Source organism: Hippopotamus amphibius, chromosome 8, assembly GCF_030028045.1.
Source record: "Hippopotamus amphibius kiboko isolate mHipAmp2 chromosome 8, mHipAmp2.hap2, whole genome shotgun sequence".
Classification (NCBI taxonomy): Eukaryota; Metazoa; Chordata; class Mammalia; order Artiodactyla; family Hippopotamidae; genus Hippopotamus; species Hippopotamus amphibius.
Window position 1 is genome coordinate 145,517,153 of NC_080193.1, and position 71,557 is coordinate 145,588,709.

The following is a 71,557-nucleotide window of genomic DNA, read 5'->3' on the forward strand; positions in this document are numbered from 1 at the left end:
GACTTAGCCCACCCACAGGGCCACTGCTGAAACGATGGTGGGTTTTGGGGGAGCAGGCAGGCGGGGCTCTGTGGAGGGAAACGCCCACCAGCAACGCTCCCGTACCCGGGAAAGGATGCTGCTTTACTCGGAACTGTCCCCTGGACGCGCTTATCCCAAGGTTTCCACTGTTGCTTAAAGCGTTTCTGTTCTTGCCACAGTTTTGTGTGTATATGTTTAAGAAAAATCCCCTCCCCCCCTTTTTTGGGTAAAAATTACTCTAGTTCAATATAAAGGAGTCTAGCCATACAGAAACACTCAAGAAACGGTAGGAGATATTTGTAACGTGCACAATTTCTAGACTAGAAAAGGATTTTCTCCATGTTACCAAGAAAAGGACAGCTCTCCTGGCCAGAAAGGGGCCAAGAACACAGTAGGCGGCTTGGGAGAAATCCGAGGTCCGGAGGAAGCAAGGCCCCTAGAGGACGAGCCCAGGGGGAACTGCATGGGAAGCCAGGGCTCTTCAGGGAAGGACAGTCAGGGAGGGGGACAGCCCCGTGCGAGGGGCATGGGCCGAGGCTGGGGAGCAGCCTGCACTGTCACGTGCAGATGGAGTCGCGGGGGGCAGGGAACCGGTCTGAGCAGAGGGCTGGCTCCTAGACGTGCTGGAGGTGGGCGCTTCTCCACGTGATGGGGGCTGGGCCACCCAGAACAGGGTCAGCGAGCCTTTTCTGTCTGCTGTAAAGATTCACCTCTGCCCTACAGAAGTGCAAGGAATGAGAGGCAACTGTGTTCCAATAAAGCTTTATTTATAAAAACAGAAGGCGAGTTGGCCCACAGGCCACCGTTCGCTGAGCCCTGATCTAGAACATCGCCCGTCCCCAGGGCCGGGAAGGGAGCATGGAGCTCACAACTCTCATCGGGGTCTCCTCTGCTTTGGAGACGCCGTGTCACCTCGACTCCCGGCCCGGTGGCCTGAATGAGGTGCTGCCTGGCCGGGAGGCACCGGGAGGAGGAGAGAGCAGACCGCTGAGGACCAGCAATGCCAGCCCTTCAGCGAGCTCATCCTTCGACACATTTCTCAAAGAAACACTTCTGCAGCTCCCTGAAGCGTCAGGGGTCCCCACAGGGGATGGGATGATTTTCTCAGAGAAGTACAGAAGGGATCACACTAGAGATGTTATTCTACTCAGGGTAGGAATCGGACTGAGCGTATAACTGGTTCAAAGCGAATCCAAAGAACAGACACCGACGGGCCTGGGTTTAAAGGGAGAAGGGCGGTGTGAGCGCAAGCACCATCTGGCGCCCACTGGCGGGGCGGGGCTTGCCCGTCTGCAAGGAGCACTCTGTGCCCATCAGCCACCTACAGCTCCCAGAGCTGGAACACGGCCTGAAGCCCACGGCAGAGTAGCATCAAGTAGCCCGGACCGTGTTGTCTAGACAACGTACAGTTTAACGTTGAGGGGGAAGGCTGTCCTCACAGCACTGCCCGCGTGTCCGTCCCCGTGGAAGGTACGACACCACCGAACCCCACGGGGCCCATCGACGCGTGATGCCGGCTGTGTGCTCCTTCTGGAAACGAGGGTCCCAGGTCCCAGGCGTCACCACCATCATCGCTGCCACCCCTCCCGGCCACGGACGGCCACGCTGCCTCAGACAAGTGGCTCATCCACTGGCTTTTTGCCACCAGTGGCGGTTTCTAGCCAGCTGGAATTCTTTCTGCAACTAAAGTACATTCCCTCAGCAAGACTCCCCCCTTCACAGGAGGGATTCATTTTCGTTTCGGCTTCGGCAGGTGTGCTGCTTGTCTTCTTGCTTTTTATTTCAACAGGAATGAGCTTATTGCATTTATTTCCTAAGAAAGCACACTTCGCGTTAAGTACACATATACTGTAGACATATACACATGGAAAACTGCCCTGAGAGCAGAGCCTGTCAACCACCTCAGCATCTGGGGGGCTGGGTGGGGGTGGGGAAGGCCCTTCTGCAGAAAGTGAAGGGGCCAGAGAAGGGTGGAGGGGCCAGCGGGGTGTCTGGCTGCGCGAGGACGGGGAGCCGGGGGTTTTCCAGGCCTCAGGATGGCAGAGCGCTTATGACAACAGGGCCAGGACGCGGCTGTCCTGCGGCCAACCCAGTGTTCAGTGCCCAGGTCTCCGCATCCAGGTCCGGCCCACAGGGAGGACTCTGAGCGGCTGCACTAAGACCACTTGGCCAGCTCCCGGCCCACGGGCCTCTTCCAGAGCCAGCTGTGGGAGCAGCGCCCAGGCCCCGGAGGGAAGGACCTGCAAGGTGAGGGCTACGTGTCCACCGAAGGCCCCGCCGGCAGAGACGCCCACAGGCAGCCTGCACAGAGGGAGGGGAAGCTGGGCGCAGGGCCAGGGGCCTGGCCCATGATAAGCTGGGTTCTTGGGAGGGGGCAGCCAGTGACCCACGAGTTCTGCGTGGACACCACTGCCGGCCACCGCTGTGGACACGCCAGACTCCACGGCAGGCTCCGGGCCGCGACCTGCGGGGCAGGGGCTTCACCAGCGCGGCAGGGGTGTGGGCTGGCTGCCCAGGACGGGGGCGGGAGAGGCAGCAGAAGCAGGGAAAGGGGCCAGATTCAGGTCGGGGGCCTGGAGTCACCTCTGGACACGCACGCCGTGCTGACGCAGGCACACTCATCCCTGGCCCAACAGAAAACGAGCTCTGGACACCCCAGCTGATGCACTGCCCACCTGAGCCCAGGTGAGCCCCCAGGGCACGGGTCACAGGCGAGATGCACAAAACTCAAGCAGAAACACTGGTGCCTTCACCATGCGCGGGGTGACTTCTCTAGAGAGGACACTGAGAAGCAGCACCACAAGCAGGAGGGCTGAGTACTGGCTCTTGTCCTGGCCGCGGACGGCAGAGCCCAGGGGCTGAGCACCTGCAGCGAGGTCCCCAGGACCACGGTGGGCGCCTGGACCGCACGGTGGGGCTGGGGTCCCTGGCCTCACTCAGCACACATCTGGGAGATTAAGATCAAAGTCCTCTTTCAGGCTCCCAGACGCCTACGAGAGGGTTCCTGCTGTACACTCTACTGCAACACAAGAGAAGACGCGGCCTCCTGGCCTGAGTGTCCCTGCCTCCGAGGAGGGACACTCAGCACCGGGGGACAGGGGGCTGCCTCTGGTGACTGCAGCTTCTCTCCACGGTGCTTCCCAAGCAGAGTAAGGCTCAACAACGAGGACCAAGGAGGAACGGGCACTGCTCACCCTCGCGTGCTTCTGGCGGGGGGACTGATTTTACAAGGAGGCTCAGTAGAAAATTCACAGTTTAACAAGACTGGCCTCTGCTCCCAGCTGCACCCCCCACCCCTGTGCATCCCTGCCCCCGCCTGGTCCCCACCCATCAGGCGCTCCGTCCACCTCCGGATGCTGCTCTCGCTGAGTCTTCCTGGGCCGGATCCTCCCGGACCTTGGCCCAGCTGCCTCCCAAGGCCACACCCTCCCGCGTCCTCAGCTCCTGAGTGTGCCCTGGGGTGCCCTGGGGGCCAGCCTGGACCTCCTGGGCCGACACGCTCACCCTGCCAGTGGGGTCCCGGGCCTCACGGTGTCCAGCACATCTCCCCACGAGGGACCCCACACCTGGAGCTGCAGTTGGTGCCTGTTTCTTCACTGCCCTCCGTCCAGGGCTGCAAACGGCGCCTGGGACCCACGTGGCTGCACACACCCGCGTGTTAAAGGATTCACCACCACGAAAAACATGCCAAGGAAATGGCCTTTTTAAAAATTAAGAGCTGGGATTTTGTCACTAGCATAGTCTTACGATTTACAAGTGAATTCCATGAAACTGCATGGTACGAACCCAGGTACTTTTCGAAACACAAGCAGTGGCTGGGCCTAAGCAGGGGCTTGAGAACCTTAACCAGGAAGCAGCGCTTGTGAAACACACGTCACTGTGCTTCCTGCAGCTTCTCGTTAGGAATTTCAAAACTAGTCAGTGGACAGTATAGACGCGGAATTTACTTAGGCGTTTGAAGATAAAGTGCGACCACGTTTCACTGCTTCCTGTGGGGAGAATCCTAACAGCGACTTGGCCAGGCTGTGCGCCAGGTGACCCCGCTGTGCGGGGAGGCGTCACCTCTTTCTGCAGCCCCCAGGGTCCTGACATCCTGGGTCCATGCCGGCCCAGCCCCTGGCGCCTCCCGAGGAAAACTCGGGTTCAATTCCTGGATGTGGACTTAAAAGTGCACTTCCCTCTGCAAAATTCAGAAAAGACCACCCCGGGCGGTCCCCGCAGCAGGTGTGCGGCACTGGGGCTCCCTCGGGTCCCCAGCTCTCACTTCCATCCGATGAAAGCCCAGAGTCCCTCAGGCGCGTGCTCCCGTTCATCCTGTCCCAACCGGCCAGGGGCTGCTGCCCATGCAGGCTTCTCTCCAGGAGCCCCAGGTGACAGTAACTGAGCCCCTCTCCACCCCCACTCTGCGTCGCGCAGATCTGCACGCAGTGTGAGCACGGACTGCGCTGTCTCACAAAAAAGCAGCTCCTGCTGGCTTCTTTTTTGACACGTGCCCCCCTAAGAACGACCAACCAGAAATGGGAACTGGTAAGGAGACCGGACACAGAAAGATCCCAAGCCAGGCTGTGGCCGGCAGGCTTTTGGGGAAGAAAAAAAAAAGGCTTTTGACAAACGAAATGGGCTTTGGCAGGCAAGGCACGAGCGCCTTTCACTCCTGTTGTACCACAGACCCCAGGCCCTGAGACGAGGAGAGAACACGACCAGCGTGTCGGCACACCTGCCGCTGACGGGCCTCGGCACCTGCCCTTTTGGGCCACACACCTTGGCAGCAGGAGGCTGTGGTCCACCGCGGGGACGGGAGGCCGGGACACCCGCCGGCTGGTGGACACGAGGAACTGTCTGTCGTTCCCTGTAAGCACCTGACGTTCTCATCCTCCTGGTTAACAAGATGTGATAGAACAAAAAGGTACTTTAGGGAAAAAAATGAGTACTTTCTCAATACAGTCTCCTGCCGGGAGACACACCTGTGAGACACACAACCGTGTTGCTGTGACCACACACGGACTTCCTGGTCCTCGAGCAGGAAGGATTCAGAACAGCTTGACTCCAACCCCGGGCTTCTCGGGGCTGCAGCGTTCTCACGGAGCTGAATCACGGCAGCTCCGAAGGGAGATGTGGGCGTCGGCCAGGCTCCTCGGGGCTTCCATGTGCAGAGACCTGGACACTATTTATTTGCTTCTCTGCCCAACCTCACGGGAAAGGAAACACCAGAATGTGACACCACTCACCTTCTCAGTCCCACAAATTACAAAGCCACTCCCCGTCGGGGTGCAGGGTGCACCCATAGCGGAACTGACCTCACCTGTCCTAGAGGCCTGTCACCAAAGTCCCCGACCACAGGCACGCAGACCCCGGTGGGAGGGACGCTGCAGGGCATCGGCCAGTGGGCTGGTAGCCAAGATGCAGGGACAGCCAAGACAAGTAAACATGGTCTCCTGCTCCTCCCCCTCCTCTCTCACGGGTCTGTGAGGCGCTCAGGCCACGAGACTCCACGACTGGCCCACGCCTAGCGCACGAACGTTTCACTTAATGGTGAAAGCAGTTTCTTTTTCAATGAAATGCAAAATGTCGGCCACTTAAATCTGGACTCCAACTCAGAAATTGTTGGGAAACGTCACGTTCGATTTTTTAAATCCAAAGAGAGGGGATGGCGTGGGCAGGAGGGAGGGAGGAAGAGGGAAGGAGGAAGGAAGGAGTCGGGCGGGCAGGGGCCCCACTGTGGCGACCTCAGGGCACTTTCCACGGTGAGGATGCTCTCGCCTGCACCATCCAGTACTGAAGCCAAGGCCACATGGCTACTCGGCACCTGAACTGTGGTCAGGGCCACCGAGGAACTGAATTCTACACGGTGCTGAGCTTCGATTCATTGACATTTAAACAGTCACACGTGGCTCAGAGTGCCGTGTGAACACAGTGACACCAGAGGAGTAAGACCGACGTAACAGGGCCCACGGCCTGTGGCTGAACCTGGAACTAGAGTGCTGGCCTCCACAGCCAGCCTGCTGTTCTCTGCGTTTCAACAGAGGGGAGTAAAGTGTGATGACTTTCTCTTACGTGACTCGTTTTTGATCGACAACCTGATTTTTAGGTAACAGAGTGTATTATTTTGCTTTTGCGTCTTCCCCACTGACATTCTGTGCTGGAATCTCCCCTCAGGAAGGAACCACAGACCAGCTGATGGTGGTCCTCAAAGGAGACGTCCAAAATCTCCTTCACAACAATCGCACTGCTCTCTTCTTCCTCCTCTTGGTATTTCCTCTCTGATTTTTTCCTTTTTCTCTAATGTAGTAGTTACGTTCTAAAACAAACAGAATAAATGTTTTAGAAACACTCTTCAACCCTGATATGTGTCTTAATCAAACCAAACCACGTCAAAGCAAACTGTGAGGTGCATGTGCATATACACGTATGTGACGTGTGTGTGTGTGTGCAGATACGTGACAGAGAAAAGTGCCATAGAACAGTTTTATTTCTTGAAGTCTGAAGACACAGCGTACAGAACCTGCCCGACAGAGGCTGGCTGCGATGAAGTGTCTCTTAGTGACACCTGCTCTTTCACGGCAGACCCTTTCTCCTGGTGATAATGGTTCTGGAATAAAGCTGGGCGGTCTCCCCCTAAATGGGGGTGCCTTTGCACTCCTTCCACCACACTGCTGGGCAGGCCGTCTGCTGGGCCGTGTCCTCCACTGTGCAATTTTAGGATCATTCACCCCAACCCCAGTTTTAAGCTACATGGAGTGCAGGGGAGTCGGGCTGGGTGTGTCTTCCTCCTCACAAGGAAGCTTCCGCAGGGGCGTCCATCACTTCAGCCAGATCCACGTGTCCCCCACGTCCTTGTTGTAGCCGGGGCTGTACTTGCGGCCGGGCAGCTGCGAGAGGGAAAGCCATGGTTACCAGAGGTTCACAGCAGACGTCCATGCCCCCAAGATCACCCAACGGCTCCCTCTACTCCATCCCTCATCCCCTAGTGACGTGGGGTCTGCTTCCGGGGGTGCTGCTGTAAGGGTGAGGGGTCCCACAAGAAGACAGCACAGGACAGCCCTGCTCTCGGACCTCCCATCTTGGCCAGGGTGCTGTGAACGCAAACGGCCAACCCAAGTGTCCGTGCCACTGTCAGGAGGGGGCGGTGGAGTGGCAGGCAGAAGTGGCACTGACCCAGGGGAGCCGCAGGTGCGGGGGTGGGAGGGGTGATGTCTCAGCCCCCCTCTCTCCCTGCCCGCCCGTCTCCTGCCAGCACCTCGCCCGTGGACCCCACAGCGGGTCAGGGATGCAGGGCACACTCAGGGTGGACCTGGAGTGGCACAGAGACCCCTTCACACGGCCTAGGGGGCCCCAGGGAAGGGAACCTGCGGCGAGGGGCCCACGGGCTGTGCCTGAGCACCGGGGGTAGGGGGTGCGCAGCCTCCACTGTGGAGGGTGGAGGCTGGCTTTGGAGCCCAGGAGGACAGTCAAGTGCAGGAACAGTCAAGCACGATGAGGTTTACAGAGTCACACGGTGGGAACAAAGCACTGAGCTTTCTCTTTCCTATTTTCCAGTCAATATGGTCAAACAGTAGATGTGTACACACAACACACAAAACTCTTCCAAACTTCGTCCTCAACAACCAGTACGGAAGCATTTTCAGAAAGAAGTCAGCCTTTCCTTCACTGTCATCAGCTGAAGACACTCACTACCAGCCACACAGAGACGGAGGCTGCAGTGCAGGGAGGAGCAGCCGTCACGGTCAGGGTCACGCCCGGAGCTGCCCCGTGGCCACACGACCCACCCGGCACTGGGTTGCTCTAGACCCACCAAAACGGTTAAACGTCAAGCCTGCAAAGCTTAAACTGATTTGCAACTATCTCAAGTGCCTGCCAGAAAGAATTCTAACATTCTTCAAAAGAATAAAACAAAACCTAGTACTCATAAACATAAAAATTCACAACTTATGGCAACCAATGAAAAATTTCTAGACATGTGAAAGAGAAAAATGTAAACTTGTAACCAAGGGGAAAAATCCAGCAGACTAAGGAAATGATGAAGATGATGGACTAGGAAACACGGGCGTTAAAGCAGCTGTAAAGCTATGCAGTGCGTTCAAAGAATTAAATGAAAAATGAAAATAATGAAAGAACTGGAAACTATAAAAAGAACCAAAAGAACTTTTAGAGTTAGAAAGAACCACAGGACTCCTGAAATACAAACTCCACGGGGTAGGTGTGGCGGCCACGCACACGTGCTGCTCAGATGTCCTGCTGTGAGGAAGTACAAGTGGCTGAGGGCTCAGGTGCTGACCCTCTGGGTCCACCACCCCGCTCACACCAAGGCCACGCCTCCCACGTCAGGGGCTCAGCCCACGACTGAGAGCGATAGAGGTTCCACCTCAGCCTGTGGGCTGTGGGCGTGGGCCTCCCTGGCAGGAGCCTCTGGCTCCGGGACACCTCGTCCGCCTGGCCAACCCTGCCTTGGATGTCCCCTCCCCATCCTCCTCCCTCCCCTCTCCCATCACAGGGTCAGACTGACATCGAGGACAAAGGCTCCCCTCCATCTCAGGTCCCTTCATCCTTCACAGGGGCTTCCCTCCAAAACCTCATCAGCGTTTAAGCCCATCCCAGAGGACCTAAACTAACCAATTAAGAGCATATTACACATAACCACAGGAGAAAACATCAGTGAACCTGAAGACAGAGCAACAGAAACTATTCAAACAAAACAGAGAAGAAGGCCACAGACAAACGGACAGACCCTTAGTGACCTGTGGGACAGGATCAAGTCACCCAGTGTTTGTGTAACTCAGAGTCCCCGATGAGTGAGGACACGATCTGAAGAAATAATGACCAACCATTTCACAAATGATAGGAAAACCAGAAAGCCTCACATCCAAGCAACTCAATAAACCCCAAGCCAGAGAAACAGAGAGAACACCACAGAAGCACATAATTAAATGACTGAAAACCAGGGATAAAGAGATTAAAAGAAAGTCTTAAAAGCAGGCAGGGAAAAAAGGCCCACTGGGTGCAAGGCCACGGATAAGAAGAGCTGCAGAAACTGCAAGCCAGGAGCCTCTGGAGGGTCTTCAGTGCTGGCAGAAAGCAGTTCTCAACCCAGAATCCTATAACACACGAAAAAGCTGTCACAGTGAAGTGGAAACAAATATATTTCTAAACACCAGCAGAGAGACTCCATCACCAGCAGGCCTGCACTATGAGGAGAGTGATTAAAGGGAGCTACTGAGCCAGAGGAAACCTGGACCTCCGGGACGGAAGGGAGTGGAACCAACACTGGAAATGCACAGCCCGGGAGGAAGAACCAAGTAGTAACAGTGTCTGGTGAGGTTTATACCAAGTGGAAGTGAAATACACCAGAAGTGCACCAGAGTAGCAGCACAGACGAGGGAAGAGGGGTCAGAAGAGGACTGCGAGGGGCTCCCACCACGTGTGACGTGGCCCGGTGGCCTGACGCTGGCTTTCTGGGGGGGCCGTGACAAGGTCAAGGTGCGTGCTGTACACCCTGGAGCAGTCACTAACAATGAGATAAAGAGGTGCAGCTGACAGGCCCACAGAGGAAATAAGACAGGACCATAGAAACCAATCAACTAATGCAGAGAAGCCAGGAACAGGGGGAAGACGAGGCTGCAGGACTGGACTGTGAGGGAGGCAGGACTGGGCTGTGAGGGAGGCAGGGCAGCAGGTCCCTCACCCTGACCTCGGGGCCCTGCCTGGAGGAGTGGCTGCCGCACAAAGGTCACGGCGCGTCCTCTCCGATGCACGGCCTCCTCTGAACCAGCAACTCTCCCAGCCCCAGCTGCTACTCCGCACAGTTATTTACTGGTTAGAGAGTCGCTCTGAGGAAGGGAGTCCCGTGAGAAAACTGCCGCTTTATGAAAACTAACAGGTCAGTAGGAAAGAACACTCAGTGCACCTGACGACGCGATGCCCTTGCAACCATCTGGGAGAGAGCCGACCAAACCCCCGGCTCGGTCCCCGTCAGACAAATCCAGGGTCCTCACGGGCCTGCAAGCGACCCTGCTGCCCACGCAGCTGACCTGCTATCGCCAGCACTGCTGGTCGAGCAGCCTGCCCCTCCCCCGAGCGTCCCGTCCTCCTGAACTTCCACCCTGGACGATGCCCCTCCTGCACGACACCCTTCCTTGGGCTGAGGGAGCCAGCACTCCTTCCGGGAACTCCGGAGTCCTCTGTCCTGTCCTCTGGGTACCCACCTCGGTGATAACCGCTGCAGTCGCGATGGGCTTAGATCCTAGTGGGCAGCCTACCTACCAGGCCCACGCCCAGCACCGCCTTGGGATCAGACACGTGAGGTCGGCAGGCGAGGTAAAAGGAGGTGTTAGGTGACTCGCCCGAGGTCGCTTGGCGAGAAGGGGCAGATGCTCTGACCCTCAAATCCAGGAACCTCCTCCCCACCCACCCCACAGACATGTCTTCATGTGCTATTAACGTGTGAAGTCTCTGTACCGTGCCCTGCCTGTTAGGGCCATGGCACTGGTCCCTCCTGCCAGTTCTCCCTCCTCTGCCAGCCAATACCCCCTGAGCTCTGCTGCTCCGAGACTCCAGGATGCGTGTCGGGTCCAGTCCAGAACCACCCTGACCGGGGAAGGCTGGCTTCCCCGTTTTTCATGCACTTTGAGGTGTGCCTCAAAGAACTGCGGGGCGGGGGGTGTTATTTCCTAGTCGTCACCTCAGGGATATTCAGTGATGCTCAGAGTTTCCCGGTTGAGAGAGTTTTCCTGGAGGAAATTCCAGCCTCAAACCCTTGCCGCATCCCTGGGAAAGGCCCTGCCTGCACTGGGTCTGCTCCACTCTGTTGGCATCAGGTCTGCCGACTCTGCTCTCTCCAGATGCTCCGAGGAGCTGAGAACTACTAAGTCACTCGGGGTGGCTCGGGGAGTCCAGTTTCCGATCCGTTTCCCATTATTACATATACATGCTGAGGAGCTCGCTAAGAATTCTTCATTAACTTTAAAGGAGAGCACTGGAGAAATTATTTATTAAAGTCACTCCTTGATATACAACTTCCCCTGTTTTCCACTGCTGTTAAGCATAAATCAGGTATAAAAACTGAAATCAACGTCCCTCAAATCTTGCTTTATCAAAGTCCATTTTCAAAAACAATCTTTTTATTTTAAAAATAAGTGCCTGCCCTTTTTAACACACGAACACCACAGCCTATTACAGACACATCCATGTTTAGGTCTCACCTTCATGCCACGAGGGTCACGATATCATGTACTTTGTCTCCATTCCATCTGACTCACGTTAACTGCGAAAGCAAAAGCTCCTAACTCAAGCCTTCATTCAAACACCTGAAAACAGGATGCTTCCCAAAAATTGTCAACAGAAGTGATGACTGAACACGCGCGAGGTCCAAGCCCCCTGGTTGGTCAGGGTGTGTGTGCAGTGTTACCCTATCATTTCATACCAGCAGGTCCTGTGAAAACCTGCAGCTGCACACAAATCAGAGCACCTGGGGGAAAGTCTACCTTCCATGCTAGCTTTCTTCTCCAAGGGACATGCGTTATCTTCTGTACGTAGAAATGTAAATAATGGGACGTGTAGACTAACGCTGACCTTCAGTTAGGAGCTTCCCACGGAGCAGTGAGGGCAGGGGTGGGGCAGGTCTCAGTGCCTCTTCCAGCCGCAACTAATGAAGGACAGCCTGAAGACATTAGGCATCTACTTCCACATTAAACAACTTCTAAACTGAGAATTTGTATTTTAACATAAAAAACAGTTCTAACTAAGGTTTGAAGGTCAAGAGGAAATAGGAAATGACCCAGTCTGTTTCTTCTTCAGAAGATTTAGATAAACGGATTCTAAGGCTTTTCTGCTTCTTGCAAGTTTGTCTTTATTAAGTGAACTTCATAAAGGCAAGAACATATAGGGTTAATATATGAAAGTTATTAAACATCTCTATTTTAAAAAATGGTGAAGAACTTGATACTGAAAATGAAAATAGTAACCTGAGATAGTAAAGAAATAAAAATAGCAGGAGAGAAAACTGAAGATTCTGGTGTCCTAGCAACTGTCTTGGACAAGATCGAATTCATGGAAGGAACACAGTATCTTAATAGCATCTGGCTCCTTAAACTGGAAAGAGATGGAATCGGTAAAGTGGAAACCGACGCACGGTTTGTCTACCCCAAGGAAGGGCTGTACAGAAATAAAAAGTGAATTGATACAGTGTTTGAAAAATGACTTAAAAAAATGAGCAGGTGCTCCTGCACACACTTAGTATTTATATGAACTTGTTTATAGGGTCACTTCCTGTTACAGAATTGGGGGGGCTGTGTGAATGGAAAATGCCTCTCAGGCTCTGAGTTGTCCCTCTGAGATTCCTGGGCCGTCCCTGGAGACCCGATGGGAGGCTGAAGGCCAGCAGGACCCCATCCAGTCCAGCCACGGGACTGAGCAAAACACCCAGGTCACAGGATGAACAAAACCAAACCAAACAAGTCCTTCTGTTCATATGAAAATCCGAGCGCCTTTCTCTCCTAAAAAGGTCACTTTTCACCAGTTCAGGCCCCCAACACAGTTGAAGGGGCAGTGCTCACATGTGCCCTATCACGCGAGCCCCCAGCCCAGTCTGCACGGAGGTGGCCCTGCAGTCCCACTTGGGAGCCGGGCTGCCATGGAAGGCAGACGCAGGGCCCCACCAGCCCCTCTGGAGCCGCACGACCTCGGACAACCTCCCTGGGCCTTGCTGTTCACTTACAAATGGGGACCTAACCATAGTGCCTCCTTGTGGCCACAGCACAGGGCGGTACACAGGAGGTGCTCAAAGTCAGCTGGCCGGCAGGGCGGCTTCCTCATCAGCCTCCTCTCCACACCCCTGCCCGGCCTCAGGCCCTGCTCCCCCAGGACACTCCAGCCCCATCTACAGGCCAGCCACCCCGTCCCGCCCTCTCCTGCCGCCCCAGGTGTGGAGCAGCCGGGAGACGCCTTCCTGACCTGATCGCCACCGAACTTCTGTCCTGCACACCTTCTCCTACCAGTGTCACCCTGAGCTGACCTCCAAGCCTCACCCTCTTTCCCGCCTCTCAAATTCTCCTCACAGGGCTTCCTGCCACCACCATCAGTGATTCTAAACAAAGCCCAGGGCTCATTCCAGGGGGCCGACGAAAGCCCTTTCCCTGCAGGAGACTCAGGATTCCCCGCGGGGCTGGGGCCCCAGGACCTGACTCGTCTCTCTGCCCCCTCACTGCTCCCCTCTTTCCTTCATGAACACGCGCCCTGGGGCCACCAAACAGCCCCCCCACCCGCGGCAGCTCCAGCCCGGCCACCTCTGGCCCTTGCGATGCGGCCCCTCCTCCCGGAGAAGACCCAGGTCCCAGGGCCCGGACTCGGTGCGCCACCTCGTCCTGTAACCCCAACGCCCGTGCCACCACCGTGAAGCCCACTCCCCGTCCGCCCCTCAGGGCTCTGTGTTCTCAGAGCAGTGTCTGGCACCGAGAGTGCAAAGAATGGGCACCAGCTGAATACCCAGGACGGGGAGCTCCCAGGGCCTCTTCCTGGCTCTGCAGCCCAACGAGCGTGGCCACCAGGGAAACGCGTCACACTCCATGCCGCAGAGCCGGAGACCAGGCGCCTGACTCCAGAGCTGCAAGAGCTGAGGCCCCAGTAAGAAGTTCCGGAAAAGCAGGCTCCTTCCCTCCGTAAATCAGCTCCAGGACACGGGCCACGTGTCGGGGCGTACGTGATGCAGAATGGCTGCTGAGATGTCAGCACGGACCTCAGACCACACAAGGGCACAGTGAGAAGTACAAAGCCCCAAGAAACAAAAGGAGCTGTCTGCACCGTGACACTCCCCAGACCCAGGCGCCCGAGCCTGTGCAGCCACGGGAGGAAAGAGAACATAAACCAGCGTACCTGACGGCCTACAGCGGAAGGCCACTGCTGCAACATACAATTCCCTGTCTCAGGAAGCCCCTGCGTCCCCACATCGCCCCGCTAACTACCAGCACGCACTTCAGGGCAAACCCTGGTGTGGTCTACACCACCCCCTCTCTTCCTAGTACCATACATGTGAGCCTAAAAGAAAGTCATAAAACACCCCATGTCCAGGTACCTTAGGTGCCCACCTCCTGCCCTGCAGTCACAGCCCTTCCTGTCGACCCTCTGACGTTTGACCCCTCCAACGACAGTTTAGTTTTGAAAACCTAAGAAGTGAGAACAAATCTGGCTGCACAAGGGAGGGCGAGGTTGCCCCTGGGAGACACCGTGTGTCAGGAAGGAAGGTGCGCTCGTCCGCTCACAGCCATGCTACCGTCACCTCTCGCCCAGCCCCTGACGCTTGTCTCTCCTCTCCACCTCTGCCCGTCGATGCCTGACATGGCATGCAGAGCCACCCCTAACACGTGATTCCGATTCTATCACTCAGGACACGCCGACGGCCCACGGCCTCCCTGCAACTCCAGCCCAAGTCTTCACACAGCCTCCAGGCCCTCGCTACTCGTGCCCTGCTACCTTCTCACCTCACCTGCACTGCCTGCACCGCCTGCACCCTCCACTTCACCACGTGGACTCTTCCCTTCCTGGAAGGTGCCAAGCCTGCCTCTACCACCCTCCCCCACACCGCCTGCAGGTGTGGCTGGGACACCCACGTCTACAGGTATCCAAGATCACCTCTAGAGAAGAGCTCCCACCCGAGACGGCGTTACTTCTGCCTGCGGCACTCGGAGGCCCTACTACACATTTGCCCACCACTTGTCCAACCCTCCCCTGACTCCGTCTTATTCCCCAACATCCCCAATGCTTAGAGCAGCGTCTGTAACAAGATATAAGTGACCTAACTCAGGACACTGAGACGACCCCGCGGGGGCGCGTCTGTAACGTCAGGCTCGGCAGCAAGTGCCCAGGGTGAGCCGCCACCCCATGCACTCTGGGCCCTTAAGACACCCAGGAGCAGCTCTCCTGGACAGAATCCTCCCGTCACTGCACAAGACCAGAGCCTTTTACCCTCTAGGTTTCCCTCCTGCGCCTTCAATGCTGGGGACTGAATGAATTCTCCATCCCAGGGGTTCCCCGAGCAAAGGGAAACACAGAGCTCCCCCCTTGAACCCCCTATGTAAGGGGACACGGCAGGAAGCAGCACCAAATCAGCTTTCAGATCATAAAGAAAAACAGAGAAGCCTTCCGTTTCCAGCAAAACAACAGCCCCGATACCCCGAGAAACCTCTTGATATAAAACCTCTAGAAATGCTTTTAAATGCCCTGCTGAGCTCTGCGAGAAATCACAAGAGGCTGAAATGAAGACTGAGCTGGAAACCAGAGTGAGAGCTGCAGCCTCCGCTGCCCAGGGCACCTGCAGAGCCGTGGGGAGGCAGGGCAAAGTGGCGACCGTGCAGGCGGATGCCGGCGACGCACCTCCACACAGACGCACGGCTCCAAGGGCTGCACCCTCAGGGAAGTGGGAGGGAAGAAAGCGCCCCAACGGCAGGAGCTCTCAGCAGGGACCTTGAGCATTCACAGCCTCAGCCTGTCTTCACTCAGTGTGCGGTTCCAACCCTCACCATCCAGGGCCTGGAATCCCACAGGCAACAAAGGAAGCTTAACTCCCGGTTCGTCCTGAACCTCAGGGCCTGGGGGCAGCAACAGCCCTTCCAGGAGCAGGGCCATCAGCATCAGCAAACAACACAGGCTGCCCGGTGACTGCAATCCTCGGGGCGTGCTTACACCGCGACAGCCTGGGTTCCCCTGCGCGTCCCGTACTGAGGAGGGGCCCAGGGATAAACGCACACCAAGCATGAACTCAGTGCCCAAAGTCTCCAAAACACAGAAGGAAATAAGCCACCGCGGGTAAGAATTAGTGGACACAGTAAATGACAGTCAGGCCTCCAAACCTGACATCACGCAAAGAAGACAGGGACCACGTTAAGATGTTTCAAGCAAGAGAAGAAACTGAAAACGCAAGTAAGGTGTAAGATCCTATCAACAAATGAGAACGTACCGGCATAACAAAAAAGAAACTTAAATCTAGACCCATCTTGGTTAAACTCTAATAAAACACCGAAGACAGAAAGAGCAGAAAGTTCCTGAAAGAGAAAGGAGACCATAATATTTAATTAACAAAAACAAAAGGTCAATGCATGACTTCTTTTTCCAAGAATTAGAAGCACTGCCCGATAATTTCCAACCACAAAGTACCAACGAGTCCCAGAGCACGTGAAACACACACATGATGTGACGGGGGTGCTGTGAGGACAGCACCCCTCACGCTGCCCCGGGGTCTCCACAAGCACAAGAGCACGTGTGCTTCAAGCTTCCTACGGAACCGTGACGCGTGTTTTCAGTAAGTGTTATATTAACCAGGACGATATAGCTGACCCCTGAACAACGTAGGTTGAACAGTGCGAGTCCACTTACCTGTGGATATTTCTTGACAGTAATCACTGACGTACCACCCGGCCCCCGGCTGGTAGAACCCATGGTGGGGGGAACCACAGACTGTGGACATGGAGGGCCGCCTGTAAGGTATATGCCCCCACGCTGTTCAAGGGTCAACTGTATAAACTTGTCTTTTGTCAGTGGAGTTTGGCTAAAACACACAACATTGAAATTGTTTTTTCCTAGAAAATGAGAAGCCAGGGTAACTGATTTCTGCAGACCACTGCCATAAAAAAGCACCCCATCAACCCCTATTTATTCCAGGAAGTACATGGCCACAAAACACCCTCCACTCTAATACTGAACGAATCCTCCTCTGAAAGAACCAATTCCTTAAAATGTTCCCAAACTGCTCACTCCCTCCCTGCAGGGAACTGACCTGTCTCCCAGTGTCTCAGACACACCAGCCTCAGCGGACTCACCGGCTACTCGCCTGGGCGTTTCTAGAAAATATGCTCTACAGCCTGGCCAGGGAACCTTCTTTGAGGAGGGACAAATCTTTCCAGCTGTAAACAGCTACAGCAGAAATCCCCAGAAGGGCTTTATTCATTCATCTTTACCCCCACAACATACTCTCTAGAGAGAAATTTGGTGGTAACTGTTGCTCATGTCTTCAACGTCCAAAAGAAATTCTGTGAATGAAGAGACAGTCACTATTACTTACATTCTACCCAATTTCAATTTATCATTCTTTTAAAATATCAAGCAACTGAATTTCCTTTAAAAACACAGTATTCCTCTAAACATCCACACAAGTTTGACCCCATAAGACAAACGTAAAGGCTGCAGTACGCATGGTGACTTCTGGAAGGGGGGAAGAGCACCCATACAGTGCAGAGACCCGACAGACACACCCAGCCAGGCGCCGACGTCAGCACCAGCGATGAGCTGTCACGTTGACGGTGCTTTAACTCTGCGGACTTTCTCCCCGCCACACACATTCAGGCTGATCATGAGAAAAACACCAAACTCCAACTGACGGACATTCTACAAAACACCTGACCAGTACTCCTCAAAACTGTCAGAATCACTAAAAACAAGGGAAGTCTGACATGCAGTCACAGCAAGGAGGGGCTTATGGAAACACGACAACTGAAGGTTACATGCTGTTCTGCATGGGATACTGGGGCAGATAAAGGACATGGGAAAAACTAACGAAATCTGGATAAGGTATGGATTTTGGTTAGTAATAACATACCAATATTGTTCAGTATTGGTAACAAATATAGCACACTAACGCAAGATGTTAATATGGGAAACTGAAGTGTATGAGAATTCTCTAGTATCTTCATAATTTTTCCATAAATCTAAAACTGTTCTAAAAAACAAAGTTATTTTTAAAAACACTTAAGAATTTTAAAAATTGACTTCCCCAATCATTTAAATATTGATTAAAAATTTCAACATTTCTAAACATTAAAATTGTAAGTCAAATCTAGCAGATTCCCTTTAATGCTCACAGATTAAAAAATAAGACAAAATGTAGTAACAATGAAAAACTGCCAAGTAGCCTCACTGTGTCACTGGGTAAAATGACTAACACGTCCAGCTTCTGGCGGACTAGTACAGACCCTGGTGGACTAGTACAGACCAAGTCCTCTCCCAAGTCACCAAGAAAAACGGAGACACGTGAAAAAAAACCTGTGCCAAGACTTCAAAGGCAGGGGGGGGGGGGGGGTTCCAAGGCCCCAGGAAAGGGAAGCAAAAGGGTGGCTGCAAGGTGACTGCCTCCCCCCAGGGGCCCCACCTGCTCTCACTGGCAGGAGCTTGAGGGGCTGTGGGGACAAAACTGCAGGTCAGGACTCACCAAAGAGAAGAGGCTCTAGTAAAAGTGTTCCCTCAGGAAAGGCAAACAGGAAACACACTAGACCTCACAAACCTACGTGCAGCGTCCATTAGCTTGACTTCACACGGACTCGGGCGTCTGCCCCACTAAAATGCTGCCAGAAGACAGTAAGTACACCAACCACAGCCTCACACTGTCTTCACCGTTCTTCCAAATTAATGACTGCTGTTTAAAAAAAAATCAGCATACCATAAAAGATTAAATGTCCCCAAACGAAAAGGAGAGAGAGAGAACCAGTTAAACAGATCTAACAGTTTAAACAGATCTAACAGAGGTCCAGATATTAGTTATCAGATAACTTTGTGATTAATATGTTCAAGAAAACAGATAACAAAATAACTTCAACAGACAACTTGAAATTATCAAAAAATGGAAATTCCAAAATCAAAAAGGACTACAATTAAAGTTAAAATCTCAAATATAGAAAATACAGGTCTAGGAGCAGATTGGGAAGAGCTGAAGAGTAGTAACTGAGAAGACAGAGTGAAGAACATATCTGGGCTGAAGGTCATAGAGAAAACAGGCTGAAAGATACAGAGAAGAGGGACACAGATCATGGGGAAGAGGTCCAGCGTGTGTCACGCGGAGCCCAAGAAGGGAGCAGAGCAAACGGGGTGTGAGCAACACTGAAGAGGTTCCAGCCACTCTCCTGAGGCCGAGAAGGAGTATCAGCCAAAGAACACCCTGAACTGCAAGCAGAGCACACACAGAAATACGGGCGCACACACCCCCTGGCCGCGGCAACGCCCCAGGCCACGGCAGGAGCACCGCCTAAAAACAACACAAAACAAAACCTTGCCAGAGACAGGAGGAAAATGATCTTCAAAAGAGGTGTGCACCTACACGGGTGGGGAGGGGGACACGGCAGGGGCTGCGGAAACACCAGCGGAAACAGTGGCAAGGAGCAGTGGGAGCGGTGGTGGGAACGCGGCTGACACGCTGGGGAGCCGGGTTTCTCACGCTCTGAGAAGGACGGGGACTGTGGGGCAAGGAGACTGAGCCTTGCTGTGTCACTCTGGAAGTGAAGGTACTGATGTGAATTTGCAGATGTCCGTATACTGAGAGACAGAAATGGATACAGATGTATATGGACATGACAGGAATCTGGGAGTCCACAGTGAAGTAAATAAGTAAACAGAGAGAAGCGAGCACTGCCTTACAGTAGAAGAGTAACTAATAACATAGAAGGAATGACAGAGTTAGGAAAAGTACAGCCTGACAACCATCACAGTAATCATTAATCTAGCGAAGAAAATCAACAGGTGCTAACTATTGGGTCGAAGTTCGATGAGGAAATGGACGTTTACATAGTTTTTCAAAGTACTTCCCCTGAGAAATATTTATTAATTGCAAGGAGTAAAAGAGTAACTTTACAGTGAGGAAACTATCTCAGTCAAGTGATCAAAGTTAACAGAACCACTGATGGGACAAAAAGGAATCATGTGCCACCTGGTAAGACGTAGTGAGTTCTGTGACATCCTTACAAAAACCACATAAAACCTAAATCTAGTCACAAAAAACATCAAACAAAACCAAATTGAGGGATATTAAAAAATAACCACCCTGTCATCTTCAGAAGTGTCAAGGTCTCGAATATCAAGGAAAGTCTGAGGAATTGATCAGACTCAAAGATTCTAAAGAGACAAGATAATTAAATGCAATCCACTATCCTGGATTAGCCCTGAACAAGGTCTACAGATTAGAGGTGGCCAGGTATGAATGTTCATCTCCTGATCCTGACGGCTGTATTGCGGTCGTGTAGGAGAATGTCCTTGTTTATAAGAATTACTCACTGAAGCGGCGGTTCTCAAGCCTTAGAGCAACCAGAATTGGCTGGAGGACTCTGAAATAGATTCATGGGCCCCACCCCCAGAGAATCTGGTCCAGCAGGCATGGGCTGGGGCCTGAGAACTTGCATTCCTAACCAGTGCCCAGGTGATGCTGACACGGGGACCACACTCTGAGAATCTGTGCATTAAGATGTTTGAAGACAACGAGGCGTAATGCTGATCACTTACAAAGCTTCAGAAGTTATTTTTCTCTATTCTTGTTATTTTTGTAAGTTTGGAAAATTCCAAAATAAAAACTAGAACAAATTAAAGGCCACTTTAAACAACAAGGGTGAGAATTTGTTCCTCAGACAGAAGGACCACGATCCTACATGAAGGTGTGGAGACCAGGGAGGGTAAGAGCAGCAGCAGCGCAGCCACGGGTCAGTCTGCACAAAATGACCACGTAAACAATAACCACAAAGTCCCGAGGGCTTAAAATACATGAAGAATTATGATATATGACAAAAAGAGCACAAAACACAAGAGCTGGATAAATGGAATTAAAAGTATTCTGAGGTCCTTACACTGTTCTGAACTAGAGAACTACTAATTTATATTACAAGTTAATAAATCAAGGATGCATACTGTAATTAGCAGGCTAGCCACTAAAAACTATTACAAGAATGATAACTAGCAAGCAAATAGAGGGGGAAATGGAATAAAATGTTAAAAAAAAAACCCAAAAACCCATAATCCAAAAGAAGACATGAAAAAAAAGAAAATAAATACAAAAAACAGGTAACAAAAATACAAAATATGTAGTAAAATAAGCTATTTAAACACAAATGTATCAGTAATTGCACTAAATGTGAACGGACAAATATTCCTTATATTTAGACTGGACAAAAAACTAAAGACATAACTTTTCAGGTTAAAAGGTGTCCACTGGAAATATAAAGATACAGAAAGAATGAAGTTAAAAGATGAAGAAAAAGCAATCCCATGCAAATACTAACGGAAGGAAAGCTGTAGACACCACATAAGTTTCAAATAAAGTGACATTTAAGTTAAGTTAACAAGTTAACAAGGAGATTTTGTAACATATTACAAGGGTGGCCGATCAGGAATGCACAGCAAGTCTAAATCTGTGTACATCTAATAATACCTCACAAAACACACGAAGCAAAATCTGACAGAACTCAAGGAGGAACAAACCCACAAAAAGTGACAGATTTCCACACGCCTCTCACAGGGAACTGACAGAGGAAGGAAATGAAAACCAGGGAGGATATACAGATGATCTGAATAACGTGATTAACAGACTTCCTTTCAATGGTGCTATGAGAACTCTGCACACCATGGGGCGAGCCGGACCGCGAAGCACCACCAAAATGACCAACGCTCAGCTGAAGAGCCAGTCCCGGCGGCGTCCCAAGGACCGAAATCATAAGACTGTTGCTGATTAGAGTGAAATTAAGCCAGAAATCAGTAACAAAAAGACAATTAGAAAGGTTCCAACTGCTTTTAAATGATCCAATATAATCTGAATTAGCACACTGGTTAAAAACAAAATCAGATTAAAATTAGAAAATATTTTGAATTGAATGATAAGGAAAACATAACATCAAGAACTATGAGATCAAGTTGATGAAGGCAGATTCGGAGGGCGATGTGACCAGCTCTACATGCACACATTCAACAGCAAGACAGGCTAAAAATCAGGGATCCACCCACACACACTGAGAAGTCAGAGAGACAGCAGGCGGGAGGGCGCAAGGGAGGAGCAAGGCCCCGTGAATGTGAACGCACAGCAGGCAGCACCGAGCGTGCAGCGCGCCCTGAATGACGGGCTTCTTTCGAGAGCAGAGAAGGAAGGGAACACCAGGACCAGTACCGGGGATGCGGAAGGGGGCAGAGGTCCCCATCACCTGACCTAATTAAAAACATGAACAAAGGACACTTTAAACAACCTCATGCCAAGAAATTAGAAAATAAGAAATGGGGCAAATTCCTTAACAAACACAACTTTCAAAACCCTGGAAGTAACAGAATATTGAATATTCTTCATCTATTAAAGAAACATAATTTAAAACATTCCAACACAGCCCCACCAGTCAACCTACTGAACACTGCAGAAGAAGTAACGGCGATCTTACGCACTCTCTTCCAGAGAATAAATGTGAGGGCCCCTCTTAACTCCGTGTCTGGTGCAGCGTGCTCCTGATAATAAACCTGACAAGGATGTTACAAGAAAGAACCACCACTCCATCTCTCAAGACTACAAACACAAAACCCTAAACTAAACTTGTGCATTAGGTTTGGCTACACATGAAAAGGACAGAGCACACAAGGGGATGGATCCAGGAAATCAAGGTCGGCCTCACGTTAGAAAATCAATCCTATCACTTTCATGACCATATTAACAGAATGAAGAGAAAATCACCCATGACAGACGAATGTGATAAAACTCAACATCCATGCGTGACAGAAGCTCCTTGGAAACTACTAATAAAACGGAACTTCCCGAATCCGAGAAAGAGCATCTACAACTAATTCACAGCAAACATGATATTTAGCGAATTACTGAAAACTTTCTCCAGGAGATCAGAAACAAGAGAAGCACAACTGTTACAACTTCCATCCAACCATGAACCAGAGATGCACCCAGCGTATTAAGACAAGTAAAAAAAAGGTATAAAGATTAGAAAGAAAAGAAACTGTCATGGTTTGCTGGCATGCATTTCCTCTTCATATGTGACTCCTAAATGCCCATTTTCCACACAGATTTAAGCTTTGAAACTTGTGGTGCTGCCCGTGATTGCCACGATGACGGCCGGGGCTGCTGGTGAGCGGGGACTTATTTGCTCTGAGCAGCGTCTCTTCCCAGCAGTGAGCAGGGCCACCTGGGCCTCCCCAACTCCACGAGGGACAACGTCGGCGCACCTGGGTCTCTTCCACGACACACCAGGCCTCTCCATACTCAGCAGCGCTGCTGGGCCTCCTGCGCCTCTGATGTGCCCACCCATGCCAGACCACGGTGCACGCCCCCGCCCAGCTACCACGAGGCCTTCCTGCTCTGGGGTCACTGGGCTCATCTTTATTGATTACACAGACAGACGCAAACACAACCTGTTTATCAGTAGACATACGTTAACAGAAAAGATGAAATTCCCATCAACAGTCCCCACTTGCAAAGGTAACTGACGAAGTAAACACTGAACGTGTAAGCTCCCTGCTGTCTCCCACACCTCTGGACCGCACGTGCTCCCCTTCCCTACTACTCACTGCCAAGCCATCTCAACCAGGACCACGACTTCCGGACTCCAGACCCATTACGGGCAGACAGGAAGCAGGTTTGGGTCTAAACATCGCAATTAAGTCACATGAATTTCTGGCTTCCCAGTGTGTATAAAAGTTATGTTCACACTAGACCGCAGTCTATTAGGTGTGCAACAGCACTGTGTCTAAAAGAAAACACGGTACACACCTTAACTGGAAGATACTTTATTGCTAAAAAGTGCTCACCATCGCAGGGTTGCCACAAACCTTCAACTGGTGAGAAACACAGCATCCGCACCACACAACGAAGCCAGGTGCGCCTGCGGACAGGCCCACACACTCAGCATCTCCTCTGGGGGATAATGAGCTTCTCAAACTTACCATGGCCACCGGAAAATCCTTGATCTTTCCTGGAAACCTGTACCTCTGTGCCTTCCCAAAATCTGCCAGTTTCAACTCCAGAGTTCTAGTTCCTGAGGCCAGAAACCTAGAAATCAGCTTCTTGTTGTCACTTTCCAATACAAAAGATCAAAAGACTCTGGCGCTTCTATCCACAATATGACCACTGTTCAAAATGTCTATGATGATCACCCTGGTCCAAGCAGACATGCCTCTCAACATGTGTTCCATCACCAGCCTGTTGGCTAATCTCCCTGCCTCTGCCCGTGCCCCTCTTCAACCCATCCTTCAGTTAGAAACCAGGATGATCCCACTGCCGAGCGCATCACGCGAATCCTTCTTCTTCTCTGTATCCTGCAGAGGACAAGCCAGAGCCCTCCGGATGTCCCGCAAGGCCTCCGCTACCTCTTACTGCTTGCCCCTCTCTCCCTCCCGCTGCAGTGGCCTCCTTCCTTGAGTTTAATGTCCCTGAATGCCGAGTACCACCTCTGCATCCGTCACCGCCCCGTGTGGCCTCTGCCCACCCACTCCCCTAACCTCCTGCAGCCTCTGCTCACCATCGCCTTCTCAGTGAGTCCTCCCTGGACCACGACCAAGACTTTAAATCCAACTCCCCCACTCACAGCAGCTCTGCCCTCCCCTCTTCTAGGAACTTAATTTTCTCCGCAGCACTTGCCACCGTCATTTAACAAATTTTGCTTTACCTTTTGTTTATTTTCTGTTTCCTCCCATTCTGATATAAGTTCCTGAGGTCAGGGATTCTTAAGCATGTCGTGCACTGCTTTGTTCCCAGGGCCTAGGACAGGTCTGGTGCCTAGGACGCTCTCAATAAATACTTAGTGGAATAAATAAGTGAACTAACAGGCAAACGGAGTAAACGCATGAAAGAACAAGATAAGAGCGCCTGGTGTCTGCAGACCCCGAAATGCGCAGAGGCAGCTACTTAGGTCGTCCAAGGGCACCTTGCCCCTCAGGTCCCGGCTACATGCCAAGCGCACTGCTGCTGACGTTGAAAAATGCAATACCTTTTTTCACATAAACTTACTTTAAAAGGAAACTTTACATTACTTAAACTTAATACAAGTGAACTTATTAAACTTTAATACAAGTGAAAAGCCAGTACCACTCATCATAAACGAAACCAAGCGTAAGAAAAACCACCAAAACAAAGCCTCGTCACTGAATTCCACCCACGTGTGGGTGACCACAAAATCTCAGCCTGCTGCCGGCTGCTTCCTCGTCTAAATGTGAGATCATCGAACACTACAGAGGTGTTACACACATTGTCAGTAAATCACTACTCTGGTGTAATCAGAAGAATTTACAAGTTAAAAGAATATTTACCTGTTTCAAAATTCTCTGTGCACTACCTTACAGCCCCCAGAGCCAGTGGTGAGACCACGGGTGCCCTCAGGGCTGTGATGAGGCAGGCGGCTCCAGGAAGCCAGGGCACCCACCCCCAGGACCAGACGACTGGAGGTGGGACAGATGCTGCTGGTCTGACACTTCAGCTCGGGTGCTTCTTCATTACAGAAGAGGGCTAGAGGGAGAGACCAGACGTGGAGGAGGCCAGAGAGGATGCCGCGGGCTGGATTTAAGTGGGATGATGGCGGCCGGCACTAGGTAGCAGCCCTGATGACAAAATGAAGCCTTGTAAGGTGGGCTCATCAAGGCCCGGTGGGTCCTTACACGCAGGGTGGGGATGGGTACCGGGGGTCGGACTCCCGGCCTCGGCAGGAGAGGCATCGAGGCACCAGCTGCCTGACGAGCCCCTCGGCCCCCGGGCTGCCAGCTCCCTTCAAAAAGAGAAAATGAAACCACACACACGCTCACATACCTGCAAGCATCAGGAAGAAAGAAATATGACAAAATAACAACTGTAGGTACCACCGAGCGCCACCTTTACAGTTTCATGTGCTTCCCAAAATATCTACATTTAATAACATCACTTCCAAAGCCACCAAGAGAACGTACTTGAAAGAAAATGCCAAGTATCTCAAGAAAGCAAGCAAGCAATGGGTATCCCTGGACATACCATCAGCGCTGCTGCAGGCAGTGTGAAGCACCAAACCAGAGGACTGCAGTCCTGCAAGGATACTTAACCAGGAGCTCAACTCATCTAAGGACTGACCACTGGGCTTCAAGATCTGATTTAAATACCATCACTTCCTGCATTTGCCGATAACCAACCCCAAGTACCGCTGAGGGGAAATGGGTCACGTTCTCACCACTCCACGGATACCACGATTCTCAGAGGAGGCAAAACTTACAATCTTCTCTAAATTCACCACTCTGAACACAGGTAATTCACTAAAAAGCTATGGGAACTAGAAAGAAGGCCAATGAAGCACTCGGACCCCCAACTCTCGCCTCATTCTGCCCCTGTCCCTCCCTGGGCTCCCGTCCACCCGAGGACCTTCTGCAGAAACACACACACCCTCCTCCCTCACGGAGGATGCACTGTGAAGAGGAAAGCAACGCCAGAGTGGAATCTGACATGAAAAGACAGAGATTAAAAACTGGAGAACAGAGAAGATTCTTACGTCAAGGTAACACGCTGACCTGCAAGGCTGCCCAGAGGCGCACGTGGCCCTGCCTTTCTAGGAACTGCGTCAATACAGTGACGAAGGGGAAAAAAGAGAATTATTTCAGTGAAAATGGAGCTCTCTCCCTAAAACAGACAGACAGAGAGCATTCTTCAGAGAAGTGATGTTGCTACCAGTTGCTGAGAGCCAGCACCCGAGGGCCTCACCTCTGCGAACTCATAGAAGACCCGGTCACTCTGGTGAGCGCCGATGGTGAGCTCTGGGAGATAGACAGGGATGGTCGTGTAATTCAGCACCTCCAACTTGTTCTGAACCCTAGGAAATAAGACAAATACAGTCACACTAAACATATGTAATAATATAAGATTGTTTAAAACGTCCACGTTAAAAAATTCACCCATTCATTCCCGAGCAGACATCTCAGAAGCAAAGCTCTGCCCCCCAAAGACCGTTCAGGCTGTGGGAGCTGCTCTCCTGAAACCGCTTTCAGAACCGAAGACAGAGTCTTTCAAGAGTCTCATGGCCACAGGTGACTCCCTTTGGGGAACGGATACAGTTTTGAAAACATAAAAAAGGAGTCGCAGCGTGCTTTACACACAGGAAAAGCAGGCATAGAAAGCTAAACACAAACACCACATACTACAGCGCTGTGCACGCGGTCTCCCGTGGAACAGTCGCACAGTTCATGAATCCTGAGGGAAAGAGCGGCGAGTAAGCCTTGTCCCTCTGCCCGGACGCCCACGCCATCTGGGGGACCCATTCCAGGAGTGGAGGCGGGGGTGGGGGTGAACCGCTCCCCAGGACGTCCTGCTGCACCCCTGCTTTTCTCGGTACCGAGAAACACAAATTAGAGGACACACTCCTTGCTTCACCATTTTATTTTGAATGCTAAAATATTTATACTTTGTTATGACTTGCCTATTTTAAATTAAATTTAGTCTGAACGTAACCGCTATACTTGAAAAACATTTTGAGTGCTTTTAGAAAGAAACGTTAAACTCTCCTTTCTGAAGGGTTCAAGACACACAAGATAATTGCTTTAATGGGTCCTTCCCATTAATGACCTGTAACTGCAGAAGACGTTCCTGTCCAGCGGCCCAAATGGAAGCCCTGGGAGTGGATCTGGCCCTCGGCCACCCTGTGAGGACGAGCCAGGCCTGTGCCTGCACCCGGGGCGGGCTCGGCCGCAGTCAGAGCCGGCCGGCTTAGCCCACACTCGGGCGCTGCTCAGCCCCTCCCCCGTGGGGGACCATGGAGCACTGAGGACCTGTGACAGGCTGAATGTGCGTGAATAGGAGGCACACGCATATCCCAGTGTCACCGTAAAAGCCATGTCACTCGTATGACGACTAGTAATCCAATATCCAAACATCACTCCAAGCAAACCTGCTGGGACAGCTGTTTTCCTAGTGTATTTACATGGACTTCCAGCTATCTTGCACGTGGCTTTAACACACACACTCAAACACGAGAATTTTTTCTTAGTTTTAACTGTAAGTTGGTTACAGAATATCTTTCATCAGCATGTATCAATAACGTAAAGTATATATTTATTTTTAACACAAATAGAATTATTCCATACTTATTACAGTAAGGATCATTTTTAAAGTGATCTCACCATAAACAATTTCAACTAAAAATGAAGTCTGTATTTTTAAATGTTAACAAATACCAAGCTGGGGTATGATCTGGTTTTTTCTAGAGTTCAAAAAACGTAAAAAAGTACTGAAGAATTGGAAAGAACAGAATGGCCTAGGAACTTGTGTGTAATATACAGAGCAACAGTGCCACCTACATTTAATTTGGCAGAATTACACTTCACACACACCTGCCCCTTTCAAAAAGGGTGTATCTTGGCACAAATATCTTCAAACTGTTTTTGAAGATTAAAGGAATAATCTATAGTGACTGTTCTACCACTGATTCAAACTTGGCTAAACTGCTCCTCCCTCTCTATGAGCTTAAAAGGTGATAAGAAGAGCCCGTGGTGTCCCGTCTCCAGTACACCCCCAGTCTCAGCCTCCAAAAGCTGCAGACATGTTCCAGATTGAAGATACGGGAGGGACGAGGACAGGAAGCCTTTCATAACCCAGGAGCGAAGAGCAGTGAAAGGGAACATTCTGTTTACAGAGCTCTTGGTCTCATTAAGGACACGCAAAAACTGACAGCATGTTCTCTTCACATCACAGGCCAAAGCGCTCCCGTGAGAAGACAGAGCGTCCTCGAGTTTGGTTCACAAAACGAGGTTCTCTGCCACATGATTCCCAAACAAGAGCGTGAGGCAAGAAGAGAGAGAAAAAAAAAACCGGTAAATTATGACTTACGAATCAAAATGCTTCCCAATTAACAGAATGTTTATACTTTCTCCCAAAACATGTCCAAAGCATATTTTATAGTTTCTCCTGAATTGCACAGTTCTGTTCAAGACCCTATACTTCTGATACCAAACTCATACCCTACAGTTTTCGCAGCACTGGAAGTTCCCCTGACAAAGACCTCCCCCAGGAGTCACAGAAACACAAGGCGCAAAGAGGCAGCAGCGAGGCCGGGAGGACGGTGGGCCCGGAGCCCCGCGTGGGGGAGGCCTGGCCGGTGACAGGTCTCCGCCACAAGAATGGAGCCAGCCAGGGCGGACTATGCACGTGAGCACAGCGCTATCCGGGCTGAAGAGGAAGTGCTCACACACACACAATTACATACCAACACACATTCCGAGATGGTACAGGAATGCCAATAACTTGGTTAGTTCTGGACAAAATGGGTATAACTGGTAAATGGCATGCTTCCCACGTTTATCTTAGAAAACGGACGTAATTTTCACTTGAGTCTCCCAAGTTAAGAGACGGCACTTACATGAAAACAAACCCAATCACCACTGTAAAAGTGTTGTGAAATGTCCTCGGGAGGCAGAGGAGCAGAAAACTGGGAGGAGGAAAGAACAGTGCCGTTTACTGTAAGATAATTAGAGCACTTAACTGAAGGCTGTAGCGTGTGAACTTGGAGCGCATTCCAGGCTCCGTCTCCATGCTCTGGTATCAACATAACTGAGTAACTAACAAGACGGTGGTCTTAAGACGTGAGCTTTGGACGTGGTCTGGAATCTAATGAACACACATTCCAGAGCACGTGTAGAAATCACACTGTACTCACCACCTGTGCAAGGCTCAGTCTCAGCACGACTTTAGGGTGCCGGGACAGTCACCTTTTTGTATACTTTTCAGGTACTCTGCCCAGCTGTAGCAAACACTAATAAGAATCACATATAAATCCACATAAAACGACAGGCTGGAAAGGTTAAGAGAAGGGTTCAAGGAGAAAACAAGGTGAATGGAGCCTGGCTTAGGAGACGGCTGAAATCTTCAGTTAACTGCTGGGCAGGTGGGGGAGGTCACGGCTTCCAGAGACTGCCTGTGTCCTGATGGAAGAGGTGGAACCAGATGATTAGGGCTCCGCATTAATTCTAGGAAATGAAACTTGGATTCACGCCTAAACAAAGATATGCCACTAAAGGATTCTGAGCAATGAAAAAACAGGGTCACTGTGACATTTTATGAAAATTAACCTGGCGGGTGTGTGCACAGGAGACGGGTGGGATGAAGAAATAACTAACTGAGATCAAGAACGAGGGGCTCAAACCCCAAAGAAGAGTCACCGGAGACCAGCGCGGGACTCAGGGGGAGGTGGGGGTCAGTATGGAAAGGAGGGTTCAAGCAGATGACCCCAGGGGAGGAGGCAACGACCCCGCCAGGACTCCAGCTTGGGCTGAGAGGAGGGAGGGCCCATGGTGGTGCATGGGACCGCAGGGAGGGCCCCCCACCGTCCCAGGACCACGGCGGGGCAGCGCTCTTGGAGCCCCGGTTTCCCCACCTGCAAGCTAAGGGGAGTCCCACCAGGCAGGAGTTGGGGACTCAGGAGACGTTTCTCAGACACCTCCCAGACACGGTGCTGCTGCTCACCCCGTGGCCATCATCAAGGTGGCACCTCGAGCTCTCAGAGCAGAGGGAGGACACCGCGTAGCAGCTCAGGCAGACCCACCTCACGTGCTCACACGGCCTGCTCTACTGCTCTGTGCACATGCTGCGTCTTTTACAAGCTGGAGGTCTGTGGCAACCCTATGTTGTCAGATGGTGGCTTGCATTTTTTAGCAATGAAGTATTATTTAATTAAGGTAGGCACATTTTTTTTTAGACACAGTGCTACTACACACCTAACAGACTACAGTTTGGTGCAAACGTCACTTTTACATGTGCTGGGAAGCCAGAAAGTTCCCGGGGCTCCCTTTACCGTGAGACCAGCCTTACTGCTGTGTCTGGAGCCAGCCCGCCGTGTCTCTTGGATCTGCCCATATAGGGTTTTTTTTCTTTTTTAAACAAGGTTCAAAGGGATACACTGTGTAGTATCATTTAGGTACGTTTATAAAAACATACACATATATAAGTATCTGACAAAAAACAAAGGTAACCACTAAGTTCTAAAAACAAAGAGGGACTGCAGGTTCCGCTCCAACAAAAGAGCCTGGAAACCGTCACTCTAGTCCTTACAACAAACGAAGCGGAGAAAAATGAGAATCAACTGCCTGCCCTGGGATAACAGTAACAAGTGCGTGGTGAGCAGAGCGCACAGAGTGGAACGAACACAGCGACGCCACGAGGGGTGGGGGGAGGAACCTGCCCCCGCGAGGTGGTGCTGCCACCAGAAAGCAGACACGCACCAACTGGAAACTACAACACACACATTTTTACAGAGGACAGCTGATGCGCTAAGAGGAAGGTTAAAATGGAATCATACAGAATGCCCAACTAAAGCCAGAGACGGTAGATAAAAGGGCAGGCGAAGAAAACAACAAATGCAGCAAATAGAAAATGGTGACAAACGTAAAAATGAATCCAAATATATCGACAGTCCCTTTAAATGTGAACTATCCAAACATACCAATTAAAAGATGGAGACTGTCAGAGCTGATTAAAAAAATAAGACCTAACTATATGTTGTCTACAAGAAACCCACTTTAAATCCAGAGACTCAGGCTAAATGTAAAGGGATCGGGAAAGATACACCATCCCTAGACTGAGTGAAAGCTGGAACAGATGCACTGATTTCAGACAAGGCAGACTTCAGCACAAGACAGGAATAAAGAGGGGCACCGTGTAAGGACAGGGGTCAGTCCTCCAAGACTTCACAATCCCAAACACGCAACAGAGCATCGAAATACATGAGGCAAAAACCAACAAGGCTCAGAGGAGAAACAGACAAGCCTGCCATTGCAGTTAAACGTTTCAACGCTCTCCTTCAGCACGGACAGCCTGGCAGACAGAGAAGCAGTGGGGACGTGGATGACTGAAGAGCACCACCAACAGCTCCATCTCACCGACATTTATACAACACGCCATTCAAAAACGGCAGGAGACACACTCTTCCCATGCTCAGCAGGAACATTCCTCAAGATAGAAAACATTCCTGACCATATAACACATTCTAACAAAGGTAAAAGAGCAGAAATCATACCAAGTATGTTCTAAGACCACCATGGAATTAAACTAGAGGGAAACATACAGCTTCAAGTGCATATATTAAAAAAGCTCTAAAATCAATCATCTAAGTTTCTAGAGGAGAAATTGAAACATAAAGGAAGAAGACTAAAAAAATAATAAAAATTGGAGTAGACGTCAATGAAACTGAAAATAAGAAAACAAGGAAGTCAACAAAGAGGTGGTTCTTTAAAAAGACCAACATACATGAAGAAAAAATACACAAAGGACAAATAGCCAATAAAAACATAACTGTTTGAAGTTCAGTGTTTATGAAATTCAAAAATAAAACAAATGGTTTTCTTTGATATCAAAATCACAAGTTTTTGTTTGCTTTTTGTTTTAACCATACTGTCTTAATAAGGACCTTCAGAAGATAGGTTCAAGTGTGCAAGCTGGTACACATCTTCTGGAGAACAACTTCACAACACACCAAGAGTTACAAAATGTGTTCATCTAACCCAGGGGTCCCCAACCCTCAGCTGCTGACTGGTACCGGTCCATGGCCTGTTAGGAACTGGGCCTCACAGCAGGAGGTGAGTTGCGAGTGAGTGAAGCTTCATCTGCTGTCCCTATCGCGTGCATTACTGCCTGAACCTCCTCCCCACCCCACCCCCACCGAACCACCTGCACCCCCCACACCCCAACTGTAGAAAAACTACCCTCCACCAAACCAGTCCCTGGGGACCGCTGACACACTCTGACCTGGTAACTCCACTGTTATACCTCAGGAAAGGAACCTGAAATGGAACAAAAATAAGTACACTATGCTCATTACTTCATCATGAACATGAAGAAGTGGAAATAACCCAAAAGACTGATGTTAAAGAAACGGTAACCGGACTACGCCTGTATCTCAGAGGTCAACCACTTTTCTGTAAATATTTCAGCGCGCGAGGACCACATACAGCTTCATATATGTGCCTTCTTTTTCTTACAATCCTTTAAAGATGTAAGGACAACCACATGGTGGAAGGAAGATGTTTGCTGAATTAATAACGGCAATCGACCAATTCACGGCCAGATCACGGACAGCAAGAGCCTGCTCGGGAGGGAAATACACCTGAGTGTCTGGCAACCTGAAACAGTTACTTCACAATTCTGTGAGTTCCTACAGCAGGCAATGCGCCACACTGGAGACCAGCCCACCCATCCCGGTGCTGGGACTCACAGCATCCTCAGGTTGTGGAAGGTGCGGTTGTCCTGGTCCAGCCACGGGCCTTTGTCGTACTTCAGATACTCAATATCCTCAACCACCTGGAAAGAGGAATACACAAGATGACATTCAGTGCATGACAAACCACAAACACCTGGCAGGCAGAATCACACCACGAAGGTCAAAATGAAAGGAGGTCGGACAGAGAGCCTTCAGTGAAGTGGGGGGCTGAGGGACGGACAACCCCTAGTGCAGGCACCTGGGCCGGCTGACCCCGGGTGGTGTGGGAAGAACCCGCAGGCTGGGAGAAAAGGAGCCGGTGTAGGAAGAGCCAAGACAAGGGAGGAAAACCAGCATCCCTCACAGAGTCCTCACTTCCTCCCACGCAGCTTTATTCCAGAAGGTAGTACCCAGCCACTCCAAGCAACAAGAGGACAAGAAAATAAACACGTTTCTAAGAGAGCTCCAATAATCCACGCTCCTCAGCCCCGAGGCTGCGGTCTGTACCACCTGACCTCCCAGTGGGGTAGCCTTTCAGATGCATTCCCCACAAAACACACCAAACTTGGGGACCTCTCTTTAGCTTTCAAGAACTTGAGCACATTCAGTTATGAACATAAATAATAACCCAGAAATTGCACTACTCTTCTACTCAGGCACATGCCATCTAAAGTCTGTCGAAGGAATAAGAACAACCTAAAGTCAAAGAAATCAACATCAGAGAAGAGAAGCCTGGAAGGAAATGAAATGCTACTCAATTGGTCCAGGTAGAAAGAACCGAGCCTAACAGAACTCCCAGAGCTGGGCCCAGAGCTGGACTCCCCTGCGGGCCTCCCTGGAGTCCAGGTGGAGACAGGCCTATTCTCTCCAATGCTCTCCTCCCCTCTGCCCACACCAGGAGGCAGCTGACGGCTGTGCTTTCATTAAAGCAGCCAACTCTGCAAAGCTTTCAGTGTGCTGTCACCACCTACATCCCAACCCCAGATCATAAACCTGTACTTTCTTCTAGGTTTTCTACACCTTTTGTTTTGTGCTTTTAGTAATTTACGCTTCATACATAATATAAAATATGAGGTCTTTTTATTTTAACCAAATGGATGGTCATTTGCCTCAACAAGATTTAAGAGATAACCCATTTTCCATCATCCTTTTCCAAGCTGCAGTCGCACGTGAGCACGCACGCACCTTTTCTGGATGCTGTTCTGCTCCATCAAGCTATGTATTGATTCCTGTGTTGATACCACAGGGCCTGAATGAACATAGTTTTGTGATGTTTTTATATTTGGGAAGGAAAATGTTATTCTTTCTCAAATCTCTTGGTTATTACTAAGTTCTCCTGAAAATTGCAGAGGTTGACTTGAATTTCACAAGCGCACCTACGAGTCCGGGGTAAGCTGGTATCTGCACACAGCGGACCCTGAACAACACGCTCCCGAGCGCAGCCTGGAGGCGGCCTCTGCGTGTGCAGGGGGTCCTGTGCATCCGTGGCGCCGGCAGCAGCGCAGCATTTACTACTGAAAACTGCAGGCCCAGCAGCGCCGCAGGATTCACTACGGAGAAAAGCCAGGGATGCGCGCACCTGCGCACTTCACAGCCACGCTGCTCAAGGGCCCGCAGTCCCCATAAATCTGCCCTGCTAACAAACCCAACTTTCAACTTCACCCTCTGTTTAACTACAGTGGTGGCGCAGATAACCCAAGGTTCTTTGTATCTTCATCATTTCAAAATTTTAAGATTCTAAAATCTGAATAATTTAAAAGAAAATCAAAATCTCATGAGCAGGGGAATGTGATGGGTTAGCTTGGTACTTCGCTTAGATTATAAAATATAGACCCTTCCAAGATCAGTAGCAGCTGAACTTATTCCTTGATTGGTAAAAACCTTATACATGAATTAAATTTAAGAATAATTATAAGCTTTTTAGCCAGTTTCTTACCTTTTCTGCATCTTGAGCTTCCCTTGCACTGTACTGTAACACCTCACATTTTTCACTGTAAGAGAAAATAAGATGACATTTCATGTAAATTTTCCGAGTGGACGTCACAGTACAAATGAATCCACGCCATCAAGGCTCCCGCTCTAAATGTCAACACCCCGCATCCTCTGAGCTGGCTCACAGGGCGTGACCGGTTAAGGAGGGCAAACCAGAAGCAGGGACACGTTCGAGGCTGGATGGTGACAGCTACAGGTCTGTTTCCTGACTCCCCCTCTGACTGGACCGTCCCCCACCACACAGGCGTGAGGCCAGTGTCTACAGGGGGCGGGGACACAGGTCATCTCTGCTGCCACACAAACCACCAGCAGCTGCAGCCCTTGTTACAGGAACGTACAGGGGAGCTTAGGGTCTTGCTGGGACAGATGTGCAGAGAGCAGCCAAGTGGTGTTCAGGGGTTGGGGCGTCGGGGGACGCCGGGGGGCGGGGGCGGGGGGACAGGATTTGTGCTGCTGGAATTCCAAAGACAAACGAAACCCTCAAAATTACCTGTTTTAACCAAACTATGCAACAGAACAGCAGCAACCAGTTCCCTTAGTTCCTGGTCCTTAGTCTGGACAGTGAAAAGTCATACTGGGTCCCAAAAAGAAGGGGACAGTGGAGTGAGCTTCCTGCATTTTTGCCCATTTCCTCACTGCGTCTACCGCTGTCTGGTGACCTGGCGGCCCAGCCAGGCGATGACAGAGACCCACCTCTTGGTAAGTGTGTCCCTGCCTCTGCCACCACCTCCAGACCAACCCGATGGGGACTTCAGGCCACAGCCTGGCCAGAGCCCAGTGGAGAGCCTATCCCTACAGAAATGTTTGACCCCCCTCTGGGAGGGGACAGCAGAAAGGCAAGGCTGGGCCACGGCTCCCATAAACAGGGGGCGTCTTCTCACTTGGGTGTCTTTACACCAGAGTGACCCCTGCTGATGGGAGCTACCTCCACACTAGAGTCAGCCCTCCAAGAACACACACACCCACACACACTCCCCCCACCCCACCCCCCCCCCCCCCACCCACACACAGCTCTTACAATACAAACCACTGGAGGCAGGGCTCCACCCAGCCTTCCTGTACGGTGGTTCCAGGCCAGGAGCCCGGTCCCTGCTCAGTGTTGGACAGGAGCGCACAGGATGGCCTGTGACGCCGTCATAAACGGAGCTGAGGTCCCTCTTTTCAGGTGAACAAATGCGTCATCTTAAACATATTCTGAAGTCACAATCACGAGCTCCACGTGTCATGTGGAAGCAAACAAACGTCAACAAAACCCCCTCTTTCATTGCATCCAGTTTACTCAGTGCTCATCCAAGTAGAAGCCGGCGCTGGGGCCTGAGGTGCCTGACTGGCGGCCCGTCTGCAAGGAGGGAGCCGGGAACAAGAGGAGCCTCGCACGCAGAAGCCTGACGCCCCGCCCCCAGCAGCGCTGGCTCCACAGACAGAGCCAGACCCTCGGTGCGCTTTCCCTTCAGGTGGTTGAGGCTGGGACAGAGAAAGGCACCAACCCCACCGCAGAGACTGGTCCATTTCACCAACGCAGAGCACGCCTAACGCTCCTGAGTGACACTGGCTTAAGAACATCCAGACTCGGCCCAACCTAGGAGGACGCCAGGGGAGCCTCTGCCCCCACAGTGCGACCTGCTTCTGGGGAGAGTGAAGGGCTGCGACACAAGGATCCAGCACAGGCCCCGCAGCCCTGCAGTGAACAATCAGCGCACCTCCCATCCTCCGGGGTGCCTCCCAACAAGGGCCCTGAACGTGGGCCACGCTGCAGGAGGCTCCCCACCCGCAAGGTTACTGAGGAATGGCGTGCAGGTAATGGCAGTGCAGAGAAAACTGCTGTTTCAAGCCCGGGAGTCACCTGGAAGGCACAGCGTCTGCGCAGTCACGGTGAAATCACCAAGCTCCCCAGACTGACTCCCGCGAGGTGACTGAGCACGCAGTGGCGGTCCCAGACCAAGATCCAGTAAAAACCCACCCCCAGGAAGAACCAGTCCGTCACCACCGAGCAATGGCTTCCAGACTGTGCGGCAGCCCACAGGGCCTGCCCCCGACCGTCGAGGCAGGGACGTGAAACAGCTGAACACCTGACCGTCTACCCTGACGGGTGAGGATGTGAACCGTGCTGCACTCCAGGCTGGGGCTCCCCACTCACCAGAGAGCGACGTGCCCGGCGGGGCCACCAGCAGAGGAGGGAGCTAGGTGGTCTCCAGCACAACAGAAAGTGGCCCCTCGGCAGCCCTGAGCCTTGGAGAGGCCCGAGCTGACTCCCAACTCCGCTCACGCACAGGGCGCCAAAGGAAGCAGCGGATATTTAGAATCTCCTCCGCTAAACACGTCACGATCAGGAAGCCCTAAGGGTAAGTTCCTGAAAACAAATGCCAGGTACAACAAAATCTCACCCCGTCTGCACGTTAAATTTAGGCTTTACTTTCCTGATGTTACAGCTAAAAGTCCTATTTGAGAATTTGCTGGGAAGCCTTGTCTCAGGGGTGGTTTCATAGCCAGAAGATCTCCAAGTGGAATCTTTGGAACTGAAATTCTAGGGTCAACTATCTCTGTTTATTCTGGTAGCTCTATATATTCCCCTTGGCAAGACGTATAAAACTGACTTTTTTCCCACACTTCTTGAAAATAGAGCAGTACGACCTACAGTCCACCCCTGTGGTTTCTACCACCTATAGGACAAAAACTTATTGCAAGCAAGCAGAGATAACGTAAGCCTCAATGCTCACAGCCAAAAAAATTACGTTCCAATTTAAAATCAAACTTTTCCTCCAAAACTGCTAGATGTTACTTTGTTTTTGTTCACAATTTCATAGTTACTTTGAAATTTTAAATAACAAGAGCATAATATTTTCAGGTATCAAAAGAGGTTTACGTTTTCTAAAAGTCTGAGAAATACTACCAGAGACCTCCAGTAACAATATTACCCAAACATCCTAATTTTAGTTGGACTTGAACGACAGGAGGAAATGACCGCCTTGCACATGACACACACGCACCACAGAATGACTACCTAGAGAGACCAGATGAAGACACATGCCCATCGGTGCTTTCACTAAAGAAAGCAGAAGGAGAGAAGAAACAAAACAGGAAAACAAACAGTCGGGTGGTGTTTTCGTTTAACCCAAATGCCACTTAAGAACATCTTTCAAAACTATGTACAGACGTTGCTGACTCTTAAGGAATCGTTTGTGTGGACTCACGGAGCCCTTCCAGGGACACGTGAACATTCAGTAACAGGGACACGTGTTTTCACCTACAGTTATCTAACGCTAAAAGCTGTCAGGGAATGCAGCCTCAGCTTACTTCCAGCACCAAGATATTCTAAAGATACAACAACAGCAACAAGTATTGGCAAAATAAGTAAATCCAAAACCAAATCAACCCCAAACCTACCAAATCCAACTGAAATGTCTGCAGAGTTCTTGCTGATAAACGTCAGACTAAAACTCCCCAGGCAGCATCCACTGAAATCAACAGGAGAGGGCTCCTCAGGCTGGTGGGGTCTAAGGAACTGCGTGTGGGGCGTTTTCATCATATAAACCCACCATGACCTGGGCTCACCTCATCTCGGGAAGGAAGGTCTTCTTATAGGCATTCTCGATGTCCTGAAGGTAGGCGGAGGTGATCTTCATCTCATGTGGCTAAACAAAAGCAGAAAATAAAACTGAAACGTTTGGCCTTCTTTTTCTTTTTCCTGTGCTTATGGAAAATGTGAAACAATCAACAAACAGTTTTCCTAGAACAAGTCATGCTGGGTGTTGCAGGGACTGTGGGGTGACAGGAAGGGGCTTCAGTACCAGTCAGAAGAGTTCTCATTCTACTGCAGAGAGCACGGAAGTTTACCCAGGCGAACCTAGGGCACGACCTTTCTTTTAGAGACTCTAACATGTGGACTGAGAACAGGATCTTGGTGGTTGCAGCGCCTGCCCTGTTCTGCAGCCTGAGCACAGGCAATGAGAGATGGCACACCACACAAGAGGCGCTGGGAGGGGGACTGCCCCCCCAGCACCCTCCTTCTCCATCAACCCTCTCCCCACCCCCTTCTCTACCACTCACCCCACCTCTCCCACGTTTCCCATCTCTCACTTCCCCTTCATATGAAGTTTGCCAATTTCAGAAATGTAAAATCTGAATTATGGGTGGCAAGTTTCCATACTGAAAACCTCTCATAGTTCAGCAAGGCTACGGCTAAGTTACCTTTCACTGTTTGATTTTCTTCACAGCATGTGCATATTTCTTGTCTACTTCCTTGTTTACTATTAGTCTCCCCCATAAGAACACACATCTATCAAGAACATAATGTTTCTCTGATAACACGTTTCCTTTTCTTAGACACACTGGTAATTTTAGCTGGTGACAGTATTCAAGTACTGGAAAATACTGGAAAAATAAGAATATGTGTGCGGCTCTAATTTGTGCCTCAAAATTGCCCCTGAAATATTGTTATCCACGTAACAAAAGAGTTATCTAGAGAATTCTAAATATATACTTTTGCATTTCCCAATGTCACTTTAATAGCAAAATACTCAAAATTATCCTGAGTGACCACTAAATGGAATACTTCTGGCTCGTAGTTGCCGCCTTTCGCTACTGGATGGAGTGTTCTCCGAAGTCTGCACGACACAGCACACTTAGGAGAAAGGCTCATGAGGCGCAGACGGGTAATCATCAGGGAGACGCGGGAGCCACGTGTGCTCCCTGCTGAACGAGGCGGGAGGAGGGTGGCCCGCAGGCTGTTTCAGGGCAGCAAAGATGCCTGGAGCGTCTCCGCCGCCCTGGTGAGGACCTGCCACCACACAGGCGCTCACAGAGCACCCACGAGACTCCCAGTGCCGAGGACGGGCCCTGGGACGGCAGATATACAGGCAAGTCCACGTTTTCATCACATTGTCAACAAGAGAGCACTTCCTCCCAGGAAAAAATACGCTAAGTGGGAGTGATCTTTCCAAACAAGAACTAGACACAGGGCAACAACGGGCCTGGACCGCCCGCGTCACGCCTAGAGCCGACTTCAAACCGCAGGGCGTCCGGGCACCCGACTGCCTCAGAGCCACTACGGGTAAATGAATGTGCACCGAGATCACTGCTCTACTGTTCCAGGCTCACTGAGAAGGAAAAAGAGGAAGAGAAGCCCAACTGAGTTGAACAGACGGGCGTGGTGAACTGAAAGGGTATTAGAAAATATTTTCAACTTGTAAGAAACAACAGGGCATGAAAAGCCCATCAGAAAACAGAAAGGGAAGTCCCGTCATGAGAGGCGCCCACCCCCAAAGTGGTTCAGGTGGCACAGGAACAGGGGACGATGGCAGGACGGCACCAAGGACGGCACCAGGGGCAGGAGAGTGCTGGAGGAGAGCAGGGAGCGAGCGGGGCCTCCTGCAGTCCCTCGCACAGGTGCCCGCTCTCTCGGGGGCCCACGTGCGTGCCCCGTCCCTGTGGGGGCCGTCAGTAAGTCACGGTGCCCACTGCAGACATCACTGTGAGGGACGCATCTACGTTAACAGTGACAGGACGCAGAGAGAGGCGGCGGCCTCGGGCTTAAAGGCTGAGTTACGTTTCCCTTCTTCTGGATCCGGCCCTGGAGCTCGGGGACGGGCACGTCGACGTAGATGACCACATGCGGGGGCAGGTGCTCGCAGATGGTGACCTTCTTCACCTCGTTGTAATGATCCACACCTGGCACGAGAGAGTCGCCATCCATCAGCCAACAGCCCACAGACGGCCTTCAGACACACGCTCCTCAATTAAAAGGGCAAAGGTACACGCGGTTCTCAGGGCCACGTGTCAACCTGAGAACCACCTACTGGACACACGTGACGCTGGCACACGGTGCCCGCAGGGCTCACGGCCATCCCACAGAGCAGTGCTTCTCCCCATCTCTACAGACCAAACGCGTCAGGCCAGAGAAATTAGGCGACTTATACAAAGTCAAACACTGGGACGTAAACCCCCGCCTAAAAGCCTCCTAAAGGCCAGATCTGCCGTGTGCCTTGGCCACACGCGAGGGAGCGCCTTCGCCTCTTCTCAGCCCCACTGCCCCTCCGGGTCCTCTTCGCTGGGTGGCCCCCTCGGCACAGGTGGGTCCACTCTCACCCTCCCATAGAGCTGAGCGCCTAGGCTTGCCAAGTGCATGTCCTGTGCCTCAGGTCCTCTCTGCCAGCAGGCTGCTCACTGCCGCCAGCCGTCCCCCTGTGGTGCCCCGTCGGACCCCAACTTCCTCCTAAGGGTCTCCTTTTCCTTGACTTCCTTTCCCCAAATGCAGCCTCCAGATAAACACATTCAAACCTAATCACGTTTCCTGTGCTTAAACCCCTCAGTGGCTTCTCAGTACTTTCAGGAAAAACCCAAGCGTCCAGGGCAGGGTGCCCTGCCCGTTCCCCGGGCACGCAGGAGACTGCTGGACGGCAGGACGGCCCACAGACCGAGTGCCTCCTCTCTGAGTCGGCCTTGGCTCACTTCGGTCTCTGCACGCGTTAACTGACCACCCTTACTCTGAGCTCCAGATCTCAGCCGCCTGCTGGCCCCAGGCGGCCAAGTTCGCCGTGAAAATGCCCAGTCCGGGTGAGCACGTGGCCTTTCCACAGCCCTGCCCGGCACATGCCTAGCTCCAGACACCCTGGCCCCAGCTGCACGGGCTCCCTTGCTCCTCTTGGCCAGGCTGCTTTAACCAGGGGCCTTGATGCGCGTCCACCGGCCACTTGTCAGGCTTTCAACAATGCCCCAGCCCAGTGCTCGTGTCCCTAAAGCAGCAGAACAGTGCGTGCAGAAGGAAAGGATGAGAACGCTGCAGTCACAGGGCCGGCAGAGAGGAGTGAGGCCTGGGAACTACACAGAGGGGCACGGGGAACAGGACCACTCAGTGAGACCAGCTACAGGTCACAGGGCCGCAGGGCTGGGCTGTGAGGTGGACGGACAGCAGGGAGGCTCCTGGGAGGCTGTGTGGAGACTCGGGTTCGGCTGTGGGTCCAGGATCCAGGACACCTCTGTGCTTTCACAGCGAGAGATGAATTTAGGAGGGAAAGGGTGTGGAAGGAACTGGTTCTTCCTGTGGAGTGGCATTATCCATCTACTTAACCCACATTCACGAAACGCGTCCTAACTGCAGGGTGAGCGTAGCAGGGCTTTACGAAGGCGCCCCATGCGCCTGGGGGCAGCCAGCCTGCCAGCAGGACTCACACTGCTTCCGGATGAAGCCCTGTCGGTACATCGCCTCCAGGAAGACAAAGTCACTGTAGATGGAGCGTTCCAGCACCACACCTTGTCCTGTTTAAGGACATGGAAGCAAAAGTCAAAACTCGGATAATAAGTAAAGCAATGAAACCTAGTCCTTTCATTTTAGAAATGGAAAAAAATTATTTACAATTCCATTTCCACAGCAAATATTTTCAAAAGAACATATATGCACTTCTAAGTGGGAAATCACTTTCAAAAACTATAGAACACTTTCTCAATTCTGATGACACAACGTTCTGTTTCATCCTTTCAGCTGTGACAAAAGCAACCAGCTAACAGAGAAAGGGTTTTAGTATTTGAACCACAGGTTTCCCCGCCACACACCGATGTCCACTGCAATCCTGCCCCCATCCCAACCCCTCAGTAAGTCCCTCGGTCGTCCTCCCCACCCCCACCACCGTGGATCTCAGACAATTTATGATCTTATTGGAAAGCCAGAACTTGCCTCATCAAATACCCTAAAAAAAGGTTCTAATGAGCGGCAATCTAAAACAACTGAATTCCAAAATAGGGTTCAAGTGCAGCACATGCCTGACAGCTACCCAACCACAGATACGGCACCTGTGCTCAGCAGGTGCTCCAAGGCGTCTGCGTACTGCAGGAGGCGACTGGCGTACAACCAGGACTGCAGGCGGTAGCTGTTGCCGTCGTTACTTTTCGGGTCATCATAAAACTTCTCCAAACTGCAGTTGCCGCTGAGCTGTATGTCCAGGGGTCTGCCATCCCCAGTGGTGCTGTCTGCGTAGTGGATCCCTGCTTCAGGAAAGTGCTTCAGGCCTGGGGAGAGAAACAACCAGACGACACGTGCTATGGGCACGGGACACCCCACCAGTGAGCAGCAGAGACGCACCTGAACACCGTTGCTGAGACCGGTCAGCTAAGACCCAGGGGAAGTGACTCTGACATTTGTGTTCTTGGTATGTAAAAAGGAAGCACACAAGACACTGAAGACAACATGCTTGAAACGCGTGTGTGAGGGCAGCATGAAGCTCCAGGGCTGCACCCTCGTGCGACCTCCTCCTGAGAAGGAGAGCTGCCCGTGAGTACAAGGTGCCCACTGCATGCAAGTGGGCATCAGCCTGTCAAACACTGGGGAAAGGGACCAGACAACACCGGCTCCAGAGCTGGGAAACGAGTGGACGCCTGGCTCTGCACCAAGCTGCTGTGTGACCCAGCTTCTCACCAAGGTTCTCCGTCTGTAAGTGAGCGGATTTCAGCCCTGTCTCAGGGTGCTGTTACACAGTTCAAGTGAGACTGTTCACGTGAACGTGCTTGGCTTACATCATCAAGATAAAATCCCAATTCAAACTGACAACAAGCATGGACTTTAAAAATTTTCTGTATTTGAAAGATTAAAAATAGCTTTTCAAATAAATATTTCAAAAATATAAAATATCTACCTTAGGCCCAATTCTACCCACTCAATGTTAACGTCCAACTCAGGTAAGTGACGGTGCAGTGAGAACAGCTGCTACCCTGCAGGACACACGTCCTTACCCAGCTTCTCTGCTACCTCCTTGGCAAGCCTGCTTTTCCCAGAACATATATTGCCGTCCACGGTTATCACTTTGCTGCTTTCTGTCAGCTTGTTGGTTGTTCTTTCGCCGAGTAAGTATGCCAGCGGGCCGTACTGCCGCCCGCACTGGACGCTTGTGTGAATCCCTCCCTGAAAGACACACAGCACACAGCAGCACAACGTGAGCACCGTGGTTAGCGCAGGCATCAGCGACTTACATAAAAGTAAATGCAAGACCCTCGGTGACAAAACAGCCACCATCGACATCTTTATAACCTAAGTGTTTAAATACCGTCTCTTAGCCCCACCCCCAACATAAGCTCATAGAGGCAGGGGACTGTCTGTTTTGATTACGGCTAAGTCCTCAGGGCCTGGAACAGGACACGCTTACCACGGTCAATAAAAATTGGATGGATGTATGGTTGGATGGACGGATGGAAGGATGGAAGAAAGGCAGGAAGGAGCGGGATGGGGTGATAGGAGGAAAGGAGTAAAGAACATTTTTCTAATGCAGGCTTCTGTCCTGAGCTCTGGAACGGGTTATCTCATGCCTTTAAACAGCTTCCGATGTCCTAGATGCCCTCAAAGTACCCGAAAGCTAACAGACCTAAAAGGGAAACTCAGCATCCACACCCTTACCCCCAATCTGTTGCCCTCACAAGCTCCCCATCCGCCATCCACCAAGCAGAACAGAGACAAGAGTCATCTTTGGTGCCCCCCTCCTTCCTCCAACTCCACAGTCACTCACAAAGCCCACTGATCCTAACTCTTACGTCTCTCTGGCCAGCCCTCCCCCCAGCGCAGATTCTGAGGACATCCTCACACCTCTCGTCTGCAGTGCAAACGCCTGGTTCATCTCCTATCTCCAGCAACCCAATCTATTCTCTACACTAAAACTCAACCCCACCCCTGAAGAACAAAACAAAACACCCCCAAACCATGGATCAGCAAGGGGAGGAGCTGGCGTGCCCCACGCAGTACTGGGTGAGAGCTAGAGGCATCAGTGTGAACTCCTGCTTAGTTTCCTGCAGAGGCAGACGGTCACACAGAGAGCACTTACAGATGTGAGCATACGCACAGGTCAGTACAGTGTTATCTCCTAGCTCTGCCTGCTGAGAGGACCTAGAAGCAACAACGCCCCACCATCAATTACACTGAGTACCAAGAGCTTGATTTCTAATGCCACCCTCCAGTAAAAGGAGCAAGGGCTCCTCGGAGAAATGGCTGGTTCTACGACTACCACCTTGCTGGGCCAGGCAGTAAGAAAGTGCTGAAACATACACTTTGAGGGGCAGGTTACAGGGATACAGGAGCCACCTGAAGGAGCTCCCAACGGCCACAGCTGGAACAGTCTGAGCAACAAAGTACAGCTGTACTGAATTTCACCCCAGAATATAAAACAAACATACACGAGTTCATACTGGTATAAATAAATAAATGTGGAGAAGAGACAACCCTCCCATACAGAATAACTCCAAGGAACGTGTGTGGAGACTCTGCCTTCGAGGAAGGGAGCATAAGCCCCCTCTCCCTGGGTGCGGGCTGCACGCAGTGACTTCCCTCCAAACAGGACATGACGGAAAAGCGGAAGGAACAGTAACCTTACAGCGCAGACACGACTGCTACCTCAGCCAGGTGACTAAGGTCAACAGTGATGAGTCATGCTCAGGGCACTCTTCATATTGTGATGAGAACGGCACTTTACCTCCGTCCTCGTCCTCCCAAGAACACAGAACCCCAGCCCAGTCATGAGGAAACACCAGAGGAGTCCCACTGAGGGACAAAGGACCCGCCCAGTACTGCTTAAAACTGTCCAGGGCATCAGAAACAAGGAGAATCTGAGAAACCACCGCAACGAGAAGCAAACGGGAGGGACGACACTATCAAATGCTCACGGAGGTGACGCCTGTGACAGCAAACAACAGGAACCAGCCACAGGTCCTGAAGGCCAGGTCAGTAAGCGGCAGGATATTCTCTACATCTTCCAAAAATCTCAGTCCCAACAACCGTGAAACCTAATTTCCTCAGCAGCACCGTGTGTCACTCACCCATTCACTCAACAACTATTTATCAGATGCCCACGCTATGCAGCCCTTTCTCTAGATGATGGGGATACAGCAGTGAACCAGAAGCTTCCATAGGATGACAAAACAGAAAAGTAATTATACAGCATATTAAGTAAGTGCTGTGGAGGTGAGCAAGGTTTATGGGACGGGACATACATTAAAACGGGTGGTCTCGGAAGCCTCACAGAGAGAGTGACATCTGAACAAAGACTGGAAGGCAGTGAGGGACATCTGGAAGAGGGTCTCTCTTGGTCTCGGTCTCTCTCTCGGGCAGAGGGAAGAGTAAGCACCAATGCCCTAAGGCAAGAGCACTGCAAGGATCAGCAAGGCCAGTGTAGTTGGTGCCAAGTGGACAGGAGGGGGGAAGAGTAGCAGATGAGATAAGGGATGGGGTATTCATCATATTGGTACCTTGCACCCCAGAAATTAATCACTCTCTCCTCCGGGCTACTTCTGAGCCATGTGCAAACGGTTTCCCATCTGTGTTCCCAACTTGAATACACCGCAGATGTGGCACAGAGCAGGTGCACGGTGATGTCCGAATACAGCAACCGACCATTCCCTGACAGCAAAATCTCTGCAAAGTGCTTTTTTATGGTTATGATGGTCTTTCCATAATTGCCCCTCCTCAGTCCCCCTTTTCTGCTCTCTGGAATCACACAGGACAAGCGATCTTTCATGACACATTTCCAAGCCCTTCAACTATTCCAAGTAACGAGGTGGATACCCTTTTCTTCTCATCCATTTTTCTCTGGACCTACTGGAGTCCACCTACACGCCCTGTAGGGAGCAGCACCCAGAAGTGAACACAGCTGCAGGTGGGTCCTCACAGCGCGTGCCCGGCAGCAGAACACCACCCCCTCTGCGCTGGGGCCCTCACTTCCGCCAACGCAGGCAAGTACGCCAGGTGACACAAAGAGCGTCCGCGCGCTCTCCTTCTTTCTCTCTCTCTCCCTTCTATGTTGCAGCCCGAGCTACCTCCCAAAAACATCCATGTGACTTTTCTAAGAAGACCCCTGGTCTGTTGAAAAGCCTTTACTCAACACCCTGAGCACGCAGAGCAAGTCGCTTCACGACTCGACAGCAGCGCGGCTCCAGCCACTGGCGACCAAAGGCACCGCCGCAGACAGCTTCCCCAAGGTGCCCAGGCTCGGCTCCCCCGCTCGCGGGGCGGGCTCCGCGCACGCCGTCACTGCGCCCTCTCGGCCACGGCCAGCTCTCCGCGCCCTGCCGCTTCCGACCGGAACGCCTCCGCCGCTTCTGCTCCCCTGGGCAGCGCTGCCCCCCAGACGCTCGGACCGCTGAAGGGGCGCGGGCGCCGGGGCCCCGGGCCCACGCCCGCCCGCGCGCCAGGCGGCCCCCGAGGCGAGACGGCCCTCCCGAGGCGCGCCCCCCACGCAGGACCGAGCGCGGCGGGCCCCGGCGGCATCCCCGCGCGCAGGACCCCGGGAGGCGCGGGGCGCGGGCAGGGGCGGCGCCAGCAGGGCGACCCGGGGCCCACCCGCCACCCCGCCACCCCGCCGCCGCCGCCTCACCGCGCGCTGGGCGGCCTCCGCGAGGCCCCGCGAGGTCGCGCAGGCGGACGCGGGGACGCGTCTCAGCAGCCTCAAGGCCATGGCTCCGCGCTCGGCGCCGGCTCAAGGACCCGGCTCAAGGACCCGAGGGGACGCGGCCGCGACGGGGTCCTCGCCCGCGGCCGGCGCGCCGCCGTGACGTCACGGCCGGGGTGCCCGCGCCGCGCCAGTCGGGACCTTCCGGGCGGCCGGCGCAGCGCGCGGTCGGGGGTGCGCTCGCTTGACGTCTTACCCGTCTGGACCTCGCAGTGCCCTCCCGCCGCCCACGTTCTACGGGGAGGCCCTCCCGCCGCCCGGTGTTGAGGTCGCGCCGAGCCCCGCACTGAGCCCGCCCGGGCCTCCTGGTTCCTGCTGCCCCTCGTCCCGCGTCCAGGACGCTCCGCACCCTCCCCAGCCCCTGGGCCGGCCGCTGCGGACTTCTAAACCACCTCCTTGAAAGCATCTCCGTAGCTCACACCCACCCGAGGCTGGGAAGGCGGCAGGGGCTGGGGCAGGGCGGTGAGCGGAGGGCCGGCGTGAGAGCGGACCCAGGACGGGCGCGGGCGTCCGAGAGGCTCTGCAAGAGGGACCGGGCACGGACCCTCCCGCCCCAAGGCGCCTGTGCAGCGGGGCCGGCCTGGCCGAGGTGCGCGCACCCTCCGCCTCCCCCGCACCCGTCTGTCCGCCGGGTCGCGGCTCCAGGTCTGGGGGGCCGCATTCCCCGGCGGGCCGGGTGGTGATGACACCTTGAGTGACACACAAACCGAAGCTGTCCTCGTTCCCTCCCCCAAACCGCGATCGCCCCGAGGATCTGGGGCCTCCGTTCCTCTCACGTCAGCACAAGTGACTAACGTGAGCTTGCTTTCTTACTACTACCATTACTTTACCTACTGTTAACTTTCCTGCTACCTGCCGTTGATAATCTTCACCCTCCTTCTCAGGCTTATTGTTTTTAGCACCCTAAGTTTTAACTCTCATTTCGTTTTAAGCTTTTCGGAAACGTCATGGAGTTGTAAGAACGAAGGTCCTTTCAATGGATGTTTCTCTAATAGGAGAATTCCTGCTTGTCCAAAATACAGATTCCTACCCCCCGGTGCCAGAGGGTCTGACTTACAAGATCCGTGATGGGCCCTAAAATGTGTTTAACAAGCTTCCAGCTAATTCTGATGTAAATGATCTGCATCGAGAGAAATAGAGTTCTGCGCCCTACATTGTCCGAGAGCAGGGGCCACGTCCAGATACTACACCACTGCGCCCCCAGCCCCAAGCAAAGCTCCTAACACCTCACAGGTGCACCTCAAATACAGTTGGATGAGCAGGTGTGACCAGGTAGCCCTCGGTCATCCAGCCCGGTGGAGTTACCACTTACTACGCTAGGCTTGGCTCCACATTCTGATACGTCTGGGAAGCTCCGCGTCCTTGCCAGCGTGTCTGAGAAGTCTGGGGGTGGGGGTGTGTGAGGGGGTGAGGGGGGCCCCTCCCTGTCAGACTCTCTGGCCTGGCACAGTGTCCACCCCATTCACATCTTCCCTCCAGCGCTCTGTTGTCTTTCCTGCTTCACCCCAAGCGAACACATGCCCTTCCTCTCACTTCCCAAGACAAAGTTCTGTGTTTAACAACTTTAACCGATGGCCCCGCAACAAAGGGAGAGAGATCCCAGCAGGAAACAAAATAACCTTAAGTTAAATATCAGATATCACTGTCCGGAAGTTCCTTGAACAACCCTGCCGAATGGAATCATGGTCAGTCTCCCTGGCCCCGGATCCACCCCTCTGTTTTGGGAACTGCCGCTCCGTCAGGGGCCGTTCCAGGCCTGGCTGCCTCTGCTCCCTGGTACCCGCGTCTGGGGGTGGATCCCGAGACACAGGAGGCAGCGTTCACGGGGCAGGCCTTCCCAGGGCTCTTAACACTAACGTTTGTGGTGGATGTTGTAGGACGCCGTGTCTTGTTACATGTAATGTTTCCCAACTACTTTTTCAAAACAACACTTATTTAGTTAAAGAGAAATACTCATGTATCTAGAGTAAACTGAGCTCTTGGTGCCAGAAATAAGTGATACGTTTAAAGTCCCCCGCTTTGACCAGATACCGTCCTTCCCTATCCAGAAACAGAGGGAGAGGAAACAGTGCCCGCAGGAAAGTCACTTGCAAATGAGCTCCATTTATAAATCTCTATCCTACCAGCTGTAATTATGTCCAGCTTCAATTTGAGTGACTGTATAATCACTTAACTACAGCAGTGAAACCAAATGAGAGAAAATTCAGTATTAGTTTGTAAGAGAGAAAAAGTGGATTTTCTGAATCAATAGGAGGTACTTTTAAAACCACAACAAACATATCACACCTGCATTATCTTGAAATCATGTAATGTGCAACAACTTATTAATTACCTTATAAAGACCATCTACAAAAACCTACAGCTAGCATCATACTCAATGGTGAAAGACTGATGCTTTCCTTCTAATCCTCTGAGAGAGGAAACGGGCATCAGTTCTCTGCTTTCCCCACTCGCATTCAACAGGGCCCTGGGGGTTCTAACCAATGCAATTAGGCAGCAGTAAAAGGGATGTTCGAGGCATACAGATTGGAAAGGAAGAAATAAGACCTCCTGTATTTGTAGATAACATGATCGCTTATGTAGAGAACCCAAAGCAATCTACAAAAAGTCCTGGAAATAGTAAGTGAATTCAGCAAGACTGAAGGTTGCAAAGTCAACACAAAAACCAAAGTGGAAACAAAAAGAATGCAATGACATTTACAATTGCTCCAAAAAAAGGAATATGCATAAATCTAACAAAAGGTATAAATCTAGCAAATCACAGGATCTGTATGTTGAAAACTACAGAACACAGTTGAAAGAAGTCAGAAAACCTCAGTGATTGGAGAGACGGTGCGTGGACTGGAAGCCTCAACAGAGCACCAGTGCCGATTCTCCCCGGATTGTCTGTAGGTTTAACACAATTCCTGTCAAAATCAAAGCAGGACTTTTTGTAGACATGACAAGCGCATAATAAAATTTAGTTGGCAATATCCGGGCCCCAGAACAGTCACGGCATTTGGAAAAAGAAGAGTAAAGTGGGAGGAATCAACCATTCTTCCACTTTAAGGATTTACTCTGTAGCTACATTAATTCACTCCATATCTACATTAATCAAGACCATGTGGTATTGGCAGAGGGACAGACATGGAGATCGGAGGGTCCAGAAATAAATCAACAGCAATATTCTCAACTGGTACTTTACAAAGGTGCAAATGCAATTCAATGAAGGAATGATAGTCTTTTGAACAAATGGAGTTGCAGCAGCTTGACATCCATGGACAAAAAAATGAACCTTAATATGCCCTTCACACCTTATACAAAAATTAACTCAAAATGGATCATGGACTTAATTGTAAATGTAAAGCTATGAAGCTTTTAGAAAAAAGTCAAAGGATAAAACCTTCAGGACCTAGGACTAGGGAAAGAATTCTTGGGCTTGACATCAAGAGCATAATACAGAAAAGAAAAAAAAAAATAGGTAAATTGGACCTCATCAAAATTTGTAAAAAGTTTTGCTCTGTGAGAAACCCTAAGAGGATAAAAAGGCAAACTGTGGGGCAAGGGAGTGGATACCTGCAAACCACATATATGACAAAGCACTCGTATCTAGAACACAAAAAAATCTTAACACTGAACAGTAAGCAACAAAGAATCCAATTAAAAATGGGCAAAAGACATAAACAGACATTTCATTGAAGAGGATATACAGATGGCTAGTAAGCACATGAAAAGATGTTCAACATCATTAGCCATTTGAAAAATGTAAATTAAATCCACGAGATACCACTTCAGACTTATCAGAAAGCCCAAATTAAAAAAACAGTGGTCACAGCAAATGTTGGAGAAGATGAAGAGAAGCTAGTTCACTCGTACGTTGCTAATAAGAATGCAAAAGGTATAGCTGCTCTTCTAAAGAGCAGTTTGGCAGTTTGCAAATTGGAAAAGTTGTAAAATTAAAATGAGCTGTAATACAACCCAGCAATCATCGTGTTAAATGATAACCCCAGAGAAATGAAGATCTAGGTTCACAGAGAAACTTGGATGAATGTTTGTAGCAGCTTCATTCCTAGCAGCTAAAAACTGCAAACCACTCACCTGTTCTTCAAAGCTGAGCAGCTAAACAAAGTGTGGTACAGCCACACCATCGAACACTGCCTGCCTAGAAAAACCAGTGGACTGTTGACACAGGCCTGGACCCCTCGAGAGAATTATGTTGAGTGAAAAAAGTCCATCTCAGGAGATAACATCCCGGTATAATTCTGCTTAAATAACATCCCTGAAATAACAACATTATATAGAGATGGAGAACGGATTAGTGGTCACCAGAGGCTAGGAAATGGGGGGGGGAGGGTGATGGAAAGTTTCCATATCTTGATGGTGGCGGTCCACAAAGCTACACAGATGACCAGATAGCACAGAGCTGCATGTGTGTGCATGCACGCACGCAGAGACACACACAAGTACATGCACACAGGTGAATCTGAATAAGTTCTGTGAATTGCATCAGAGTCACTGTCCCAGTGTCCCAGTGTGGAGGCTACAGTCATGTAGGACAGTGTCATCGGGGAGGTCAGGGTGACAGGTGCACAGAACCTCCCTCCATTTTTCTTTGAAACTTCCCATAAGTTTGTAATTTCTTCAAGAAGAGAGTTTAAAAAATTGTGTTCTATGTACCAGCAGCGAAGGAAGACAGATAAAAATTTTAAATTTTAACTTTAAAAATTTTAAAGAAAAGATGCCATTTGTGTTAGAATTAAAAAAACTCAAATCCCTGGAAAGATGTGAAAGACACCTACACTGAAAAACACAAAGGAGTATCAAGGAATTGAAGGACTTATAAATGAACAGAGGACTTGATTTATTCTTGGATCAAAATCTCAAAATTGTAAAGATGACACTTATCTCCAAATTGATCTACAGATTTAATGTAATCCCTATAAAACATCTCATTTTTTCTTTTGTTGAATTTGACAAACTGATTCTAAAATGTTTGGGAAGGGCCAAGAATAACCAAGGAGATCTTGAAGAATAAGAACAAGGACAGAGAACTTACTACTAGATATCAAGGTATATGAAAAAGCTGTAGTAATTACAGCAGCATGGTATTAGTGCAGGAATAGACAGATAGACCAATGGGACAGAATGAGGAGTCCAAAAAGAGATGAAGGTAGGTAGATAGAGATAGAGAGAGAGAGAGAGAGAGAGATACATAAGTAGATGGATGTTTGGTTTATGAAAAGGGTGACATTAGAGAAGGGAAAGCATGGTCTTTTCAATAAATGGTAGGTTATGGTCAATTTCATATCCATATACAAAAGAACTAATGTTGACCCGTATTTCATACGATTAATAAAAATCAATTTCAGATGGACTATAAATCTAGACATGACAGGTAAAACAATAAAGCTCCTGGAATTAAATAGGAGAATATCTTCATGGCCTTGGAATAGGCAACCACTTCTCAAAGGGAAAGTAAAGAACTAACTATAAAGGGGTGAAATGGACAAATTAGACATCAAAATAACTTCTTTTCATCAAAAGACACTGTTAAGAGAACAAAAGACAAGCCCAGAAACTAAGACATTTTTTGTAGTGAATATAACCTACCGAGGGCATGTACCCACAATATGTAAGAACTCCTGCATGTTAAAAAGAAAAAGTGACTCAATATAAAAATAGGCAAAAGACTTGACTGCAAGAGCCCTTCAGAAAGGGCACATCCACAAGGACATTAAATCACTAAACTTACAAGGGTGCCCAGCAGCCTTGGTCATTGTGAAATGCGAGTTAAGGCTGCAGTGAGCACTTCTGCAACCCCAGAAGAAGGGCAAGTAGAGAAATGCTTAGAATACTAAGTGTTGGTAAGGATGCAGAGCTACTGGAATTCCCATGCACCCACTTGGGAAAACAGTCTTTCTGTTTCTACCAAGCCTGATCATAACGTGAATCTTTTGTTGCAGCAATTGTAGGCACAGCCTTTATGTACGTAGATCTAGCCTAGCACACAGATCACAGAATTGTACTTACATTAATGAAAAGACATGAGCCAGTTATTTATAGCAGCACTGTCCGAGATAGGCAGTACCCATAATTCTGTCCCCAACAGTAAAGATGCATAAATGTATTGTGATGTACTTGTACACTGGGATATTACACATTATATGCATGGGTTATTGCTATAGGCAAAGCCACCAAGGAGTAACTCAAACGTCATCATGAATGAAAGAAGCTGAACGTAAAAGTATCCTTCATGGTTTCATTCATAAAAACCTGAAAAACATGAGAAGTAGTATCTGGTGTTAGAAGTCAGGGTAGTGGCAATCTTAGGGTCAGAGCATGAGGGGAGCGTCTGACTCTTATCTGGGTGCTGGTGACAAAAGTGTGGCTCTTTGTGAAAAGAAATCCAGATGAAGACTCATTATTTATTCACAGTTCTGTAGGTTTGTTAAATTTCATTTAAAAATTAACTTTAAAAAAACAAAGTGGGAATTCCCTGGTTGTCCAGTGGTTAGGACTCTGTGTTTTCACTGCTAAGCGCGTGGGTTCCATCTCTGGTGGGGGAACTAAGATCCCGCAAGCTGTGTGGCACAGACAAAAATAAATACCTAGATAAACAAAGAAATAAAAAACAGTCACTATTAAAAAAAAAGTGCCTTATGAGATGTTGTTTTTAATCACCACAAATTAAGTTATAGAACATTTAATTGTGCTACTGTGAAAGTTGACCTAAGTCCAGAACTTTTTTAAAGCCGTCCTTGAATTCTTTGTTCCTCAGACAGTAGATCAAGGGGTTGATGATTGGGGTGAGGACAGTGTAAACAGCAGAGATGAGCTTGTTGGAGCTCCGGGAGTCAATGGCCTGGGGCCGGACGTACATGAAGATCATGGCCATGTAGAAGATGGTGACCACGGTGAGGTGGGAGGCGCAGGTGGAGAAGGCTCGCCAGCGGCCCGTGGCCGAGGGGATGCGCAGGACGGCCAGGGTGATGTGTCCATAGGACAGCATCGTGGCCACGAGCGGGAACACCATGATGATGAAGGCCAGGATGAAGTCGACCAGCTCTGCAGTCGAGAAGTCCGTGCAGGCCAGTTTGAGGATGGGGGAGATGTCACAGAAGAAGTGGTTCAGGACATTGGAGCCACAGAATGTGGCGCTGGAGATAAAGTGGACCTTGATCACGGAGACGGTGAAGCCGCTGACGAAGGAGAAGGCCACCAGCTGGACGCACAGCCCCGTGGTCATGATGGCCTGGTAGCGCAGGGGGTGGCAGATGGCCACGTAGCGGTCGTAGGCCATGCAGGCCAGGAGCACGCACTCGGTGCACACCAGGGAGCTGAAGAAGTAGAGCTGAGTCATGCAGCCAACGAAGGAGATGCGCCTGTGCTGCAGGAGGAAGACGTCCAGCATCTTAGGGATGATGTCAGACACGTACCAGATCTCCAGGGATGACATGATGCCCAGAAAGTAGTACATGGGCCTGTGCAGGGAGGAGCTGCCCCAGACGGTGAGGATGACGGCCAGGTTCTCCAGCAGCACGAAGAGGTAGGTGAGCAGGAAGAGGAGGAAGAGCAGGTACTGCAGCCGGGGGGCCGTGGGGAAGCCCACCAGGATGAACGCGCTGACCTTGGTCACGTTCTCCCCCCTCATCCTTCCGTGCGGGGAGCCCAGGGCTGCAAACCCCCTTCATGCCAGATGAGGGCTGAGGGCGGCTGGGGAGAGAAAGCAGAGCTCAGCCTGGGGGTGGGTTTTGGCCCGAGGAGGGGACGACTGACTCCTGGAGCAGCAGGGGAATAGAAATTGTCTCTAGGTTAAGCCTTTGCCACTGAATGTGTGGGCCCTGGGTCTCCTGGGTCCTGTGGGGCTCTGGAAGGCCTTGCCCGTTTCCTCCCTCAGGTGCTCTTGAAACCATCTGATTGTTTTTATAACCCTGACTTTCCCAAGGAATCAAATAACAATAAAGGATGTCCATAGCCCTTTGCCACCAGGATCATCTAAATTAATAGATACTTGGTCTTTCAGCTGGTTTCAGAGATTATTTTATAAGAGGAAGGGACACCAGGAGGGCTCATGGGATGGTGGGGTGTGTGGCACCCAAGTTAGCCAGACCCCAGACCCATGGGCTCTCTCCACAGGGCTGGGGGTCTGCAGGAGCAGTCACGTGTCTGTCTTTGCACCATCTCAAGGCCCCCTTAAAATATGATAAAAGAATAAAAAGATTGTAACATCAAAAAGACCCGGAGGGGAGTATCAGCAAGGGGAGAAGAGAAAACAGCAGGCAGAGGGTGGCGGGGGCAGCAGAGTGGAGGAGAGTGGAGACCACCTGCCCAGCACATGCCAGGGGTGGTGGGGGAGTGACAGGGGCATGCAACCAGGGCTCCGGCATGCAGTGTCTCCAGAGCCGTCCCGTGGCTGCCCCAGCACGCTCCCCTCTCTGCATCCTGCAGGTGGGTTCCCCAGAGCCAGTCTCGATGGCATAAAGGAGCACCGAGCCCTTATCAATTCTCAGGTGTATTCAGATGAATCCCCTCAGTAATCCTCACCATGGCCCCGGGAAAACAAGGCTCACATTTTTCAGATGAAAACCTGAGGCTCACAGTGAAAAGTTCATGGACTTACCCAAGGTCGTGGCGGCACCAGGACACGCCGGGTCCTCAAACACCAAGGCTGTGGCTCTTTCCGAGGGATGTCAACGAGAGAGAAGAATGAACGCTTTTGGGTGTGGGCTAGAAATTCGGAATTGTTAAGATGGACAGTTAGAGTTTCCGGTTGCCCTCTGACACTATTCTAACAGACTACAAAACAAAATGCCACAAAAATAAATAGTATCATCAGAAGAAAAGACAGAGGTTTGTGCAGTGGTTTTCTTATAGCTTCAATCTACAGGTGAGGAAAACGACACACCCAGTGCTTAGACGACTCCTAAAGGCAGTCATGCAACAGTCAATGGACATTAAAACTGTTGTCTTCCTGTATAGCAAAATCACCACTTTCTGAGAAAACTGGCAAGTGAAGACAGAAAGCTCAACTTCACCTCGATATAAACACAAGAATCATTAGCGTTGCTTCAAAGAAAGGCAATGGCTTCAGCTGCTTCACCAGCACAAATCTGCCACTTATATTAGGAGCAGAACTTCCTCGTGTTTTGTAAACTGTCACAGGGCACGGGAAATTCTCCCCAATTCATTTCACAAAGTGGCAAATTCCTATGCACAAAAGGAGAACTGTGTGCCTATGATCTAATTTTTTTTTTTTTTTTACTATGGTTAGAAAACTCAAAAAGCCAGCAAATCGCACGTTAGGAGAGCATACGCCTCAGACAAGCAAGCATGCCACCACTCAGAGAGCAAGGAGTTTGCCAGGAGAGCAAATCTACAAAGATGATCACATGGGCATCCAGCTGACGTGGAAGGGCTTTGATTGAAAACAATTCCAAACTTTTTATACATTTGTCATCCCCAAATAAGTGACTCACTTTAATATATAATCTCTGACTTAGAAAATAAACTTATGGTTACCAAAGGGGAAAGGAGGGGCATAAATTAGGAGTTTGGGATTAACATATGCACACCACTATATATAAACTAGAGAAACAGCAAGGCCCTACTGTATAGCACAGGGAACTATACTCAATATCTTGTAATAACCTATAATGGAAAAGAACCTTAAAAAGAATATATATATAAATAAATCACTTTCTGTACACCTGAAACTAATACAACACTGTATGTCAACTATACTCCAATAAAAATTAAAACATAAAAATAAAAAATGTCAATACCATTTGTTATAGGTTCTTTAAGCAACGGCTTCCAATAAATCATGGCTTCAGGTAAAAAAAAAAAAAGCATTTCTCATTCAGCCAACAGGCTATAACATCTCCGTGATTTATACCAGAATCACTTCCATCCCTCTGAGATCAGGATGAAGACAAGTCTTCTTTAAAACCGCCGTTATGTAATAACACTGCCCTCTACTACCTACTACAAAAATAAAGTAGACAAAATTAGCACTATTTCCAGATAACATGACTTTTAACCTCGAAAATCCAGATTGTAATTGATTAAGGGATTTCAAAATGGACATTAAAACTGTTGTCTTCCTATATATCAACAATTAATAATGAAAATGTTCCTTGATGAGAAAAATATATTGTAGAGCTGCCAATATTTCCAAGTGGATTTTAAAATTTAACTTAATTATAGTTGAAATCTCACCAAATTTTTTTTTTCTTAAAACAGAATGAAATAATTCTTGAAATCATCTGCAAGAATGAACAGATGGGAATATCAAAGAAAGTTCAGGGAAAAGAAAGGAGATTACTGAAGAGGATTTGCTATTTTGGAGATGGGAAAATACAATAAAATGAAACTAATGGTGTAATAAAATAAATGTTAAAAATAATTACTGCCATTAGTGAATGGTACAGTGTGGGAACAGTATAGAAAGTCCTAGATCAGCGCTCACGGGATGTAATTAGTGAGGATAGGGCGGTCTGCTTAATAAACGATGCCAAGGTTGTCAGTTACATATTTGTTAAAAAACTAAATGAGTCTTTTCTTGATATACTACATCAGAAAACAAACTTCCGACGGGTAAAGCATCAGCACTTGCAGGCCCACCAGTCCCGGCGTCCTTGTCCCTGGACACCCTGGGGGCATAACCCACTCACAGGGGGCCTGCCTGCTCCTTCATTTTCTCTGGGCTTTGGTTGTTAAAGAAGTCAGAGATCAGGAGTGACATTTAAAAAATACCTGGGGGACAGACCTCATGGTGGGACAGAGGGAGAATTTCAATGAAGCCTGAGCAGCTCTGAGGGCCCCTCCCAGACACCATTGTGTCATTCCGCCCCCTTCTTATCCTGCATGTTTTATTAGAGAAAACGCTTCGTACCCTCACTTTGGTCATTGTTTTGGAACATCAGGACATGCCACACAGACATACAGATTTCTGGCTTCTCTTGAGAAATTGGAAGGTCTAGGGGGATGATGCCCGTCCAGCGCCCGTCTCTCTGCAGATCCCGCGCATGTGCCCAGCCGATGACAGGAGGCCTCCTGACTGGTCCTCACCTGCCCCCCTGACTCCATCTGGTCCATCCTCCACGTGGTGGAGAACGGCTCGCAGATCCCGCGCCCAGCAGCATCCGTCAAATGTTTTTGGCCCAAACCGTGCTCTCCTGAGCAAACCCCTTTGCTGCCCCTCCCTCCTGCCCCCCCCCCCCCCCCCAACGATAGGATCCTGCCGGAGGAAACACGTTGTCCCTGAGGGGACCTTGCAGACCTCAGGTATCCCTGCCACCCCGGCACCAGTGGAACTTGGGCATCCATCAGCTCTCCAATGTGATTTCCTCCCGGGGCTCACTGGGCTCCCAACACTGCTAAGAGATGCCCCCAAAGGGAGATTTCAGGATTTGGGGGCAGAGAGGAAAGCATGCCTGTGAGAGAGAGAGAGGAGGATGAAGAGCTTGATTTGGCATGTGCTGGATCTGAGAGGCCACCGGATAGAGACCCCATGAGTAGGGCCACAATGTCCAGACCTCACGGAAGTGGCAGGGGAGGGGCCACTGCTTATCAATCCATCTGACACTCCCTGAGTGCCCACTAACGGGAAGTCATGGTCTCAAGGCACTTGGGATCCGTGGGGAGAGAAAACAGTCTGAAACTTCTGCCTTTGTGAAATGTCAGTTCTAGAGAAGGCAGGGAAGCAGAGAGAAAAGTAAACCACATTCATGACATGCAAATAAGCTACTTAGGATGTACCGAGGTGGAGAGTGGGATGGGAAGAGCAGGGCAGGGCAGGCGTGGCTGTCAGTGCTGGGTGTGCGGAGCAAGTGTCAGTGAGATGGCGACACGGTGGCAAAGTCCTGATGGGGAGATGACTGGCTGCGTGGCTATGGGTGGGGGTACGCTGGGGCACATCTGAGTGTGTGGAGAGCAGTGACGAGACAGCCTGGCTGGAGCAGAGTGAGACAGAGCAGTGCCTGGGGGCTCTGTCACTGGGGCAGGCGGGGGAGGTCACGCAGAACCTCATGGGCTGTGGGGAGGATGCTGGTTGTCACTCTGAGATGGGGAGTGATGTGATCTGATCCTGGACACTGCACTGACATCAAGCTGGAGGGAACAAGTGTGGAACTGGGGAGCTGGAACAAAGCCAGGGCAGTGAGGTCATCTGGGTAGGAGGTGTTGGGGATCCGGCCGGGCAGGGGTGGAGGAAGCACACGGTGCCCTGACGTGTTCTGACGGCTATGCCTGTAGCCCTCCTGACAGGTCTCCTGGGAGCCAAGGGGGACACCACTGCTGACGGCTGGGATGGGAGAAAGACTGGCCAAGGAAAGTGTGAAGATGAAGAGAAGAAGGCAAGAGCAAAGCCCAAGAACATCACCCTCCCGGGCAAGAGGAAGGGCAGGCAGGTAAAGATGGTCAGGAGGCAGGGGGCTTGCAGAGATGGGTGATCTCAGCCAGGACAGAGGAGGCTCCACGAGAGAAAGGGGTCAGGTGCTGACCAGGGCACATGAGGACCGGCTGTTAGGAGGCCACTGGTTAACTCAGTGAGCAAACAAAAGTTAGAGCAGGAAGTAAGAGCAGAATACTCTTAGGAGAAATGAAAACAAGCGTAAAACTTGGTGTTTTTCTGCAGTTTATCATTTTCCAAAACATTCCGTCCTTTTCATCCTGTTATCTTGAAGGATAACAAGATGCTTTATTGAAAGCCTTCCAGATCCCAGCTCTGCAGGGTTAATGACCACAGCGGGAAATGCACAGAGCAAGGATCTCAGTTCCATAATATAAAACAGTTGAGTTTTGAGGAAGGTCAGTCCCCAGGGACCATGTTGAGGAAACACACTCCAGCCCAAGGCCTGAGCTGCAGCGGAGGAAAGGGCAGGCAGGGAAGAGGGAACCAGCACAAGGGGGGCCGGGAATGTGTCCTGTCCCTTTCCGGCCCCTCCCTGCATCACCAGGACGGCACAGAGTCCAGGCAGGACCACGTGTGCGGGGCAGGTAGTGTAGGGTGGCGTGTGGGTTTTGGCTGGGATTTGAGCTTGGCATTGGAGACGTAGGAGCTTGGCTCTCATCATGGGCTGGGAACATAACTGCCGGTGGAGTCAGCTCAGGTGGACAGCTCACCCACGGCTGCATCCGGGCAGGGAAACGGTCCCGCTTTAGAACGGACACCCCCCACCTCCCTGTCCCCTAGTCCGCTTGGCGGGAGCGGAGCGTTTCAGAGAAATGACTCTCAGTGTTCCTTTGTGTGTCTTGTTGCTCTCAAATTTCCCAGTTACAAGAGAAATGTGTGGTCATTTCTGGCCTCACCAGAGAAGGGCTCAGTGGAAGTTTACATGAGGGTGAGACAGAGTGGGATTGAAGGAGACAGTGGAAGGGAGTGTGAGCCGGGTGAGCGGAGGGGAGGATGCGGGGCTGGGGGGAGGATACAGGGGCTGGAGGGAAGGCACAGGGGGCAGCCCTCCCCCGAACAGGGTCCCTTCCACTGAGACCCAGGTGACCCCTGATGGGGGACGTGGGCTGTGGGAGTGTCTGGAGGCAAAAGCAGCCTGCGCCCCCTTCTCCCACCAATACCTGCTCTGGCTTTGCAGCACACCGGGAGCAGACACGAAAAGCGTTCCTGTCTGAAAATGTCCCTCCGTGTCCACTTTTCAGCAGACTCCTTGTGAGGACAGGAGGGAATGGGAGGGGGGACAGGGCGGGTGGGCGTGTGGGGTGGGTGGGAGAGGCAGAGAGCATCCTAGAGCAGCCTAGGGTGGAGGGCAGGGACGGCAGACCTTTGGCAGGGGTTTCCCCCACATTCCTCGACGTGGTGAGGGGGCAACTCCTGGAGGGCAGACAAAGTGGGAGTAGAGCCTGTGACCCTCCATGGAGAACTTCAGAGCTCGGGGGGTGGATGCTGGAGACACGGGGCGGGGGGAGGGAGTGGAGGTGAAGTGTGGGAGGGAGGAAGCCCCCACCTTGTAAGATCAGGGCCGGGGGCCACTGGTGATGAGGGACCTCTCAATCCTGTCCCTGCTCCAAATACGTCTCCTGAGGGACCAGGTCCAGAGGCTGCCAGACTGGCCACTTCACAGAGAGGAAGGACCCCACAGGAACCTACCTGGAGAGCCTAAGGTGTCCCCGGCCTCCCCCAGCCCAGGGCAGTCTGGGCGTCGCTCCTTTCTGCCCACTGACTCCTGAGCAGGTGGCCCCCGGTATGGCCTGTCCTGTCCTGAGAGGCGGCCAGCACGACTCCAAGCAACTGCTGGTTTAAAGGAGGTGCCGGGAAGAACTGCTGTTGGCTTCCTCTCTATCAAGCACAGATGTGGGGCTCCAGGGTCCAATTACCCCGCCACAGAGATGTAACTGCCCCACACCACCAATTAGCACAGCATCTCCAGTCCCAGGCCTCTGGGCCCTGCTGGTGGCATCTGATGAGGGTACAGCCCTGCTGGGCTTCACTGCTGACCCTCCCCGGGCCCTGTCCAGGTGTCCAGGCCCTTGACTGAACGTCCTCCCCTGTCCACTCAGTCTCTGGCCACACAGCACTGTCCTTACCACGACCTCTGCTACCCCTCCCTTTGGTGCTGGGGAGGGGTATGACTCCTGCTTGGGGCTGAGGGCTGCTGCAATGGCCGTAGCCTGGTCCAGCGGGATGGACTTGGGGGGGACCTGCTCTATTTCAGGGTTCATGGATGTTATTACTCACAAAGGGGCAGGGAAATTCGAGTTTCTGGCATGAGAACTTTCCCCCATGTATATAATCAACACACACACACACACACACACACACACACACCACTGCATCAGTCTCAGCCCAAACAGGCCCATCTTGCAAACATGTCCAAAAGATGGTCTTGTGTTGCCAGGAGAAATAGGAGTGACCTAGAGACCTGTGCTTGCCCAGGGAGTCTGGGGCTGCGCTTGTTGGAGAATCACTGAGCTTGGACATGGGGAGGAAGATGCAGAGGGGAGGTTGTCATTCTTGTAAATACCCCAACTTGCCAATGACTTCCCTGCTCTCAGGAAAGCCAGTGGAAGGACCAAAGGATGGCCAATTACAAAATGGACAGAGAGCTCATCAAAGAGCATAAAAGCGCGGCCAAAAGCAAATTAAAAAATGTGCTCCACTGTTAGCCATCGGGAAATGCAACCAAAACCATGGTGAGCTCCCCCACACACCTGTCAGAATGGCTAAAATAAAAAACAGTGATAGCACACGAAGCCGGCCGGGATGCAGGGAAACGGGAACTTCCACACACAGCTGGTGTGGCGGCAGCCCTGGTGGTACCACCTCCCTGGGAAAGAGCTCAGCAGTTTCTCACAAAGCGACGTGTATATTCACACACAGACCTGTGCATGAATGTTGATAGCAGCTCTTTTCATAATGGTTAAAAGCTGGCAATGACTCGGATGTCCTTCAACAAACAAATTGTACTACGTCCACACAATGAAAACAAACCAACCAATGAGCAGTGTGGATGGAGCTCACATTTTTATATATTTTTGTCCATTTGGATATCTTCTTACATTTTCAATGTGTATGTCCCTAGCTGCTGCTACCACTGGGCCCCTGTTCACATGCTTAGCATGAAGTTGCCTCTCTTTCTTGAGAAGCAACTATGTAAGTCTATTTATTTTATTTTATTTTATTTTATTTTATTTTTTTATTTTATTTTATTTTATTTTTTTGGGGGTACACCAAGTTCAATCATCTGTTTTTATACACATATCCCCATATTCCCTCCCTTCCTTGACTCCCCCCACCTCGAGACCCCCCCACCCTCCCCGCCCCAGTCCTCCAAGGCATCTTCCATCCTCGAGTTGGACTCCCTTTGTTATACAATAACTTCCCACTGACTATCTATTTTACAGTTGGTAGTATGTATATGTCTGTGCTACTCTCTTGCTTCGTCTCAGTTTCCCCTTCACCCCCCGCCCCCTCCCATACCTCGAGTTCTCCAGTCCATTCTCTGTATCTGCATCCTTGTTCTTGTCACTGAGTTCATCAGTACCATTTTTAGATTCCGTATATGTGAGTTAGCATACAATATTTGTCCTTCTCTTTCTGACTTACTTCACTCTGTATGACAGATTGTAGTTCTATCCACCTCATTACATATAGCTCCATCTCATCCCTTTTTATAAGTCTATTTTTTTAAGAACTTTTATTGAGATACAGTTAATAGACAATAAACAGCATATATTTAGAGTGTACAATTTGGTATTCCAATCTCCCAAATCATTCCCCCCCAATCCTCCCCGCTTTCCTCACTTCGTGTCCATATGTTTGTTCTCTACATCTGTGTCTCTATTTCTGCGTTGCAAACCGGTTGATTTGTACCATTTTTCTATAGTCCACATATATGTGTTAATATACGATATTTGTTTTTTTCTTTCTGACTCATTTCACTCTGTATGACACTCTCTAGGTCCATCCATGTCTCTGCAAATGTCCCAGTTTGTCTACTAACTTTGGGTTTTGTTTGCTCTTCTTTCTCTAGTTTCTTTAGGTATAAAGTTAGATTGTTTATTTGGGATTTTTCTTGTTTCTTGAGGTAGGATTGTATTGTTATAAACTTCCCTCTTAGAACTCCCTTTGCTGCATCCCATAGGTTTTGGATCATTGTGTTTTCATTGTCATTTGTCTCAAGGTATTTTTTGATTTCCTCTTTGATTTCTTCAGTGATCTCTTGGTTATTTAGTAGTGTATTGTTTAGCCTCCATGTGTTTGTGTTTTTTACAGTTTTTTTCCTGTAATTGATTTCTAATCTCATAGCGTTGTGGTCAGAAAAGATGCTTGATACGATTTCAATTTTCTTGAATTTACCAAGGCTTGATTTATGACCCAAAATGTGATCTATCCTGGAGAATGTTCCATGTGCACTTGAGAAGAATGTGTAATCTGCTGTTTTTGGATGTCATGTCCTATAGATAGCTATTAAATCAAGCTGATTTATTGTGTCATTTAAAGCTTGTGTTTCCTTATTAATTTTCTGTCTGGATGATCTGTCCATTGGTGTAAGTGGGGTGTTAAAGTCCCCCACTACGATTGTGTTCCTGTTGATTTCCTTCTTCATAGTTGTTAGCATTTGCCTTGTGTATTGAGGTGCTCCTATATTGGGTGCATATATGTTTATAACTGTTATCTCCTCTTCTTGGATGGATCCCTTGATCTTTATGTAATGTCCTTTCTTGTCTCTTGTAACATTTTTTATTTTAAAGTCTATTTTATCTGATATGAGTATCACTACTCCAGCTTTCTTTTGATTTCCTTTTGCATGGAATATTTTTTTCCATCCCCTCACTTTCAGTCTGCATGTGTGCCTAGGTCTGAAGTGGGTCTCTTGGAGACAGCATATATATGGGTCTTGTTTTTGTATCCATTCAGCCAGTCTGTGTCTTTTGGTTGGTGCATTTCATCCATTTACATTCAAGGTAATTCTCGATATGTATGTTCCTATTACCATTTTCTTACTTGTTTTTGTTTTGTAGGTTCTTTTCTTCTCTTATGTTTCCCGCTTAGAGAAATTCCTTTCGCATTTGTTGTAGGGCTGGTTTGGTGGTGCTGAATTCTCCTAGCTGTTGCTTGTCTGTAAAGCTTTTGATTTCTCCATCGAATTTGAATAAGATCCTTGCTGGGTAGAGTATTCTTGGTTGTAGGTTCTGCCCTTTCATCACTTTAAATATATCATGCTGCTCCCTTCTGGCTTGCAGAGTTTCTGCTGAGAAATAAGCTGTTAACCTGATGGGAGTTCCCTTGTATGCCATTTGTCATTTTTCCCTTGTTGCTTTTAATAACTTTTCTTTGTCTTTAATTTTTGTCAGTTTGACTACTATATGTCTTGGCGTGTTTCTCCTTGAGTTTATCCTGCCTGGGACTCTCTGTGCTTCCTGGACTTGGGTAGCTATTTCCTTTCCCATGTTAGGGAAGTTTTCAAGTATAATCTCTTCTAGTATTTTCTCAGGTCCTTTCTCTCTCTCGTCTCCTTCTGGGACCCCTATAATGCGAGTGTTGATGTGTTTAACATTGTCCCAGAGGTCTCTTAGGCTGTCTTCAGTTGTCTTCATTCTTTTTTCTTTTTTCTTTTCTGCATCAGTGATTATCACCATTCTGTCTTCCAGGTCACTTATTTGCCCTTCTGCCTCAGTTAATCTGCTATTGGTGCCTTCTAGTGTATTTTTTCATTTCAGTTTTTGTATTGTATATCTCTGTTTGCTCTTTAATTCTTCTAGGTCTTTGGTAAACTTTTTGATCTTTGTATCCAGTCTTTTTTCAAAGTCCTGAATCATCTTCACCATCATTATTCTGAATTCTTTTTCTGTAAGGGTGCCTATCTCCTCTTCATTTACTTGTTTTTCAGGGGTTTTATCCTGTCCCTTCATCTGGTACAAAGTCCTCTGCCTTTTCATTTTCTCTGTATTTATGTGGCTGTGTTTTGCAGTTCCACAAGATGAAATACTGCTGATACTGCTTGATACTGCTGTCTGCCCTCTTGTGGAGGAAGCTATCTAGGAGGCTTGTGGGTGCTTCCTGATGGGAGAGACTGATGGTGGGTTGGGCTGGGTGGGCAGAGCTCAGTAAAACTTTAATCTGCTTGTCTGCCAATGGGTGGAGCTGTGTTCCCACTCTGTTGGTCATTTGGCCTGAGGTGACCCAGCACTGGCGCTTACAGGCTCTTTGGTGGGGCTAATGGTGGACTTTGAGAGGGCTCACGCTAATGAGCACTTCCCAGAACCCCTGCCTCCAGTGCCCCCGTCTCCTCGATGAGACACAGCTGCCCCCCACTTCTGCAGGCAACTCTCCAACATCAGCAGGTAGGACTGGTTCCGTCTCTTATGGGGTCACTGCTCCTTCCCCCCAGGTCCTGGTGAGCACACTATTTTTTGTGTGCCCTCCAAGAGTGGAGTCTCCATTTCCCCCAGTCCTGTGGAGGTCCTGCAATCAAATCCCACTGGCTTTCAAAGTCTGATTCTCTGGGGATTCCTCCTCCCGTTGCTGGACTCCCAGGTTGGGAAGCCTGACGTGGGGCTCAGAACCCTCACTTGAGTGGGTGGACTTCTGCAGTATAACTGTTCTCCAGTTTGTGAGTCACCCACCCAGCACTTACGGGATTTGACTTTAACGCTATTGTGCCCCTCTTACCGTCTCATTGCGGCTTCTCCTTTGTCTCTGGATGTGGGGTGTTTTTTTTGGTGAGTTCCAGTGTCTTTCTGTCAATGATTGTTCAGCAGTTAGTTGTAATTCCGGTGTTCTTGCAAGAGGGAGTGAGCGCACATCCTCCTATTCTGCCATCTTCAACTACATAAGTCTTTTACTTTTTTTTTTTTTAATTTTTATTGAAGTATAGTTGATTTACAGTGTTGTGTTGGTTTTTCTGCTGTGCAGCAAAATGGATCAGTTATACATATACATATATCCACTCTTTTTTAGATTCTTTTCCTATATAGGCCATTGCAGAGTACTGAGTAGAGTTCCCTGTGCTGTACAGTAGGTCCTTACTAGTTATCTATTTTATATATAGTAGTGTGAATATGTCAGTCCCAATTTCCCAATTTAATCTGCCCCCCCTTTACCTATTACCCCCTTAGCCCCTGGTAAAAGACTTAAGTCTTTTACTTGTTTTGAACTCTCTGCCTTTCTCTCATTGACTGGAATTCTGTATTCATAACGTTAGGTGTTTTGGTAACTTATTTGTATTACAAGTATGTTCCCTGCTCTTCATCCTCTCACTAATTTTTCTGATGAACAGAAGTGCTGGGCATCAGTCTGTGCGGGTGCCCATCCCTTCCCTATTGAGTCCATGGGACTTGGGGCAAGACTGCCCATTCCTAACTCCTGGGAGAGTATTAATGGGTCTAAGCCTGCATACTAAGCATGGTTATCCATCCATTTTCCCTCAATAGACCCACGAGAACCCAGAATTCAGAAAACCAGCTCACAGTATTGCCTTGGAAAGAGTTCAGCTTTGGGTAGACATGTGACTTACATTGCCAAGATGCTGAGAGAAGGATGTTACTCCTTATCAATGGAGAGATGCTTTCTCTGTTATCACTCTCATTGGTTCACTTTTTCCTTCAGGTTGGCACTGGTCAAGGAATGTTTGTTCTCTCAAAGTCACAGGGGGTCTCCCATGTCCTGTTCAGGAGGCTGTCTGGACTCCCCTCCTTGCAGACCCCTTACATGCATTCCTTTGCCCTCAGATGTTATCTTTCTTTCTCTCCATTTGTTATTGATTTTAGCCCAAACTTTTCCACCTTTGGAAGGGACATTAGTTTCAGCCCCTGTGCTGGTCCAGAATCCTGGCAGCAGTGCCAGTTCAGACTCCCCCTCAGTCTGCTCCCCCCACATAGGGTGGGGCACCCAGGTGCAGAGTCTGTGGGCCTCCTCAACCCCCAGCCACACAGCTGTATTCCTCGCTCGCCCCAATGTGTCCAGGTAGAATGGGGCACAGTCCACCCCATTGCCCTCGGAAATTCTGACCTAAAGGTATAGAGTGGGGCACAGCCCACCCATCGCCCTTGGAAATTCTGACCTAAAGCTTTAAAGCATCCTTATAGCTGCTTGCTGAGGGGCTGTCCCTGCTTGCAACACCTGCAGTTGCAGCCCTGGTCCCAGGACCACTGCACAGGAAAAGGAAAGTTGAAAACTGCATCTCCCTATCCCCCAGCAAAGGAGGGGGCTATCGAATGGGACCCTCTCCTGGCCTCCCTCATGTTGCACATGAGCACACACTCAAAAGGCATGTGAGCCAGCCCTCAATTTCCTTTAAACAACTGTTTTGATGACCTGTTCCAGTTCCCTATCAAACCACTACTCTGAGAATGAAATGCAACAGGATGTGTCCACTGGATGTGGTGTCTGTGCCCACTGTTGGACACCGTGGGCTGTAAAGCGAGTTACCTGGTTTGGAGACGTGTAGCTCTGTGGTCCAGTTCAGTACAGTATCTTCTTCCCAGTCCTTTTACAGTACTTAAGCATTCTCATCTACCATTGGGTATGCAAAGCCTCATCTAGAGTGTCTGTTTGTATCAGGACCTGTTTACAGCCTCCTGGAGTGCCTGGCAGTGGCCTGGTATAGTCTACCTGCTTGCTCTGCATGGGGCCTTCCCCTGGGGATGCTGCCCCCTATCCATCTGCAGTCTTTCTCTCCAGATAGCACAGGGGGTGTGGGGGGATGTGTCTGTGATCACACCATCTCTGCATCAATGCAGCCCCTCTCTCCATCCATTCCATGGACCCAGGTGGTCACCTCCAGTGATAGCACCGAAATAGCCATTTGCTGGTTGCAGTCATCTTCTGATCCTGGAAGGGGTTCTTCTGATGGCCTACTTTAATGATCCCACCCCCCCAATTCCCTAGTGTTTTCTGCAGGGCCTTGCCCAATACCAGCATCCTTTTAACAGGCCCGGTTTCCATTGCCTGTCTTCCTGGCCATAAGACCAGGCTAGGGCCACTGCCCCTGAGTGAGTAAACATCCAAACACAGGGGCCTTATTGTTGTTTAATTCTTCCATCACTGCAAGAAAAGCAGCAGGCAGTTCAGCCCACTGAGTTGATTAGTTCTTACCTTCTTCAATGAGGGTTTTTCCATCAGTTGGTCATAGGATGGCAGAACTTCCAAACATGATGCTGTCTGTCCATGTTGAACTGCCCTTCCTAATCCAAGATGCTTATGGTTGGTCAATCAAGAGTCCCTCATAGGACGTTGTCCATTTGGCAGTGGGATCTGTCCACTCCACAGATGGTTCTAAAGCCAGCCATGGAGGAAGAGGCTCCCAGCTAGGGAATATGAGGAACCAGTCCTCCCACTCCCTGGAAGCAGGCTCCTGAATATCCATTTCCATGTTATCATGGAACTCCCTCCTTATCGCAGTGTTTCTGTGACATCACCCAAGACTTTATGGGCATCTCAGGCTTCAGGATTATTTCCTGTGCTCAGCCTTAGGGACACTTGCACTCAGTGCCCAACAGCAGCTGTTGATTGTCTCTCAGATGCTGTGTGCCATCATCGTTGGGTCTGGAATCACCCTGGTTCGAATCCCAGTGTTTGCCACTGGGTGGCACTTATGGGCTTTAGCCATGAACTCCAGTCTGCAAGAGTGTGACTTACAGATTCTTTCAGAGTCATATCTGAGTGTGGTTCATCAGGACGAACGGCATGGCATAGATACTGCTTTATGTTTCTCAGATATAACCTGCTGTTGTTCAGCTCCCCATTCAAATGTGGCCTTCTTTTGGGTGTGGATAGGAGCTAGCAATCCTCCCAGGTGTGGTGTTTGCATCCTCTGAATGACCCAACTGTGCATGATGTTTCTCCTTAGTTCCAGGGACAGGCAAGGACTACATTCTATTTCCAGTTGCCTGTGGGATGTCAAGGGTGTCTTCTCTCAAGTTATTCCTAAGAATTTCACTGTCTGATCCGGCCCTTCTGCCTTTGCTGGATTTATCTCCCAGCTTCAGTTAGTCAGTGTATCAGCATTGTTCATGACAGTCTCAGCTTGCTTTTCAGTGTCTGATATTACTATGACATCAACTTGGCGTTTTATTACACTCAGAACCTGTGTTAGGTACAAATACCTTGCAGCCAAATCATGGCAGTAAGCTGGTGAATTCAGAGGAATTTGTGGCTATATGGTAAATGTACACTAGGATCCTTTCCACATGAAGACAAATTGTGGTTGAGATTGAGATTGATAAAAAAGCATTTGTAAGATCCATCCCTGACTACAAGCCTCCTTTAACTTGTTGTATTTTTTTGCACTATTGAAACCATAGTAAGAATTGCTGATGCGATTGGTGGTAAACTGTATTTGAGCCTTAATAATCCATGTTGGTCTCCACTAGCAGTCTGCCTTTCTCACAGGCTGCTCAGAGCTATTATTCAGAAATTTGTTTACAAGCATTCCAGTTTCTAATATGTTATTAATTAAAGTGGTAATTTCTTTTTGTCCACTCTTCTTGTCCATATAGAATTTGGCTATAATTCTATACTATTTCAAATTAAAAATCTGTGTGGGTCCAGGCAATTCTGTGGATTCCCTTGTAGTATATCCAATTAACACTGACTGAAGGGCGAGCTTACGTGTCTCCTGTATTATAAAACTAGGCAGGGAAAGTGTTCCCCAGCCGGACATAATACCTATCCCAGTAATACAGTCATGTAAAAGAGATGCAGCCACTTCAATAAAGCCCATTCAAGTGTTCCAGGTTCATCCAAACTTCCACCTCAATCCCAGCAACCTTCCAATCCAGCTCCATACCCTCCCAATCTACCTGTAGCTCCCATTAGGACTTTACCAACAGGTTTTGGAACCACATTGGGCTCCTCTGTCAAGGATTTGCAGAAAAGTTTTTTATCTCCACCCTCTGGCCATTTTTCCAACACATATGCATATGGCTTAAGGTCTTCAACCAGTGGCTGAACCAGAAAACACTAGTCCTTTGTTAGTCCTCGTCCTGAAGACTGAAAAATATTGATAAGAGGAACACTAAATACCACAACACATTGCTGAAGGAAAATAACAAAAATTAACTGGAGAGATATACCATGTTCATGAATTAAAATCGTCAGTATGTTTAAGATGTTAATTTTCCCCAAATTGATTCATAGATTCAATACAGTCACAGTCAAACTACCAGCAGGCTTTAGAAATTGAAAATCTTAGTCTAATATTTTTATAGAAAAGGAAAAGTCCTAGATGAGTCAAAACCACCTTTGAAAAAGATAACAGAGTTGGAGGATGTCTACTATCTGATTTCCAGAATTACTATAAAGTTACAGTAAACAAGTCAGTGTGAGATTGGCTTAAAGTTAGACATATAATCCAATGGAACAGAATATATGATACATATATGATAAATATATGATAAATTTTAAATTTATTATTTATTTATTTGGCTATGTCGGGTTTTAGCTGTGATATGTGGGATCTTCAATCTTCACTGCATCATGCAGGATCTTTAGTTGTGGCATGCAAACTCTTAGTTGTGGCATGTGAGATCTATTTCCCAGACCAGGGATGGAACCCAGGCCCCCTGCATTGGCAGCATGGAGTCTTAGCCACTGGACCACACGGGAAGTCCTAAAATACACTCATTTTAAATGTAAAGTTTTATGGACTATATCAAATGTAATCAAGACCAAACATTTCACCAATCCCATGAAATGTTTTTATGTCCATTTGGATCAAATGCCCCCACCCACAAGCTTAGGAAGCTATGGATCTGGTTTTGACCACTACAGATTAGAGTCACCTT

General features: G+C 49.9%; 2 protein-coding genes across 3 annotated transcripts; both read right to left on the reverse strand.

Annotated features, from left to right (window-relative positions):
* Window positions 1-6,472: 6,472 nt before the first annotated feature.
* On the reverse strand, window positions 6,473-47,430 carry NDUFA10 (NADH:ubiquinone oxidoreductase subunit A10). 2 transcript variants are annotated; one of them, XM_057747199.1, is made up of 11 exons: window positions 47,261-47,419; window positions 43,641-43,809; window positions 42,705-42,920; window positions 42,087-42,173; window positions 40,465-40,586; window positions 38,472-38,551; window positions 34,864-34,918; window positions 32,943-33,028; window positions 26,450-26,558; window positions 26,241-26,304; window positions 6,473-6,890 (listed from the first exon to the last, which is right to left on the reverse strand). In XM_057747199.1, the coding sequence occupies exons 1-10, from the start codon at window positions 47,339-47,341 to the stop codon at window positions 26,242-26,244; spliced, it is 1,068 nt and encodes a 355-aa protein (XP_057603182.1). In that variant the 5' UTR covers window positions 47,342-47,419; the 3' UTR covers window positions 6,473-6,890; window position 26,241. The 2 variants fall into 2 exon arrangements, with proteins under 2 accessions (XP_057603182.1, XP_057603181.1); XM_057747198.1 differs by lacking the exon at window positions 26,241-26,304 and having other exon boundaries at window positions 47,261-47,430.
* A 6,596-nt stretch (window positions 47,431-54,026) lies between these two features.
* Window positions 54,027-54,965, reverse strand: LOC130859630 (olfactory receptor 6B2). Its single transcript, XM_057747209.1, has one exon. It carries the CDS (start codon window positions 54,963-54,965, stop codon window positions 54,027-54,029), a length of 939 nt encoding a protein of 312 aa, XP_057603192.1.
* Window positions 54,966-71,557: the final 16,592 nt, after the last annotated feature.

Coding starts and splice junctions, on each gene's coding strand:
- NDUFA10 (XM_057747198.1), bottom strand. CDS start 47,341: ATGGCCTTGAGGCTGCTGAGACGCGTCCCCGCGTCCGCCTGCGCGACC. Junction 34,919..38,471: donor ACCTTCCTTCCCGAGATGAG/GTGAGCCCAGGT, acceptor TTTCTCTTACAG/TGAAAAATGTGAGGTGTTAC. Junction 6,891..26,449: donor TCTTCTATGAGTTCGCAGAG/GTGAGGCCCTCG, acceptor TCCCTCTCGCAG/CTGCCCGGCCGCAAGTACAG.
- LOC130859630 (XM_057747209.1), bottom strand. CDS start 54,965: ATGAGGGGGGAGAACGTGACCAAGGTCAGCGCGTTCATCCTGGTGGGC.